Source organism: Bubalus bubalis, chromosome 15 (assembly GCF_019923935.1).
Source record: "Bubalus bubalis isolate 160015118507 breed Murrah chromosome 15, NDDB_SH_1, whole genome shotgun sequence".
In the NCBI taxonomy this organism is placed as follows: Eukaryota; Metazoa; Chordata; class Mammalia; order Artiodactyla; family Bovidae; genus Bubalus; species Bubalus bubalis.
Genome location: NC_059171.1, coordinates 75320856 through 75392944, shown reverse-complemented (window position 1 = coordinate 75392944; position 72089 = coordinate 75320856). Strand labels below are relative to the sequence as shown.

Genomic DNA, 72089 nt, shown 5'->3' with positions numbered 1-72089 from the left:
GCTATCCCCATAAGGGAGTTAAGATTGACTTGTTGTTGTTCAGCCGCTAAGTCGTGTCTGGCTCTTTGAGACCCCATGGACTGCAGCACACCAGGCTTCTCTGTCTTTCACCATCTTCCGGAGTTTGTTCAAACTCATGTCCACTGAGTCGGTGATGCCATCCAACCATCTCATCCTCTGTCATCCCCTTCTCCTGCCTTCAATCTTTCCCAGCACCAGGGTCTTTTCAAATGAGTCAGCTCTTCGCATCAGGTGGCCAAGGTATTGGAGCTTCAGCTTTAGCATCAGTCTTTCTAATGAATATTCAGGGTTGATTTCCTTCAGAATTGACTGGTTTGATCTCCTTGCTGTCCAAGAGACTCTCAAGAGTCTTCTCTAGCACCACAGTTAGAAAGCATTAATTCTTCCACACTTAGCTTTCTTACTGGTCCAACTCTCACATCTGTACATGATTATTCAAACCAAGAATATGTGTGTTACTTGTCATTTATCTTATATATTCCCATGAAAAAACTGGCAGAATTGAGTTCCAAGCTCAGCTTTCTCCATAAGGAAGTAGTGATTGAGAGATGTTGGGATAAAATCCCAAGAGGAAAACCTTTTTTTTTTTTTCCCTTCTGTGCTTCCCCTACCTCAAGCCTCCTCAGGAAGTGCCCGGATTAGTTATTCAACTGGTGTGACTCGGGACCTCCCAGCCTGCTTCCCTCCAGTCCAGCCTCTGTGATGCTGAGAATAAGATCATTTCATCTTCCTTCAGGAACCTGAGACTAGCCCTGAGGGAAAAGTCCAAGCTCCTCTCCACAGTTTCTAAGGCCCCAGGTGATGGCTCCTGCCGACTTCTCCAGCTATACTGTCACCTTTACCTTTTCATCTATATTCTTTGAGCACCTTCCTCATCCTAGACATTTTGCTGGGCTGGCTCCACAATGGTAAGAAGTGGTTCTGACCCTTTCTTATAATGTAGTAGGGTTATGTATGCCATAATCAACTAACCACACAGAAACCTATCATTACTATCTATCTGTCTGCCTATCTATCTATCATCTAACTATCATCATCACCTATTAACAATAAGTAACATTTATTAAGCACTTATGATCAAGGAACTCTTTGAATCACTTTAAATGTTTGTTTGTTTTTTTTTTCACTTAAGCCTTCCAACAAGTCTATTAGCTAGGCATTTTTATTTCCATTCTCCAGGTAGGAAAACTGCCTCATTGACAGTTTACGTTGCTTGTGCAAGGTCACACAGCTTGGAAGTGGCAAGGCTGGGATCGGTCCCCAGGAAGTTGCCTAGACTCTTCACAACATGCTACTACTCCAGTTTGTGGTTACAGAGGGTGGTAGGCACCTGGAAGAAAGGCTTGCACCACGATCTGTGTGCAGCTGGTAACGGCGAGCCTGAGGAAACAGTATTTGCAAAGTCATCTTTCCACCTGACTTCCCTCTTCCTTCACCCATTATGCACACTAGCCTCTGACAGAGATGGACCTCTGGCTGCCCTGCGGTCTCTACAGCCTTCCAGTTGTTCTGGATACTTCCTCTGCATTGGACGCCTGTCCCTCTTCGACAGGCTACCATCTGCTCATTCACTCATTTGCCAAGTAATTGTTGGAGCTGCTATTGTGTCAGACACTGCTAGAGTCTGAGTCTACTGAGATAAACAGACATGCCCTCTGGCCCCTGGTGCTGACCGTCTGGAAGGGAGATGGACATACAAACAAGCACAGAATGGGCAAGACCTTAGCATGATGGGCTATGTGGATGAAAAGGGTGAAAGAAAAGAGAAAAACAACCTGCCTGTTCCATAGAACATTGTGTGCTAAGTCACGTCAGTCGTGTCCAATTCTTTGTGACCCCAAGGACTTCTCTGACGACCCTGCCAGGCTTCTCTGTCCATGGGATTTTCCAGACAGGAATACTGGAGTGGGTTGCCATTTCCTTCTCCAAGGGGATCTTCCTGAGCCAGGGATCAAACACACATCTCTTATCTCTCCTGCATTAGCAGGTGGGTTCTTTACCACTATCGCCACTTGGGAAGCCCCATAGAACATTACCACCATTTTTAATAACAAAAATACTATATACAGTCTATATTTTTAAGCCTAAGATCAGTTTTAATTGTTACCAGGTCAATAATCTGAAAGCCTCTAGTGATTTTTTTTCTCAGTGCAGTACATTTTGTCTTCCTACTCCTTCCATCCTTCCCCTTTCTCCTTCCTCCCTCCCTCCTTTCTTCCCAATCATCCTTTGCAGGTGATGTGAATACCTCCTTTGCTTTCTCCATGCCAGGCACTGTGCCTGTTGTTCATCCTTCAAAACTCAGTATGAGGCCTTCCTACAGAAGGCCCTTCTTTTGTGTATGTGTGTGTTTTTTAAAGGATTGTGCCAGGGTCCAGCCCCGGCTGATCCAGGGAGTTCGAAGGGGAGACGGCGTCAGCGATTACACTGGCTTTATTTAAATATTCATCAAAGATATAAAGAGTAATAGAATGAGGATAGCTCAGTAGGAAAATTCAGCAGAGAAAAGAGGCTGAGTAGCTTGGTTTATGCGGAAAATCAATATAACCTGTGACAGGTTAGCTCTGACCACGGAGGCTGCAGGCGCCCTCTCGAATAGCGGAAGGTGCCCCACCTTAGGCACCTTCTTGACTGGGTCTTAGAAGCCCAGGCAAATAAATTGTTGCAGAGGACCTCCACGCTCCAGATGGAGACTCAGCCAGAAATTGAGAAAAAGAATGACATGGGGGAGACCAAGCTTCGGTGAGCAAGGCCGGTAGCTTTATTTTCAACAGGGGCTTTTATACCATAAGTTGTACATAGAGGATAATAGTGGGTGTGAAATCATGCAAAGTCAGCAGTCTTTGATCCTTATCAAAACCAGGGTTTCTTTCCTGCAAATTTATCGTATACAAATGGTTTAGGTGATTTACATCATCTTCTGGCCAGAAGGCCTATTAACATTTTATGACTCTTGACAAAGGTTTGTCAATCCATAAGACTTATTTTCTCTAAGAGTAATTATTTTCAGGTTTGGTGCCATCCTCCGAAGGTGTTAGATAAAGTTGCATTCCTATAGGGCAGAAGTGCAGTGGGTTTACAACAAAGGAAAGAATTTATTACCTTTAGGGTCTAAAGTTGCTAACACCAAGGCCACTACTTATTTTTTCTACATACCAACTATATTAATTAATACACATTCAAGGATACAATACAGGGGATGTGGAAACTTGGCAGCAAGCATTGGCTCATCAATGAAATCTTTTACTAGTTTTATTCTGACAGTTTCTAACTCTCTGAGAGGCTCTAAGCTATTTGAATATCTTAGGCTTCCCATGCCTCTCGCGGCTGAGAGACTGTAAACAATCATATGCATAGCTGTAGGAGTCTGGGTAGACTTGTCAGGCGAGTTAGAGAGCTATCTGAGGGGTTTGGATTTAAACACTCCTAATGCCCAGGAACTTTATTAACTGGAGCTATAAGTTAACTCTTTATCAGAGAGAGCGAGATGGTGGTGGGGGACAGCCCCCAGTAAAGTCAGAGGTGAGAGCACAAAGCAATAAAGTAGGCAGACTCTGGTTTTGGGGGTAGATGCTCGAGAATATCCAGGGGGACTCCTGAGGCTCGATCCCGCCTTTACTTTTGACGAGCCTCCTTCCTCATGACCTTTGCCACGGGCGGAGCTCCTCACGCAGGCTCCCAGCAGGATTGTACACCATGATCAAAGGGGATCCATTCAAGGTAGGCAAAGACGGTTCAACATTCACAATTCAATCAGAGCAGAAGGCCCTTCTTGAACCAAAAGTTTCCAAAAAGGTTGAGTAGGGTCCTCGTCTTTCTGCTTCCACTGTATCCTCTAAGACCTGATCATGGGGCCACAGTTGGAGGGTCTGTTGTCTGCATTCCCACTAGACTATGTCCTCCCTGGGGGCAAGGACTCTATAGATAAAGTTTGAAACAGTGACTGCACACACAGCAGATGTAGGTGCTCAGTAAATATCCATTGTGTCTGTAAATAAGTTAAATTCAGGACAAAACCACCATGGAAAATACACAGACAAAAAGGGCTTGAATAGTATTCCTGCAATCTGAAATTCTATGAGATGTAAATTATCTGGTTACTTATGCAAATATGGGCACAATAAAGGACAGAAATGGTGTGGACCTAACAGAAGCAGAAGATATTAAAAAGAGGTGGCAAGAATACAGAGAAGAACTATACAAAAAGATTTTCATGACTCAGATAATGACAGTGGTGTGATCATTCACCTAGAGCCAGACATCCTGGAGTGTGAATTCAAGTGGGCCTTAGGAAGCATCACTACAAACAAAGCTAGTGGAGGTGATGGAATTCCAGTTGCGCTATTTCAAATCCAGCTGTGAAAGTGCTACACTCAATATGCCAGCAAATTTGGAAAACTTGGCAGTGATTACAGGTGTGGAAAAGGTCAGTTTTCATTCCAGTCTCAAAGAAAGGCAATGCCACAGAATGTTCGAACTACTGCACAATTGTATTCATCTCACACACTAGCAAAGTAATCCTCAAAATTCTCCAAGCGAGGCTTCAACAGTACTTAAACCAAGAACTTTCAGATGTTCAAGCTGGATTTAGAAAAAGGAGAGGAACCAGAGATCAAATTTCCTATGGTTGATTCATGTTGGACAGAAAACAAAATTCTGTAAAGCAATTATCCTTCAATTAAAAAATATATAAATTTTAATTTTAATTAGGTCCCATTTGTTTATTTTTGCTTTTATTTCCAAAATTCTGGGAGGTAGGTCATAGAGGATCCTGCTGTGATTTATGTCAGAGAGTGTTTTGCCTATGTTCTCCTCTAGGAGTTTTATAGTTTCTGGTTTTATGTTTAGATCTGTAGTCCATTTTGAGTTTATTTTTGTGTACGGTGTTAGAAAGTGTTCTAGTTTCATTCTTTTACAAGTGGTTGACCAGTTTTCCCAGAACCACTTGTTAAAGAGATTGTCTTTTCTCCATTGTATATTCTTGCCTTCTTTGTCAAACATAAGGTGTCCATAGGTGTGTGGATCTATCTCTGGGCTTTCTATTTTGTTCCATTGATCTATATTTCTGTCTTTGTGCCAGTACCATACTGTCTTGATGACTGTGGCTTTGTAGTAGAGCCTGAAGTCAGGCAGGTTGATTCCTCCAGTTCCATTCTTCTTTCTTAAGACTGCTTTGGCTATTTGACATTTTTTTGTATTTCCATACAAATTGTGAAATTATTTGTTCTAGCTCTGTGAAAAATACTGTTGGTAGCTTGATAGGGATTGCATTGAATCCATAGATTGCTTTGGGTAGTATACTCACTATACCTAATTAAAATTAAAAGCTTCTGCACAACAAAGAAAACTATAAGCAAGGTGAGAAAACAGCCTTCAGAATGGGAGAAAATAATAGCAAATGAAGCAATGGACAAAGAATTAATCTCAAAAGTATACAAGCAACTCCTGCAGCTCAATTCCAGAAAAATAAATCACCCAATCCAAAAATGGGCCAAAGAACTAAACAGACATTTCTCCAAAGAAGACATACAGATGGCTAACAAACACATGAAAAGATGCTCAACATCACTCACTATCAGAGAAATGCAAATCAAAACCACAATGTGGTACCATTTCATGCCAGTCAGAATGGCTGTGATCCAAAAGTCTACAAGCAATAAATGCTTGAGAGGGTGTGGAGAAAAGGGAACCCTCTTACACTGTTGGTGGGAATGCAAACTAGTACAGCCACTAAGGAGAACAGTGTGGAGATTCCTTAAAAAACTAGAAATAGAATGGCATACACACTGAGGAAACCAGAACTGAAAGAAACACGTGTACCCCAATGTTCATTACAGCACTGTTTATAATAGCCAGGACATGGAAGCAACCTAGATGTCCATCAGTAGATGAATGGATAAGAAAGCAATGGTATATATACACAATGGAGTATTACTCAGCCATTAAAAATAATACATTTGAATCAGTTCTAATGAGGTGGAGGAAACTGGAGCCTATTATACAGAGTGAAGTAAGCCAGAAAGAAAAACACCAATACAGTATAATAATTCACATATATGGAATTTAGAAAGATGGTAATGATAACTCTGTATGCGAGATAGCAAAAGAGACACAGATGTATAGAAGAGTCTTTTGGACTCTGTGGGAGAGGGCGAGGGAGAATGGCATTGAAACATGTATATTATATATGTGGAATGAGTCGCCAGTCCAGGATCGATGCATGATACAGGATTCTTGGGGCTGGTACACTGGGATGACCCAGAGGGATGGGATGGGGAGGGAGGTGGGAGGGGGGTTCAGGATGGGGAAAACATGTACACCCATGGTGGATTCATGTCAATGTATGGCAAAACCAATGCAATATTGTAAAGTTTATATATATATATATATATATATATATATAAATTTTTAAAAATTGGCAACATCCATTGGATCATAGAAAAAGCAAAAGCATCCCAGAAAAACATCTACTTCTGCTTCAGTGACTATGCTAAAGCCTTTGACTGTGTGGATCACAACAAACTGTGAGAAATTCTTAAGGAGATGGGAATACCAAACCATCTTACCTGCCCCCCTGAGAAACCTGTATGCAGGTCAAGAAACAACAGTTAGAACTGGTCATGGAAAAACAAACTGGTTCCAAATCGGGAAAGGAGTATGTCAAGGCTGTATATTGTCATTCAGCTTATTTAACTTAAATGCAGAGTACATCATGCAAAATGCTGGACTGGATGAAGCACTGGCTGGAATCAAGACACCACCCTTATGGCAGAAAGTGAAGAGGAACTAAAGAGCCTCTTGATGAAAGAGAAAGAGGAGGGTGAAAAAGCTAGCTTAAAACTCAACATTCAAAAACTAAGATCAGGGCATCTGGTCCCATCACTTCATGGCCAATAGATGGGGAAACATTGGAAACAGTGACAGACTTTATTTTCTTGGCTCCAAAATCACTGCAGATGGTGACTACAGCCATGAAATTAAAAGACACCTGCTCCTTGGAAGAAAAGCTATGACCAACCTAGATAGCATATTAAAAAGCAGAGACATTACTTTGCCGACAAAGGTCCATCTAGTCAAGGCTATTGTTTTCCCGGCAGTGATATATGGATGTGAGAGTTGGACTATAAAGAAAGCTGAATGTGGAAGAATTGATGCTTTTGAACTGTGGTGTTGGAGAAGACTCTTCAGAGTCCCTTGGACTGCAAGGAGATCAAACCAGTCAATCCTAAAAGAAATCTGTCCTGAATATTCATTCGAAGGACTGATGCTGAAGCTGAAGCTCCAATACTTTGGCCACCTGATGCAAAGAAAAGACCTTGATACTGAGAAAGATAGAGGGCAGGAGGAGAAGGGGACAGCAGAGGACGAGATGGTTGGATGGCATCACCGACTCGATGGACATGAGTTTAAGCAAGCCCCAGGAGCAGTGATGGACAGGGAGGCCTGGCGTGCTGCAGTCCATGGGGTTGCACAGAGCAGGAAATGACTGAGCAAGTGAACTGAACTATGCCAGGCAGTCTGGACACCTAATTGCCCTTTGCCTAGTCTATCTGTTGTGATAGTAGGCATTTGACACATCTCTTCACTTAAGACTTATGCAGAATCTCTGATTTTGGCAAAGATTCCTTATTGCCTTGATCCTCCAAAGTATTATTGTTTAGTTGCTAAGTTATGTGACTCTTTTGCAACCCCGTAGACTGTAGTCCACCAGGCTCCTCCCTCCAGGGGATTTCCCAGGCAAGAATACTGGAGTGATTGTCATTTCCTTCTCCAGGGATCTTCCTGACTCAGGGATCAAATCCAGGTCTCCTGTATTAGCAGGCTGATTCTTTACTGAAGAATCCAGAAGAAGATTACACTGAACCACCTGGAAGCCCTCCAAAGTATTAGAACCTCTGGTTTTTAACTGAGCACCTGGCCACCCAAAGTGAAATCTGCATCTCTTAACCTCTGTCTCAATCATATTAGCCAACAGGAAGTTAGGACCCATGCTATGTGAAAATTCCACTTCTGTCCTTAAAAACAGGAGATGTTCTTCTACCTCAGTCCTGCTGGCTGGAATATCCATCCACTCACGTGTTCAAATATTCATGCAGACATGGGTCATGGCAGAGGATGGCAGGATGGCAGAGCAGCAAGACAGGACCTGGAGTTTCTGACAACTTGGAATCTTTACTGACCTTGGAATGCTCACCTCCAGACCTAAAGGACGGAGAGATAAAATAGACCTCAATCTTGCTTGAGGTGCTGTTATTTGGAATCTCTGTTACATGCAGTCATGTCTAATCTTGACCAGTACACTGATTTTCTTTCTATAGAAACACAGATTGTCAGAGGCATATGGGACTTTAGAACTAACCTAATCCAATGTCTCTTAACTTTTTTGGAATCAAGAATATTTTAGAATTTGATGGAAGCTCACTACTGAAAAATGAGATAAAATGCATGTCCATGGTAACAGCCCTTTCCTGGTTAAACATTTCCAGTTCAGTTGTAGGCCTTCGTTTTACCTACCAGCAAGCTGTGGTTCAGAAAGATCCTTAGGGTTTCAGGCAGTCGCATGGGAAATTGGACCAGTATCCAAGCTTTTTTACACCCAACCTGACTTTTTTTCCTCCAAAAGATACTGCCTAGTTACCATGGGCAAAGTTCCGGTGATGGCTATCTGATGGTGCTTCAGAGATATTTTAGGTTTCTTGGTAAATATTGATGGTTCTGCCTTCTTATTCATTCATTCATTCACAATCATTCCTACACTTTAGAAATAATTATTGAGCACCTTCCAGGATTAAGCACAGGACAGTGCCCTGTTATACTCTGGTGAACAAATATAGATATTACTCCTGTTATTATGGGGCTTACATCCAGTGGATGAGTCAGACATTAAACACGTCAAAATACAAATACATTTATAATAACAAATTGGGGTAAGTACTATGAAAGAAGAAAATGGGATGGTAGCAGAAAATAATAAGGAGATCTATTGGGAATCAAGGAAGACCACTGTGTGGAGTTGACATTTAAGCTGAGATGAAAAACAAGAAGAAACTGGACATGTGGGGAGTAAAGGAAAGGGTATTCCAGGCAGAGGGAACAATTCACACAAAGATCCTGAGGAGAAGAGAGCTAGAATATTAAAGATCTGGGAGAAGGCTCAGTACAACAGGGTTTAGTACCTAGGGAAGATGGTGAGAGGTAAAAAAGGCAAGATTGTACAGTTCCAAGTAGACCCCTGATGGCCTATTAATAAAGCAGCCAGGTCTTCCCTGGTGGCTCAGACAGTGAAGAATCCGCCTGCAATGCAGGGGACCCGGGTTTGATCCTGGGTCAGGAAGATCTCCTGGAGGAGGAAATGGCAACCCACTCCAGTATTCTTGCCTGGGAAATCCCATACAGTCCATGAGATTGGAAAGAGTTGGGCACAACTGAGCGACTAACACACACATATGTGTATTAAGAACAAAGACACATTATAATTGCAACAAGAAGCCACAGGAAGGCTTTCAAGAGACAGACTTTATCACTTCTCCTGGGGGAGAGGTGATATGATTCTAGCTTTTCAAAAGACCACTGTGGTTGCTATGTGAAAAGTAATTGGGATGGTCGATAGGAGCCGACACAGGGAGGCATTTGAGAGGATATAGTTGTAGCCCACATCATTAATAAACAGGTTGCATAGATGGATTTGAAATGTATTTTGGGCATAGGATGTTCTTTGGTTTGGTGGTATAGAGTGTGAGGAAGAGGGAAACCAACAGGTCTTTGCAAATCTTCAAGGATTTCGCTATGGAATTCTTCAGCAAAGCAAGCCCAGATATATTGTAAGGTTAATGAAAGATCCTTCTCAACATATACTGACCTGTTCACACACATTTCCTGGGATGCAAAGCAAAATAAGGTTAAACTCCAGATTGTTTCAGTAGGCTAGATGCCATTTCTTCAGGAAAAAGGGTGGAAGTTGCATGTTCATAATAAAGTTAGGGAGAATTTATTTCATTTTTAAAAATAAAGTGACTGCAAATAACTCACTGATTTGGAATAAAATATTAATAAGATATGTGCTACAGTTTTTGAGTTATGCTTATATGAACTGAGTGAAAAGGTAGAAATTTAGAACTTCAATTTTAAAAGATTTCAGAAAACATTTTCATTTAATTACTCATTATAATTATGTTTCTATGGCAATAACTTGGTGTTTGAGAAACCAAAATAGGCAACCGCTGATCACTCATCTATCTTAAAGCAACAAGTGGATGAATATAAAGACCCTCTGTCATTACCTCTTTCTTACTCAGGAAAGCTGAGTCCTTCCCTGACTGAGTTGATGCCTCAGAAGCTTGCTGGAAAAATCAAAGCACCCTTCAACCCCTAGCCACTCTAGAAGGACAGATGGGGAAACAAATACTGAGTGCATTGTAATGCCAAGTAATTTCATATATGTTAATTAATGTTAATTTTTCACAACAACTTGGGTAGGTTTTATTATCTCTACTTTGTGTTTGAGGAAAAAGAACTCAGAGAAAGAAAACAGTGGAAAGACCTGTGGAAGAAAATGTGTGTGTGTGTTAGTCAGTCTGCACGTCAGCTTGGGTCCCAGCTGGAATAAACGCAGACTCAGTCGTGTCTGACTCTGCGATTCCATGGACTATAGCCTGCCAGGCTCCCCTGTCCATGGGATTCTCCAGGCAAGAATACCAAAGTGGGTTGCATTCCCTTCAGGGGATCTTCCCAACCCAGGGATCGAACTCAGGTCTCCAGCATTGCAAGCAGATTCTTTACCGTCTAAGCCACAGTGGAAGAAAGTAGGGTAGGATCTCTAAAGCCCGCATCACTATCATGCAGATTTCAAGTGTTTCCCAGTTCTAGAAGTGAAGGAACAATATTAAAATATTTCTCCAAGAGTCCACTGTTCCCAGCCGTAATTGGTTCTTGGATAGCTCTGACAACTTAGTATCCCATATGGCAGAATTACTGGTCCCAACTTTCATCAGTTTCTGCATGCCCCTTTCCAGGTGACTTTAAAGCTCTTCCCACTGGAAGCAGAGCAATTACTTCTGAATCTCCTTGATGTTGGTCTTAGTCATGTGACCCATTTCTGCCAATGAGGTAGTGAGGTTCATGAATCAAGGAAAGGCTTGAAATGCATTGCATTTCAAGGATTCTATTTGCCCTCTTGTGCTTTAAACTGTTACCTGAAAAGACCATTCCCTAGGTAAGCACTGTCTGTCAGCTTGGGTCCCAGCTGGAATAAATGCAGGTGGCACAGAACTGAGCTGAGACTTGCAGCAAGAAGCCAAGCCTAGACCTGAAGCAACACCACCCTATCAAGCACAGTCAAGATCAGCCAGTTCTCCTTTGACCTGAGGACCCATGAGCAAGAGACTAAGCATTTGTGGTTGTATGGCTTTGAGTTTTGAGGTGGCTTACTATGCACTGTTTTGGGACAATGATTGATATACCTTGTGATAGTAGCTTTCACTTCCTGGATATTCAGCTTTGTAAAATGTAGCCAGTGAATACGATTTGAGCACTGGCTATGTAAAAATCAATATGAAGTTCAAACAGTGCCTTTGGAAAATACAAAGACTAAAGCACAAGGTTCCTTCAAGATAGCTCACAGTCTAATGAGAAGAGCAGGCAAAAGATACCAAACATATGGGGTGAATAAAGCAAGAATGGGGAGGAGCCACTGGATAAAGGTTGATTACAGAACTTACTCAGCTTCAAGGATCCAAATTAGAGGAAGGTGCCACTTTTTACAAACTGACCTAGTGCAGTTTGTGGCAGAAGGTTTAAGCAGGCTACCTGGCCAGGACTGTGATACGGTTACAAACACAAGCCCCTGCACTCAATGCACAGTGAGGCCAAATAATCCCAAAACATCAGCATCTGGAGCAGAGGAAGTGTAATTGCAGGGCCATGCAAGGAGAAAGGGGGTTCATGCCTTAAAACCCCCTGAAGGCTTCCCAAAATGTCCTTTTATAGGAAAGGTGAGGGAGGGACTTGATTAGTTCTTGCAAACGTCTTGATCTCCCATCCTTTGTTTTTGCAACTGTCCTTATGATCAAGTCAAGGTCAGGCCCCATATGCCTGTAAAGTTCATCAAAGCAAATGATAGTCTCTGTTCTGCAACATTTTATCTAAAGGTATAATACTCTTAAAGGTCATAGCCTTGGGAAATATACAAGAAGAGGAAGGGGAGGAATCAAACTCTTTCTCCATGACTCTTGGCAGCTTTCAACACTTAACAAAGCGGCTAAGCAAAGCAACATCCTTGCCCCTGATCTTGTTCCAAGTTCCAAAGACTGACTTTCACCTACCGAGGCCCAGGCCCTGGCTGGGAGAGTGACAGTCCCTGCTCAGGCTGGCCACCCTGCACTGGAGCCTTCGTCCACCAGCAGGTCTGTGTCTTCCAGCCAGTGCCCAGGCCCGGGGGCGAACCTCAGCTGGCAGCACCTTCAGGGCCAGGTCCCCAGCCCCTGCGCAGCCATCACCATCAAGGGAGCCAGGGGCCCAGGACACAGCCGGCCCTCAGGCTGCACAAACCAGGGACCAGATCCCTCGGACCACGACCCAGGGGAACCGCTGCTGCGGGGCCCATCACCATGCAGACCCTTGGCAGAGCCGCCCTGCCCCAGTACAATACTAGACACGCCACAGGACCGGTACCGATGTATTTGTGTTTTAAGATAACGTAACAAAAACTTATTCCATTTCAGGTTTCCTTCTGAGGACCCTTGAGGTAAGTACAAGATACAGTCCAACTTTAGCCCCTTGAGGTAAATACAATGATTCCTTTCCATTTCCGAGATTAAGACACAGGGGCTTTAAAAGAGTAAAGTGTTCCAAATTGCGCATCTAAAGAGTCCTGGAGCAGGGATGAAAAAGCGACTGCGGTAGCCGCACTCCAAAGGACCCTCATTGGTGCCTGCCTCCCAGGGCTCACCAGGAAGAGTCTCCCCTGCTTGCACCAGGCCTAGTCTGCGTGACCGCCAGCATACTGCAAAGCAACATCAGGGCAAAGAGGGGACCGCAGCTTCCACTTGAGTCTTGGGCGCTCTTTCTCTTGAACTGGAATAGGGGCGGGGCGAGCGGCAGCCATTACCTTGAGACCTGTTAGTGCAGCTGTTACCGCGAGACCTTCCGCGCGAGACTGTATCAGTCCAGGCTCCACCAACAGTCAGTCTGGCAGTGGTCCTCGCGGTAGAGAGTGTGATAAGATGCGATCAGTCACAGCCTTCTCCCCCGGCGCCCTCCAGCCCGGCAGGTGAGCTGGGGGCCTGGGGACAGGCTGGTGCAGTGTCCCGTAGCACCCCAGAGCCCTTGAAGGAGCAGCGGACCTCTCCCCTATCCCCACCTCTGCGACCTCATGACAATGGCGGACTCCATGGGTTGTGGTCCTTGGCAGCTGGAACATACTGACACTGCCATTAAGGTAAGAGCTTCAACCACCTTCAGCCTCTCTGTTCAAGTTTCAGAACTTGGTCCAGCTTAGCTGAGTTCTCTACCCCTAGGAAGTGGCCAGAGGTCAGGGTAAAGGTGCAAAGACATTGCACGTCATTACTTTGGGTCCGCTTCTGTGGTTGGGGCTATTCTCAAAGAAGAGCAGTTATGGTGAGCTGGGGATTAACCTGATTGGTATTTGCTACAACATGTGTTCCTGTTGATCTTGAACAAACGATTCTTTCCAGTTTAAATAAAAAGCCTGGATCCTGGGAGCCTGGCTCCCCAAATGATAATGGCTGGGCAGGGTCTGGGGACCGGGCCATATGGGCACTGCCAGCTGACATGTGCCTCCTCAGCTGAGCTTGGGCGCTGGCAGGAGGACCCAGACTGGGTGCTGGACTTGGGGTGATGGGGTGATGCAGGGATCCACTCCTCTTAGCCAGGACTTGGATCTCAGAGGGCAAAATTCAAGCCTTGGAACGTTGCCTTTCTTGTCAGAACAGAGAATAACAGGTTTTAGTGGAGATTTACAGGAACATCCTGACTTGTCCATGACCTGACCTCAAGAACAAAGGATCTGACACCCAAAATTTGCAACAACTAATCATACGCCTCTCTCACCTTTTCTATAATAACGTTTTGCTGAAAGCGTTTAAGGAGTTCAGTTTTTACAGCAAGAGCCGCCTGTCTCCTTGCAGTGTCCTGCAGTAAACCTTTCTCTGCTCCAAACTCCAACATTTTGGTGGTGTTTGGCCTCAGTGTGCCTGGGGCATAGGGGAAAAGTGATAGGTGCTCAGCCATGTCTGACTCTTGCAACCTCATAGACTGTAGGCCTCCAGGCTTCTCTGTCCATGGAATTCTCCAGTCAAGAATACTGGAGTGGGTTGCCATTCCTTTCTGTCGGGGATCTTCCTAACCCAGAGATCCAACAGAGGTCTCTTGCATTGCAGGCAGACTCTTTACTGTCTGAACCACCAGGGCATAAGGACTTCCATTCAATCACAGAATCACTTGCTTTGCGGGAAACCAACTGCTGCATCCTATGTACTGTCAGCAGTCTGGAGAGGCCCACTTGGCAAAGAGCTAAGGCCTCCTGCCAGGGGCCAGGAAAGATCTGAGGCCAGTCAGCCACCAAGGAATAAACTTGAAGGAGGACCCTACAGCCTTCAGATAACCGCACCCCCTCCAGGACTTGACTGCCACCTCATGGGATGTCTCAATGCTAGAATCACCTAGCTAAGTCTCTTCCAAATTCCTGACCCACAGAAAAATGAGAGGGAATAAAGTGTGCTGTTTTAAGCCATTTAGAAGTCTTAATAGTTGTTTATGCAGTCACAGGTAATGCAAATAGCCACTTTTTCCAAAACCCCTGTGACAAAGCACTGCTTTTAGAGTTTATAATAATAGTTCTTTAAAAATAAATATAAATATTTCTGTTACCTTTACAGTTTATAGACAGCTTCTTCATGCTCTTCTAATAGAGAAATCCATTCTCTTTGCTTTACAAGGTGCTGACTCATTTCAGGATAGTACAATTTCCAGTGGTTAACATTTTGCCTGATATTCAGCATAATATAGCAGGAAAATATGTGGGCACTGGAATCAGACAGACAGGATTATCTTAACTAGATAAAAATTCAGTTCGGTTCAGTCGCTCAGTCGTGTCCGACTCTTTGCAACCCCATGAATCGCAGCACGCCAGGCCTCCCTGTCCATCACCAACTCCCGGAGTTCACCCAAACTCATGTCCATTGATCCATCCAGCCATCTCATCCTCTGTCGTCCCCTTCTCCTCCTGCCCCCAATCCCTCCCAGCATCAGGGTGTTTTCCAATGAGTCAGCTCTTCGCATGAGGTGGCCAAAGTACTGAAGTTTCAGCTTTAGCATCATTCCTTCCAGAGAACACCCAGGACTGATCTCCTTTAGGATGGACTGGTTGTATCTCCTTGCAGTCCAAGGGACTCTAAGTTTAGAGTCTTCTCCAACACTACAATTCAAAAGCATCAATTCTTCGGCGCTCAGCTTTTTTCACAGTCCAACTCTCACATCCATGCATGACTACTGGAAAAACCATAGCCTTGACTAGACGGACCTTTGTTGGCAAAGTAATGTCTCTGCTTTTTAGTGTGCTATCTAGGTTGATCATAACTTTCCTTCCAAGGAGTAAGCATCTTTTAATTTCATGGCTGCAATCACCATCTGCAGTGATTTTGGAGCCCAGAAAAATAAAGTCTGACACTGTTTCCACTGTTTCCCCATCTATTTCCCATGAAATGATGGGACCAGATGCCATTATGCACAAGTAAATAAACATTTTTAAAGGCACAGTTCAATGAGTTTTGACAGGTGCTCTTCAATGTACCGAAAAACACCAGTAAAAATAAGGAGCACTTCTGTCACCTTAGAAAGTTCTCCATAACCCTTCTAAATTTAATCCTTACCACCCTAGAGGCAACCAGTGTTCCAATTTCAGTCACCAAAGGTTAGTTTTGCCTTTCTTGAATAATTGAATTTTACATTTGCATTGTATATGATAACTTTCACTTACTAGAATATTCTTAAAATTCATTCATGCTGCTGTGGATAACACTTTATACATTTTATTGCTAATCAGTATTTTGTTGGGGGCTTCCCATGTGGCTCAGTGGTAAAGTATTCACTTACCAATGCAGGAGACACAAGAAATGAGCGTTCGATCCCTGGAGTAGGAAATGGCAGCCAGCTGCAGTATTCCTGCCTGAAAACTTCCATGGACAGAGCAGCCTGGTGGGCTACAGTCCATGGGCTTGCAAAAGTCGGACATAACTGACCAACCAAACACATTTTGTTGAATTAATATATTAATATAATATAATACACTGTATTCTCTTCTCCTGTTGCAGGTTGTTTGCAGATTGGGGTTATTAAATTAAGCTCTCATAAAGATTTTGGATAAGTCTTTTCTAGACATATGTTTTCATTTATCTTGGGTAAAATATCTATGAATGAATTTGCTAAATCATAGGGGAGATATATAATTTTCTAAGAAATGGCCAAACCATTTTTCCAAAGCATTTGTATCACTGCATTCCCACCAGCAGTATATGAGGGTTCTGGTGGCATTCCATCCTAGCCAACATTTGGTGTTACTGTTTAAATTTTAGCTGTTATAGTAGATATGTAATGGTATTTCATTATGGCTTTAATTTGCCTTTACTTGATGACTAAGGATGTTAAGCTTTTTCTCAAGCTCATTGCCCATTTATATACTTTTTTTGTGAATTATCTGTTCAAGTCCTTTGTCTGTTTTTATAACTTTAAAAAAATTATTAATTTACAAGGATTATTTTATATTATGGACATGCGTCTTTTGTCAGATATAGGTACTGTGAATAATGTCTCTCAGTTGGCGGTTTGCCTTTTTCTTTTCTTAACAGGCTTGTTTTTGTTTAATGACTAGAGCTCTTTAATTTTTATAGTCTGATTTATTATTATTTTTTTCTTTTGGGTTTATTTTTGTGTTTTTTCTAAGAAATCTCAGCCATACTGAAGTTTGAATACATTCTTCTTTTACTTAAAGAAGATTAATAGTATTGACTTAGTCAATAGTATTACATGTCCATGATTCATCTTGAAATAATTTTTGTGTTTGATGAGGAAAGTATTGGATTTTTTCCTCCATTTGCTGCATAAAATTTTCTTTGTTAAGTTTTTGGCATGCATTTTTTAAAAATTAATTGATCCAAATGTACAAATGTATAGATTTATTTCTGGATTATCTAATTCTGTACTATTGATCTATTTTTATATCCTTAGGCCAATACTACACTGTATTGACTGCTGTAGCTTTACAGTAAATCAGAAATCAGATAGTTTAAGACTTCCAAGTTTTCTTTTATAATATTATTTTATTGTCTAGGTCTTTGAATTTTTATATACATTTTAGAATAAAAATTTCAATTTGTAAAAATCTTATGTAACTTTTATTGAATTATGCTTGTAAAGGAATTTATCCATGTCCTCTAAGTCATGGGATCTATGATCTTTTTAACATCGTCAAGATCTGTTGTTCTCTTCCCTTCCAGTGTTTCTTTGTATTTATCCTGCTTTAGGTTTGCTGGGCTTTAGAGGTCTATAGGTTGATATTTTCATCAAATTTGAGACATTTTGAGCATTATTTCTTGAAATATTTTTTTGATGTATTCTGTCTATACTCTCCTTTGGGAACTTCAATCTCGTGAATACTAGACAGTTTGTATTACTTCACTTGCTATTGAGGAACTTTTCTTTTTTTCAAGTTTCCCCTGAATTATTAAGATTGTATCACTTCTATTGATCTATCTCAAGTTCATTGATTCTTCCTCTGCCATCTCTAATATATCGTCATTAAATAAATTTTATTTATGTATTATAATATTCACTTTTAGAATTCAAATATTTTTATCTTTTTAATTATTATAGCTATCTTTTCCTTTATATCCTTGAATGTATTTATAATAACTGTTTTATAGTCCTTATTTGCTACTTCCAATGACTGGATCAGGTACCGACTTATTTTTCTATAAATTACAGATCAAATTTCCCTACTTCTTCACATATTTAACAATTTTTAAATATACACTGAACATTTTAAAAAATGCATTGTAGGAAGTCTGGATCATGTCTTTTTTGAAAGAGTGTTAAATCCTGCTTGAGGATTAAATTGCTGTTAGATTTTCTCAACTTTCCAGGCTTGGATTTTTCTTTTGTTTACGTTGTTAATGGCTGGTTTGTTTTCACTTTGTCTGTATCCTAGGGATTGATTCTGTGTCTAGGACTTGGTCATTACTCCTCAGTCTTGGCCTTTATGAGGTCTCAACTGAATCCCTGAGGTGCTCTCCACTCTGTGGAGTGGGAGGTCTCCCCACTCTGGCTGGGTTGAAATTCCCGTACCTACAGGTTCTCCATGATCTCTGCGGTGCTGGTGTGCAGCCACTGCTCTCTGCTAGACTCTGTGGAGTCTCACCTCATGCACATGCAGTGGGAATCCCCCAAACATATGTCTCAACTTCCCCTCCTTGCAGATCCCACCTCTCTCTGCTGAAGTTGGGAAAGTGCTTTAAAGCGCAGAATCAGACCAAACATGAGGTTTATTTTGTGTGATTTTCTTTCACTAAAGATCACAGTACAATGCTCCTTGATATCCAGTGCCTGAAAACTATTGCTTTATGTACATATGTATTGTAAGTTTTTATCATTGCTTGAAGTAGGAAGGTGAGTTTGTACTAGTTATTCCATCATGACCAGAGCCAGACTTGCTTTCAGTCTCTTGATGTTGCTGCTGTGTGACCTTGAGCAAGTTAATTCATCTTCTGTGTTTCCATTTGTTTATTTATAAATGAGGCTCATAATACTTAGACCGTAAGTTCAATGATAACAGCTATGCCATTTATTTTTCTTATTTCTGAACCTTTAATAACTAACACAGTGCACTCAACACACATTCATTATTTAACTGTATTCATGCATTCATTCATTCAAGAAACGTTACTAAGTGAATACATGCTTCACAGAAATGTTTTTAAGAATAAATTCAATCATTTATGTAATGTAATCAGTACCAAACTTGGCTCAGAATAAAAATCCAGGACATTATAGGTATCTAAAAGGTGTACTGACTGAAATTAATTATATTTCTAGGTCCTAGAGTTTACAGATATTCTACTTAAGAAAAAAATCAGTAGGATTTTAGGGGAAAAAAGCATGACCATGCCTCATTTAGAATTTCACTAGTTTACAAATGCCACTATTAATCTAAAAAGGCATGGAGTCAGCCCATCTTCACTGTTGATCCTGTATATGGAGCATCATAAGCTCTGTGCTCCCAGTGTGTTAAGCACCGCATTGATGGCTGACTGGCTGGTTGACCAGTGGGTATTAGGACTCTTGCCCTGCTAGGGTGAACAGGCTGGCTGAGCTTAGTTGGCTGAATCCCTGCAGCACTCCCCAAGGATGGAGTCACTGCCCACACTGATGAGTCTCTGCACTCAAATAACTTGCAAACAAGCCACGATTTCTGGCCCAGTGTGAACTACAACTGCAGTGGGGAAGCTGGGAGGGCAGGGAGCAGGAGGAAGCCGGATTTATGAAGCTCCAGGGTGATGTTCAAGGCTCTGTGCTCTGACAGCGCGATGACCACCTGATTAACAGTTCCTTTTCTGCATTCTGCTTTATTTTCCAAAGTGCTTTCTGCATCTGTGACCCCATTTGACCCTCACAACATCCCCCAAATGGATAAAGGGTATTATTACACGTCTACATTTTAAAGATATGGAAATAGAGCATGAGAGAGATAATATGATTTAGCCAAGGCCCCATAGCTAGAAAATGTGAGAGCTGGGTTTGGAATCCTTCTGGCAGAAGGCAAGTATTTGTTCCATGATTTAGAAATGACGGTTTTCCATCTCTTTAGCCAAATGGTGGTCATTTCAGCATGCGCTTGCAAAGTGGGATGGACGATTGGGATCCAGCAGTTCCTTCTGTCTCCGTACAGAGTCTTAGCACTTCAGAGCTCAACGAGACCTCATATACACATAGTCCCAGTCACCTTATTCTGTGATGCTGACATGGAATCTCAGGATGTTTCAGCCACTCAGTGAAGCTCAACAGCAAGTTCTGAGGGTGACCTGATACACCATTACTCATCTTTCCCTAACACCATGCTGTTTTTGCAAAAGCCTCTCTGGCCTCCGGCTTCGCGGAATCAAACGAAACAGGACAATGACAGCTTTGGGGCCTGGGTAGAGCTCTGGCCCTGACTCCACTCAGAGACCGTGGGTCAGTTTGATGGGTCGCCATCAAAGAGAGCCTTTATGAAGACGGTGCTTTGAGACACCCAATCAGTACCAATCAGTGCGTTTTTGTTAGTTTCTCCAAACTTAAGCTGAGTCAAGCTGTATTGATTAAAACCGGTTGGGAAATGAATTCCTGAGGCTGATCTATAAAGAAATTCAATCTGGAGATGGAGCAAACTGTCGTCAGGATTCCTTATTAGGCACTTCACACCAGGGGCTGAATAAAGCAAACAAACAGATACGCAACACAAAGGGCAAACTGTTTCAGGGGATGAAAATGACACCGTGGTTGGGGAATATCACATCTAATACCATAGGAACTGACCATTTCTTAATAACCAACAAATCGATCCCTCCCTAACAATGCTTCCAAGAAGCGAGAATAAGAAGGGACTATATTAACAAAGAGAGATGGAAATGAAATTAAGTCCCTAACACAGCCTTTTCAGTATCTCTAAGATAGGAGGGTGATCCTGTCAGAAACTGCATTCTACAAAGAATCCAGAATGGTTGCCTCATTTAATTAGGAGGAGAAAAGCGTGTGGGGAGAGAGGGAGTCTTCTGGGTAGGGGAGTGTAGCAAAGAGATCGAACCTTCTGTTTCAAAAGTTGCTTAGCAAAAGCAATTTTAATTGCTGCCTTTGTTATAACAGATTAAAGGTAGTTATGTCCTGGTGTACCTCACTTTAAGCAATCAATGTGTTCCTGAATAGTTATGGTGCAAATCAAATTTTGTAAATCAAATCCAATTTTAAATGCCCTCAGAGAGCTTGTTCTTTCCAGGAAATTTTTGGTGAATTCTTTGGTAAGACCTAAGACAATCCTCTTAATTTATTGGGTTGGTAAGTTTAATTTCTTTTAGATGATGATAAATGTTATTCCCTCTCCCATATTCAGAAGAGGGGACTGAAAATAGAATGGAAATAAAATGACTTAATGATGCGATATAGTAACTGATGGTATCTCCTATGGTAGGTTAATTTAGTAAATGGTGAGCTTACCTCTTGTATTTTCTATGAATAATGACTAGTATTTAACATCAGGACGATGAGACTGTAAGAAAAAATCAAAAAGGATTACTTGGAAGGAGTTTTAAGAAATATCTAATCCAACCTTCAAAACCGATTTATCTTTGCAGTATTCCAGAATAATGACTGTTTAGGCTCCGCTTGAATACTGTTAGAATGAGCTGTGATATTCATTGATAAATTTATTCATTAAATATTTATTGAGCGTTAACTATATGGGGGACAGGAAGAAAACTAGATATTGGCACCCACCTTCTTTAGAACTTAATTCACCTGGGAAGGCAGATATTCACTAAATGGTAACACAGTAATTGATACATTATTTGATAGACATTATGAAGATTAAATATAGGATGCTATGATAGTAGTCAGGGAAAACTGACCCAAGGAAATTGCATTTCATCTAAGACCCAGAAGATGAATAGGTGCTGAGACGAAGAAGAGCCAGCAGAGGACGCCATGTGTGGGATTGACACTATATGTGGGACTGTGGTTTGAGATAGTTATTCTGGCTGCTATGTGAAAAGTGGACTGGATCAGGGCAAGGATGGGAACAAATAGACCCACAGTCAGGGTAAAAGATGCTGGTGGCTTAGGCCAAGATGCTAAATGTGGGGCTGGAGACAAACAGATTGTCCTGAAAAATTATTGGGAACATGCTCAGTAGGACAGAGTGATTGTCTGTATATGGAGGTGCATGCATGCTTAGTCGTGCAGTCGTGTCTGACTTTGCGACCCCATGGACTGTAGCCCACCAGGCTCCTCTGTCCATGGGATTTCCCAGGCAAGAAACTGGAGTGGGTTGCTGTTTCCTTTTCCATGGTATATGGGGGTGTGTGAAAACTAAGAGTCAAGGATGATCTTGGCATATCTGAGTTGGGCAAATGGAAAGACAGTTATCCCGTCTACTGATATTGAGAGCATTAGCAGGGGAACAGATTAGGGAGAAGAGATTTGGTGCAAATAATTCTGGGCATGTTAAGTTAAAGGTGCCATCAGTGGAAATGTCCGGCAGGCAGTTTAGTAACTGAGTCTGGGACTTGACTTTCATGACTGTGGCACCCTGTAAGCACCTTGCAGCAATGCCAGCACACAGCAGCCCCCCAGGACTGGCTGGGGGTTCAAGGACACGGTTCCAATCTCTGGAGAAACAAAGTCCTAGACTGATAAACCAGGCCAGCAGCCAAAACTATAACTGGAACATAAGACCTAGACCTAGACAGGAATTAAATGGGGACTGTGGGGACCCAGGACATAGGAATGCAGGCGGGTTCAAGTATTAGTGTTCCTACTCAATATTTATGACTTGGGTCGTTGAGGTAATAAAAGCAGTAGCCAGGAAACTTTTTTTAAAAAAATGTGGACCATTTTTAAAGTCTTTATTGAATTTATTACAACATTGCTTCTATTCTGTGCTTTGGTTTATGACCCCAAGGAATGTAGAATCCCAACTCCCTGACAAGGGATCAAACCCACATTCCCTATACTGGGAAGCAAACTACTAGACCACTAATTGTCAAACTGCTGGTCCCAACTTCTGGACCACTAGGGAAGTCCCCAGGAGACTCTTTTGACCTCTGATGCCAACCAGCATTGTGGTAAGGGACAATATGCTCTCTGCTGCTGCTGCTAAGTTGCTTCAGTCGTTGCCGACTCTGTGTGACCCCATAGCCAGCAGCCCACCAGGCTCCACCGTCCCTGGGATTCTCCAGGCAAGAACACTAGAGTGGGTTGCCATTTCCTTCTCCAGTGCACGAAAGTGAAAAATGAAAGTGAAGTCTCTCAGTCATGTCCAACTCTTCACCACCCCATGGACTGCAGCCTACCAGGCTCCCCCATCCCTGGGATTTTCCAGGCAAGAGTACTGGAGTGGGTTGCCATTGCCTTCTCCAATATGCTCTCTAACTCATCAGTAATAAGCTTCACAAAATGTTTAAACCCCATTTGGTCACCATAGAGAAGCGTGGACTATACCAGGCAGGTGCAACATTTGACTGAAATTCTCATATATTGGTGCCTCTGTCTGGAGACATGAGAACTGTGAGATAGGATTGAATTCTGTCTTGTTTATCATCTGCTCAAATTCAGCTGTTTATGTCTTGATACATCTTCGGATAACCTTATCTCCTTCCTCTGGGTTCTTGATATAGCAAAATCCAAGTCAACAGCTCATCAGAAAGGAACCTTGGTACATTGGTCCCTGTCTTCCAGTTGCATATGACAGAGCTCCACCTAAAACAAGTTTAAGCATTTGACTGGGGTCAGGAATAGACCCATTGACACAAGCCAGGCACATGAGGGAAGTAGTCCATGGCCACTGTTGGAGAAAAGCAGGCAGAGACTAGCAGCCCAATGCTACTTGCCAGAAGAAACAGGGAACCAGCATCTCAGCGTCCCAGAAATGCAGTTCCTTTTGTGCTTTGGAAGGCCCCATAGGCCAGTTGTGGTTGTCCTCTGCACACGGTTCTCCATGAAGGATGCAAAGAATGATATCCCTCGTAGAGAAGCCGGCACTAAAGTCAAGTTCCTCTATGTGTCGTGTTTCCCTCTTCCTTTCTGCTGCTTGTCTTTTATCACATCTTACCAGAGCTATTTCTGTCTATGGGGAGTTAGCAGGAAGATCACATATTGCACAGAGAGCGGGGTGTTAAATTTATGCAAAGGCAAGGAATGTGTTATGGCAAAAATTATTTATTGCATGGCGTCTCCCTTGAGGGTTAGTCTCTTGTGAGAGTTTTAAGGACGGCAGCTCTATATTTGTCGCATGGCAGAGCCACACTCCTGCCTGCCTCCTGCTGTCGGTGCCAAAAGCATTTATGTAAAGTCGTGATGCAAAGCTGCCACCTTTAGGAGGCACAAAATGGCCCAACACAGAGCGTCTTGCCTTGTAGCCATTTGTGTTCTGAGAGGGGTGAGTCCGCCACCAGTGAGAAGGAGGAAGGAGCAGAAAGTGCTGGATGTCCTGGAATTGGGCCATATCATGGCAAGACAGCTTGTTTAGCTAGCAGGACCATTTATGTAGCTCAGGGCATTTTAGAGACGCCATGCTGTGGTTCAGCGTCAAGAATCCATCAGACCTAAAGCTGGATCCTGTTTCTGCCATTTACTAGCTATGGATCTCAGGAGGAGTTAGCTGGCATCTCTGAGCCTTCATCTTCTTGCCTATAAAATAGGGACATTAATAGACATTTGCATTGTGTTGTGTGGAGTAAGTGAAATAAAATATATGTTCAATGGTAAATGCTACCAGTTTTCTCCTTTAAAAAAATTTTTTTTGTTTAGTTTTTGCTTTTTATTTTTTGGTGTGTGGGATCTTAGTCCCCCTAACCAGGGATCAAAACCACACCCCCTGCATTGGAAGGAAGTCTTAACCACTGGACCACCAGGGGATTCCTTCTCCTTTCTTTTTATGAAATTAAGTGTCAGTTCAGTATTTTTCTGAGAGGCTTTATTCCCTGAATCTCACAGGTGGTGTTCTCTAGTATAAAAATGACAAATGCTTGCAAAGCCTAGCACAGCTTCCTTATTTTCTTTTAGCAGACACTGCTTATTGATTATGCCTCGCTTTGCTGAGAACCCCTCAGGATCCTTCTGAACATAACCCTCAAGGGTCATTTATTAAAAAATAAAAAAAGTCAGAGTTAACATAGAAAGTAAAATATTTTTTCCATCTGTGATCCAGAGCTTGTCCATAAATGACTTTGTTGATTATTGCACCCAGTATGCACAGATGGTTTGTAATGTACATTAAATGTGCAAATGGACCTCCAGGTGCGTGGAGGACATGGTGCTTCTGAGAGATGTGCCAACATATTCTTATTCTTGCTTCACATGTTGAATCATAGAATTTCTATGTCACCTTTGGACATTTGTGCCCCACAGCATATGTTCTTGAGACTAGAGAGGTGTCAGCACTTCCTCAGCTTCTTATACATATCTAGAGAGTAGAGATAACAGGGAGGCAACATGTACATCAGAGGTTAAGAGCGGAGCTTCAGAGTCGGACAGTCCCTGCCACATACCAGCTATGTAAATTTGGTTAAGTGAGTCAAAGTTTCCAAGCTGCGATTTCCCCATCTGTACTTTTGTAAATGAGTATCAGTAATACCTGTCCCCAAGGCTTTGTGAGGATTAAAAGAGATAATGCTGGTAAAGAGTGGAGCCGAGGTTCAGGTTTATATTCACCAGTCATTATCGTCATCATTATTAATATTAACTGAAATATATTTAGGAGAGCCCAAGATGTTCAAAATCATGTCATAAAAGAACAGAAAAAGAATGGGAAATTGAAAAAGCTGGGGAAGTCCAGGAACAGATGGTCTATATACTGCATAATGGAATACTATTCACCAATCAACAATCTGCACATCTGTGCTACGACAGAGATGCCCCTCACTGTGATATTTGACTTTTAATAAGAAATATGTGTTTGGTCATCATCTCCTGGCACAGAGCTACTAAAACCATTGGAATTTCCTGTGATAAGAACAGTAAAGATAATCTTCTGTTGTGTTATTATGGTGACTTGTGGAAAGCCCTTAGGTAACCTAGGTAGTTGGGGGTGGGGGGATGGGGAGGTGGAGCTGGCTAATTAGAAGGTTAGAACTTCTTGATTAGAGGGTTGAAACTTTCAGTCACCCTTCATACCCACCCTCACCCAGCCTTGGGGAAGGGAGAGAGATGGAGACTGAATCAATCACCAACAGCCAATGATTTCATCAACCACGTCTATGTAATAAAGCCTCCCTGAAATCCCAAATGACTGGGTTCAGAGAGCTTCAGGGTTGGTGAACACACAGAGATGTGGGGAGAATGTCACACCTGGAGAAGGTGTGGGAGTTCCATGCCCTTTCCCTGTACTTTGCCCTCTGCATCTCTTCCATCTGACTGTTCTTGAGTTACATCCTTTTGTAATAAACCAGTAATCTAGTAAGTAGAATGTTTCTCTGAGTTCTGTTGAGTTGCTTTAGCAAATTAATTGAACACAATGAGAGGATCTAGATGGGTACATCTGTTTTATAGCCAGATTTGTCAGAGGCACAAGTAATAAACGGGATTTGCTAGTGGGGACTGAAGTTGGACAAAGAGGTGTCAGTCTGGAATTAAATGAACCCTTAACCTGTGGAATCTGGTGCTATCTTCTGGTAGGTAGTGTCAGAATTGAGTTGAGTCATATCATGGTATCATGAGAATTGCTTGGAATTGATACCAGAACCTAGTCAGTTCAGTTCAGTTCAGTTCAGTCGCTCAGTCGTGTCCGACTCTTTGTGACCCCATGAATTGCAGCACGCCAGGCCTCCCTATCCATCACCAACTCCCAGAGTTCACTCAGACTCAAGTCCATCGAGTCAGTGACAGTGACGCCATCCAGCCATCTCATCCTCTGTCGTCCCCTTCTCCTCCTGCCTCCAATCCCTCCCAGCAGCAGAGTCTTTTCCAATGAGTCAACTCTTCGCATGAGGTGGCCAAAGTACTGGAGTTTCAGCTTTATCCTCAAATTTTCTAAAAGGTCAGGTTTGACCATATAGTTGATTGTATTATGGTTTTCAAATATTGGCTACCCTCTCCATGTAAGTATCACATCTCTCAGCTTCTTTAATAATTGACTGGGCCATATGACTGACTTTGACCAATTAAACATGAAAGTGATGATTGCCATGATTAAGCTTTAAGAATCTGCATTAAAATGTCTCATTGGCCCCAACCAACATGGAGAATGCTCCTTCAGCCTGTGCCCTGAAACAAGGAAGGTTAACGAGCAGAGACTGAGCCCACCTGGAGCTGACAGGTACATGAGCAAGAAAACACTTGCTGTTGTGAGCCATTGACATCTAGATGTCATTTATTACTGTAGCATAAATTAACAAGGTCCAGGCATTTTCTTTTTAGTCTTACGGGGTATAGTTTCATGCCACTGGGTAGAAGATGAAACATTTCCTTTCAATAACCTTCTGTCAGTAAAATCTGTCTAAAAGTAGGGAGGACTGAGACTTCCCTGGCTGTCCACTGGTTAAGACTTCACCTTCCAACGCAGGGGTGCAGGTTTGATCCCTGGTCAGGGAACTAAGATCCCACATGCCTCTGGCCAAAAAACCCAAACATGAAAAACAGAAGCAATATTGTAGCAAATTCAATAAAGACTTTAAAAATGGTCCACATTAAAAAAAAAAATCTTAAAAAATGAAAGTGAGAAGACTGCCTTGATTCTTAACAACGGAAGAATTCAAACAAAGTTGAATAATTACTTGTTTCCAGTATTATACAGAATTGTAGCAAAGAGACTTCTGAAGGTCAAAAGTTCTTGGTATTTGGGGAGAAATTTGCTCTGAAATCAAGCAGAAGTCTCTATGTCAGACTTAGAAAGTTTAATACACTGATATTTGCCATGCCTCTACAAAATGATATTGTATATATAATGTTTTCCAAACTTATTTCACCAGAACACCCTCCTCACTCCTACCCTTCACCATTCCCAAAAGAACATCTTATGGGACAAATGGGTTTTTGTTGTTGTTGTTTGTTTGTTGGCCACACCTCACAGTGTTTGAGATCTTAGTTCCCTGACCAGGGATGGAACATGCACCCTCTGCAGTAGGAGCTTGGAGTCTGGACCACAGCACCCCCAGGGAAGCCCCAAGACAAATGCTTTCGAAACACACTTTAGGAAATGCTGGGTTGACAACTTCATGATTGTCATTGTTTTATCCCAGATAGAGTTTGAGGTTTGTTACAACACTGAGGGTCGCATGAATTAGTCATGATTTGAGCCTTCAAGGAGAATACCAAAGACTTGCTGGCAGCATGGGGTGCTATTAATAGTTGAAGAGCTGATGCAGATTGAATCAGTCTGCATCCGACTCCACTGCTTATTGGTTATGTGCCTTGAGTAGGTTAGGTATCCCTTTTTTCTCAGAACTTAATGTTCCAAGAATTTATATCTTATCCACTCTGGAAAATTCACAGTTATATTTTTAAACATTGCCTTTCCCTCATTCTCTCTCTATTCTACTTAAATGATAGATTCTCTCATTCTGTGCAGTGGGTCTCACGCTTCCCTCAGAGGCTTTGTCTCTGGATTCCCTGTGATGCATTCTTCAGAATCATCTCTTCAGCTGTATCTCAACTGATACTTCATTTGTTCATTGGATTTTGAATTTTGGGGAACCCAGTTTTTAATGTCTTGATCTTTATCATTAATGCTTTTGTCTTTCCAAGCAATTTGTCCTTTTCTAATAATATTATCTTTTTTTTTTTTTTGTATTTACTAGTCTGCTTATCTGTTGGATGCTTTTAAAAATTCTGATTTTGCTGTTTCTGTGGACTGTTCTTTTCTCTCAAACTCTTGAGAGTTGCTCCCCTTGATGATTGTGATTGTTAAAACTGCTTTGTGGTGAGTCACTTCCCCATATATTTTATACATGTTTATTGTTAAGTCAGGCTTCCCAGGAGGCTCAGTGGTAAAGAATCTGCCTGCAATGCAGCAGATGTGGGTTCGATCCCTGGGTTGGGAAGATCCCCTGGAGTAGGAAATGACAACCCACTCCAATATTCTTGCCTGGGAAATCCCATGTACAGAAGAACTTGGGAGACCACAGACTGTGGGGTCACAAAGAATTGGACATAACAGCAACTAGACAACGATTGTTAATTCATCTTTACCAAAGATTAATTTTCTGCATGATAGGAAGTTCATGTATTTTGAGAATGAATCAGTGTTTCTAAGCCTTTGTTTTCGCCCCTATGAAGGGGGGTCCAGGTTTACCAGAACCAGGAATCATCTTTTATATTCATATTTTTCATTCAGATTTCTGAACTCCGTATCACAAGGTTCAGTTCCCAAACCCATCTGTAATGAAAGTTTAGGGTTTTGTTTTTTTTTTTTTTTTTAACCTTCAAAAGAGCTCTGGGTGGAGAAATGCATCTTTGTAAATTCCCAGGGTTGGTGGTTCAAGTTTTTCTAATTCTATTTCCACTAAGAATTAGTTTTTTATGGTTCCAGGTTTATGAAGTCACAGTTCCAACTTTCCACCTGTCACAGACTCCAGGCGTTATCTCCTGTGCTGTATGAGACTGAAACCTATGCCCATAAACAGGTGGACAGTTTTCTAAGGTCTAACATTATTCCCTACCCACCAGGGTTGCCACAGTATGAGATTTTATGCTTATCACTCTGGCTTTCAATTCTTTCTTTGTTTTTGGCACTTGGTAATTTTCTTGGCTTAAATACAAAATAAGCTACATGCATATATCTTGCTTTTTAATCTATTATATTTTTCCCATCATTTCCACTTGTAAGTTGTATATATGTAGTAGGAAGGCTACTGGGTTACTGCACACTGTCAACTACCTAGTCTTAGGACAATGTATATACACATATCTGTCCCATCCTCTATAAATCTAATGTAACAGCATCTACTTCATTGGTCAGTATGAAGATACAATACTTAATGAAAGTAACGCCCTCAACATAGTGTCAGCCATATAGTGAATGCTCAATAAATGTAGGGCATTATTATTGTTATTACTGAAACAAGACATATACATTTTGAAAAATAATTATAAATATGTCAGAGAACCCTAGAAAGGGATAATCATTTGTCTGTCCCTTCAGCAAACATTTCCGAGCCCTTTACAGGCATAGTCGGCTTCTGGGAAAAGTCATTAATAGAGCTTGAAATTGCCCATCTGCCCTAGGCAACCATTGGGTCGAGGGTTTCAAGTGAGAGGGAGACAAAGCAAGTCCACTTCATGACCTCTCAACAGTACCCTCGTGGGCATAAAGCTCTTCTAAAGAAAGTGACTGCTGTGTTTGGCCTTATCTCATGACCTGACTATGTGGGGAGAGAGGCACTTGAGAGTCGGCATTCTGCTAGGTCATCCTACCCACCACACGGGGACTTAACAGGTCACCTTTGCAAGCAGGATGCTCGTGGTATAATGGCTGTGATAATAAGCTAACTACCCTTCTTTGAGTCCTTCCCATGGGCCAGGCTGTGTTCCAAGCCCTTTCCATACATTTCCCGTTCGATCTTTATAAGGAGTTAAGTGCCGTTACGATGATGCCTGTTTAAAGCTGAGGAAGGTAATTGCAGGGTTGCAGCCCTGTACCTGGCTGAAACATGAAGGAGCTGGCTCACCCTGCTTAGGAGCATCATAATAGCTGATACTGGGGGTGGGCAGTAAAGAGAAGCAGGAGCAAGTGGTGTAGTGGGGCGATGACTGACTCCAACATGGTGTCAGTGTTAGTCCAGAAAGCACAGCAGAGCAAAAGAAAACGTGAATTAACTTAGACTGAGTGCTTGCTGGAAATAATACAGTTTGCATACATGCTGTCTGCTTAAAATGCATTTTCTAATTTAACTCCCTAGATTCCATGAGGCAGAGATGTCTATCCCATTTTGTTGCTGTTGTTCAGTTGCTGAGTCATGTCCAACTCTTTGTGACCCCATGATCTGCAGCATGCCAGGCTCTTCTGTCCTCCACTCTCTCCCTGAGTTTGCTCAAAATCATGTCCATTGAATCAGTGATGCCATCTAACTATCTCATCCTCTGCTACCCCCTTCTTCCTTTGCCTTCAGTCTTTACCAGCATCATGGTCTTCTCCAATGAGTCAGATGTTTGTCTCAGGTTGCCTAAGTATTAGAGCTTCAACATTAGTCTCTCCAATGAATATTCAGAATTTATTTTCTTTAGGATTGTTTGGTTTGATCTCCTTGCTGTCCAAGGGACTGTCAAGAGTCTTCTCCAGCACCACAATTTGAAAGCATCAATTCTTCAGCACTCAGCTTCTTTATGGTTCAACTCTCACATCTGTACATAACTTCTGGGAAAACTATCTGTCTCTTTGTCAGCTAAGTGATGTCTCTGCTTTTTAATATGCCATCTAGGTTATACATGGATAATTGATTTCTCAGGCAGGTAACTTGCCCCTGACTACCATCTACTAAGTAGTACTTGGGTGTCCTGACTCAAGCCTACAAAACATATCCCCCTCTCCAAGCCCGCAACCTCTGAGACTCTGAAGAGGTGGGACAAGCATTTGTATCTATTTCAATGCCCAAGAGGAGCATGGGTGATATACCAACTGTCTGCCAGAAAAAAGAGAGACTTGAGGGATTTGGGGCTTAGGGACTATGTTAGGAAAAAAATACAGAAATATAAAGAAGGAATATAAATATAAAAATATGGTAGTAAAGAAGCAAAGGTAAACCAAGGAGAAGGACTGATGTTTGCCATGATAGGCCCTGGAGTCGTGAAGGCAAGAAGGCTTTCATTTCCATTGAGAAGAAAATCCAAACCCTCATCTGGGGTATTGGGAGCTGAGTTTCCCAGAATTCTCTTTGTTCTGAGGTTCTGGTTTAGAGTTGGCCAAGAGAGAAAGTCATCCTACTCTCAGAAGGATGTCATGGTCACATATGGCAACGAACAGGCACAGAGAAAGCCAGCGGCTCCCACCCACCCACACGCTCCTCGGCTGCCAGCTCATCATCTCAGCTGCTGACCACCACCCAGGCACTGGCTGTGCCTCTGTGATAGCAGTTATACCCATGCAACTGCCCCCTGGAGACAACAGCTCCCAAAGACCACTCCTGAGCACCCACACCATTTTGGGAGGCCAACGTGCTTGTGGTTGTGGGTTCCTGCAAGCTCTGACACCCCCCACCTTGTCTGTGCTTCAGCAATGTATCTATGATCCTTCAACTCCCTCCCTCTAGATACCCACTTCCCCGCACCTCCTACATGCATGGAAAGTCCAACTCCTATAATAAATATCTTATTTTTGTGCTACTTGAAGTGGTTCTATATCCCCAACTGAAACATGGAAGGCACACCTGGCCCACAAGGGCTCAGCCTGCCTCTCCAGCCTCTCTCTGAGCCATCTTCCTCATGCTCCTTCTAATCCACTCTCTCTAGAATATGCCATGTTCTTCACCAGCTTAAAGTTTTTCCTGTTGATGTCTTTTTTGAACATTTCTTAGGTTTTACCCATTGAGAGCAAGAAGATAACAGGATTTGGCAAAAGAAGGAATATTCCCTTTCACTCTTCTGATCTCAGCCCAAATGCCGCATCCTCCTGAGACCCTTCTTAACCACCTCGGTTAAGAAAGTGTCTCAGGTTTCCTATCACAGCACTCCATCTCTTGCCTGTCCCTTACGTCCGTCTGTGCATTCTTCAGCTGATGTGTGTGCTTTTACACTGTTTCCCTGCACCAGAATGTGAGATGTGTGTTCAGTTCAGTTCAGTCGCTCAGTCGTGCTGACTCTTTGCAACCCCATGAATCGCAGCACGCCAGGCCTCCCTGTCCATCACCAACTCAGACTCACGTCCATCGAGTCAGTGATGCCATCCAGCCATCTCATCCTCTGTCGGCCCCTTCTCCTCCTGCCCCCAATCCCTCCCAGCATCAGAGTCTTTTCCAATTAGTCAACTCTTCGCATGAGGTGGCCAAAGTACTGGAGTTTCAGCTTTAGCATCATTCCTTCCAAAGAAATCCCAGGGCTGATCTCCTTCAGAATGGACTGGTTGGATCTCCTTGCAGTCCAACGGACTCTCAAGAGTCTTCTCCAACACCACAGCTCAAAAGCATCAATTCTTCAGCACTCAGCCTTCTTCACAATCCAACTCTCACATCCATACATGACCACAGGAAAAACCATAGTCTTGACTAGACAGGCCTTTGTTGGCAAAGTAATGTCTCTGCCTTTGAATATGCTATCTAGGTTGGTCATAGTGTAGGCATATGCTATTCACTCTCGTATGTGTGACCAGCACAGTGTCTGACACACAGTAGGGTTCTCAAAAATGTTTGTTGTGCAGATAAATGAATGAGCAGACCTGGCCCACTGTGCTAGCTTCTAGTATCACATCACATTGTGTTGGTCATGAGGATGATGTTGGTACTGAGGGTGGGACAGGAGGGCAGAACTGGGTCAGATTGTTCTTCACTTTTCTAGCTGTGGTGTGCATAGCATGAGTTCTCAAAACAGAAAAAAGGGGGGGGAGGGGGGTGGTTTGCTGAGAAAAGTAAAGGATTTAGGAGCAAAAGAGCTGGATGACAGAGGCAAGATGGATTTGAAGGACCTGGTAATGTTTGGCAGGGAAAAGAGAGGATCCAGGCAACCTGGGTACTGTGGGAAGAAATGCAAAAAGGATGAGAATTCCCAGGGATCCTGTAGAGAAGGGAATTGGTGAAAGACAAACATCTACCAGGGGACATATATTTTTTCTTAATTTTGCTCCGGGTCGTGCTATGTAAATTTTCTCCATTCCATAATTGTCAGTGAATCCACATTGCTCACTAATGCTTTGGTGTCAGTGGATCCTTTAGGGGAATTGAACAGCTGTTGAAGTCTGCAGCCAGGTGGGTAATGAGATAAAGGCAGAGACAGTACATGGCCGGTAGCCTTGAAGGCTGAGCTTCACCCTTAGACTTATGGTTGACACTCCATAATCCTATGTATTGAGGAGAAGGTTGGAGAAATCTCACAGTGACACACACAGAGGCTTCTACTCTTAAAATATACCAAAGAAACCAAATTAATGAATGTTATCCAATGCTTTTCCAGTCTTAGCATCCTAGTGAGTCTGAATCTCGGAGGTGGAAGAAGCTTGAGAACTGAAAGTCATCAGATCCCTAGAGTAGGAGTAAGAACCAAAGACTCTCTTTACTTAATGATGTTGTTAGTGCCTAGAACTTCTCGGTGGTCCTCCTCAGACTGATGTTTCCTGGAGAGTATAAATGCAAACTAGAAATAATGTGTATTCTTATAAGCCAGCTGCCATGTGAAAAGCTTGGTCTGGATTCCTGACTGATGAAAGACCATCTGGTGAGAAGGAGATGCCTGGCAGAGCTGAAGCGAGGCTCACAGCTAATAGCCAGCACCAAGGGTCCAGATGTGTGCGTGAGGCCATCTTGGATGCTCCAGCCCGTCAAGCTGCCCAGCTGACACCATGTGCAACAGAGTTGAACCATCTCTGCTAAGCCTGGCCTGAACTCCTGACTCACAGTGCGGGCAAAAACATGACTGGTGTTTTAAGTTACTGGAACAAACAAATGAAAAATGACATTGATACTACAGCACATACCGCAAGGTCAAACATGCTTTTTCCCCAGCATCTTTTGTTGTTCATAAGTTCCTTCATGTTGACTTGTTTGACTGTCTTTTACCTCTTGCTCTGGGAGAGGGGGCCTGGAAATTTACTGGAAATCGAGTATTCTGTTCAGTCAGGACCCAGTTAATCAAGCATTTCTAGGTTCCTTCTGATAATGAGTTTGAGAAAATTGAAACAACAGAAGACCAACTCCAGAGAGTTGACCTAGATTATGGAACCAGCTGCTAGCCAGGGTCTCTCCCCTTTTCTCTAGAGGATAATTAGCACTCAGAGTTGTGAAGAGCTCTTCATACAAGGATGCCAGGCAAGAACATTCCTCAAGACACCATGAAAGAGGCAGTCTCCAAGGAAGTCCAATTAAAAATGTGTTTGGTTGTAAAAGTTTTAGTCATTCAGATGCCTGTCAGCACCTGTGGACTCTGTCTTCACACCATATTCTTCATCAGAAAGATTTCCCTGGACATTAAGGACTTTGAGTTAAGGGGACCTTCAGGTGCAAATATGTTAAGATAAATGGTTTATAGTGAGGACATCTGAGGCATCAATAATAAGGCTGAAGGAATCATATGAATGTGCTGTTAATATAGTGAGAGGAAAATTCAAGGAAATCTGTTTGCCATAGAATGAAGAAGCTTGCTTGCACTGGAAGGAATTTGGGGTACTGCTGACTCTGGGGTGCCCAGGTCATCTCAGGTGTGCTTCCTTGGAGCACAGCATTGAGAAAGCACCAACTAGACTTGGTGGAAAGGAGTACTTTGATAGGATGACAATGCCTATCTTTGCAACAAGATGACAAATGTAGGAACCAGTCTATTCATCTACCATATTTTATCGTGTACCAACTCTTTACAATTAGGCAATGCCTCATGGAAAAGATCAGCATCCCACATGCTGAATGTCCCGTGGGAAATTAGTGGAAGGGCCAGGATTTGCCTCCTTGATTAGTTTGTACTAGTTTTTCCCACTCATATTTGGCATGGGGTTCAGATTTGTAACCCTACATTTGCCTGTTACATTGAGATCGACGTCCTTTGCTTTGACTTATGGCACATTTTAGGCATTTTGGCTCAGAATCTCTCCTCAAATCCTGGAACTCAAGAAAGACGGATTGTTGTTCAGTTGCTAAGTCGTATCTGACTCTTTGCAACTCAGCATGGACTGCAGCATCCAAGGCTTCCCTGTCCTTCACTATCCTTCGGAGTTTGCTCAAACTCATGTCCATTGAGTAAATGATGCTATCCAACCATCTCATATTCTGTTGCCCCCTTCTCCTCCTGTCCTCAGTCTTTCCCAGCATCAGGGTCTTTTCCAGTGAGTTGGCTCTTTGCATCAGGTGGCCAAAGTATCAGAACTTCAGCCTCAGCATCAATCCTTCTAGTGAATATTCAAGGTTGATTTCCTTTAGGGTTGACTGGTTTGATCTCCTTGCTGTCCAAGGGACTCAGAAGTTTTTTCCAGATTGCCCTATGTCCAACCTTAATTAGCATCTTGCTTGGCCAGAACCTCACTAGGTTTTTGAAAAGGAAATTTGGGCAAGTCTCTATTTGAAGCTGTTTCACATATTATCTTTAGATTTAGTAGTTTTGGAAACATCCTTTATGCTCTGAGTGCAGGTCTGGATTTTGGGGCTCCTGTCTCTAGATGTATTTGATATGTCACCTGTGATGGGTTCCAAGACTCGGAAATACTGTGGGTTGCACAGCTTCAGTCCAAGTGTTCAGTTTCCCCTCCCCTGGGAGATGGGCTCGGCTACTGTCCATCCCCATGTAGAAGGACCAGACGAGAGCATGAAGACACTGAAGCAGCATCTGATCTCTCAGGAACTCCAGCCAGCGTTTGGAGAAGAACATATTCTTGCCGCTTTTCCAGTCTGACTCTAAAACGACCAAGCAGATCCAGTTGACATTCTACCTCTGGGCTATTGACTCACTCTCAACCTGTGGGAACCTGGTTCTCATTATAGATGGAAATACTCTGACTGAGGTCACCTCCAGCTGCTGACCTGACAGCGTCTTAGGAGAAGAGCACCTCTCCTTTCACTCCATGCCTTCCGCTTGCCTGCCTGGTCTCTGACATCATTAAAACTCTTATAACTACTGTCCTTTACAAACACACACACATGCATGCAACTGCACACACATGTGCACTCATCTGGTGTGTCTGTGTGTATTGGGTATTGCTAACAGAGGACAGTAAAGCTAGAGACTTCCTAGAATAAAGTACCCCAGTCAGTCTCTAGCTCATTACTCTGATTTATTCGGAGTGTTTGCCACTGGGGTTTGTGAGCATTGTGACAGGAAGCATTAGGACAGTGCCTGGCAGATGGTGAGTGAGCAGTGCCTGTCAGCTGGCATCCACCAGATAAAGGCAGCAGAGCTCCTGGGGGTGGGGATGGAACCACAAGCCTCCTTCCTTCCTTCCTTGCCAAACATCTGAGGGACCTTATTAGCTTAAACATCCCAACTGAATCAGCTCAGTTAAGAAAGAAGAAGCTGAGTCCCAGGAGCTCTGTTATTTGGCCCAAGTCACACACCTGCAATAAAGCCAGAACCAGGTCCAGGTTGTCTGAACTCCATCTGAGTCCTCATCCCGCATGTCCACCAACTTCACTTCTCCTAAAGACTGAAGTGTAGTTAATGCAGACTAAGGCTCATCTACCATTAACCGTTCTGGAATTAACAGTTAATAATTATGCTCATAGATGTGATATTAATGTGCAGTTACTAACTGTATTAGCAATTGAGATAAGAGTCATGAATTAAATATTTATGGTGATTCAAATGATCATAGTAACAGGATGGAGACTGAGATCAGCCAGAAAGTCTGCTTTTCTCAAAGCATTTCTTATCAGATAGAGAGAAGAGAGGGTTTTGTGGTCACAGAAGTTTGGAAAATATACTAACTCCCTCCTGGAAATTCACCACACTCAGGAGCATATTAAAAGGCTCTGAGAAATGCTGCAGGAGAGGAATCTGTTTGTTTCTGTGCTTTTATTTGCCCACCAAACTGTCTTGAGGGATATTACCTGTTAAAACTCATTGAAAGTGTTTGTGAAACAAACCATAGTAAATGGAGCTATGAGCCCGACTAGGTACATAAACACAGGTCATCTGGGCTTTCAGGGTCCCCTGCAGCTGTGGGCTTTAAACTGCAGAGTTTACTTTATCCTAAAGAGAACATAGCAGGGGCTTCCCTGACAATCCAGTGGTTAAGAATCTGCCTTGCAACGCAAGGGATACCAGTTCGATCCCTGGTCCAGGACGATTCCATAGCCCTGAAGCAACTAAGCCCATGACTGACCCAGCACTCTAGAGCCCATGAACCACAACTGCTGAGCACACATGCTGCGACTGCTGAAGCCCACGCACCTAGAGCCTGTGCTCCGCAACAGGAGGAGCTACTGCAGTGAGAAGCCCCGCACACTGCAGTGAAGAGCAGACCCTGCTCGCTGCAACTAGAGAAAGCCTGCGTGCAGTGGTGAAGCCCCACCACAGCAAAAAATTAATATTACTTTATTAATATTTAAAAAAATTAAAGAGAACATTGCCGAGAAAGAGGTGGGCTCTGTATAGCCTGGGGTCTTCGCCTATTTCCTCTGCTTCAGCCAGAGAGGTTCAGCTTTTCTGTGGTTTGGACATTGATACTGTGCATAAAATAGCCATCTGCTTATTCAGCAGATAATGCCCAGCATGTGCCAGCCACGTCTGATGCACTTGGGATAAATCACCGACCAGAAACAATGGAGATTCTGACTTCACAGAACTTGGCAGAGAAAGAGGAGACAATAGATAATAAATGAGATAAGCAAGAAAATTACATAGTATGTTCAAGGATGATCAGTGCTATGGGGGAAAAAGAAAAAATAGAGTAAGAGGGACTGGACGTGCAGGGGGCTACAGGGGTGTCATTTGAAGTAGGGATCAAGGCCAGCCTCAGTAAGAAGGTGATACTTGGACAGAGGATTGGAAGAGATAAGAGAGTAAGCCCTGCACACATCTGAAGGAAGAGCATCTAGAGAGAACAGCCAGTGCAAAGGCCCCGAGGCCAAGTGGAAAGCTGAGGAGAGAGTGCCAGAGATGTATTAGAGAGGCCAGAAAGGGCTGTGATCAGGGATGGGTGTTCTTATGCTCTGATGGGCACTCAAGGGCACAGAAATAAATAAACATGTAGAAGAGACCAGGTTGGACTATTTATTGTAACTTGTGATGTACCCATCAGAATCTAATCAATAAAACAGAAATGACTTGCTTATATTTCAGAGAGAGAATTTAATGTGGGACATTAATTAAATAAGTGAAGTAGCACAGTCATGTCTGATTCTTTGCAACCCCATGGATTGTAGCCTACCAGGCTCCTCAGCCCATGGAATTTTCCAGGCAAGAGTACTGGAGTGGGTTGCCATTTCCTTCTCCAGGGGACCTTCCCAACCCAGGGATTGAACCTGGGTCTCCGGCACTGCACGCAGATACTTTACCGTCTGAGCCACCAGGGAAGCCCTCTTCATTAATTACACAATTGATAGGAAAATTGGGGGAAACAGGGCCAATGATCAGTAATATCAGCAGACATGCCCATCCCTCTGCTGGAGGGCTCACATGCCGAACCTGAAGCCCGAAAGAGCTAGATGGACAGAGGAGACGCAGTCTTGGCCAGAGACCCCGCTTGAAGCTCCCTCCTTCTTTCTGCCTTTCATTCTCCTGTTAAGACTCTGCCTGGAAAATACCACCTGCAGAGATGAACCCTTCTCCAAACAGCTACCCTAGGGATGGCTTGCAGTGTCACAAACTACCCCACAGTTCTGTGACTTAAGACACAACCATTTTTTTAAACTTTTAATTTTGTATTTGGGTGTGGCACTAGTGGTAAAGAACCCACCTGCCAACGAGGGAGCCGTAAGAGATGCAGATTCAATCCCTGGGTTGGGAAGATCCCCTGGAGGAGCGCATGGCAACCCACTCCAGCACTTCTGCCTGGAGAATCCCATGGACAGAGGAGCCAGGCAGGCTACAGGCATGGATTTGTGAAGAGTAGCACATGGCTGAAGCAACTTAGCATGCACATAGCCAATTAACAATGTTGTGATAGATTCGGGGGGACAGAAAGGGACTTGGCCATACATATACATGTATCCATTCTCCCCCAAACTCTTCTCCCATTTAAGCTGCCACACAAAATTGAGCAGAGTCCCCTGTGCTATATAATCGGTCCTTGCTGGTGATCCATTTAAAATAAAGCAGTGTGTATAAGACACAACCATTTCATTTGCTCATTTTCCTACGCTTTGGGCAGAGCTCACCCAGGACTGTCTGTGGCTGCTCCAGCATACCTTAGGAGGACAGCTTAGAGCTGGAGGGCCCACTTCTGAGATGGCTCTCTCATGTGGCTGGACATTGGCTGGGAGCTCAATTCACACTGTCTGCAAACTGAACCACATAGCTCCCCGCCTTTGCTCTCCAGACTAAATAGTAATCTATGTGGTCTGTGGTCCTCCTCCACCTAGATGTCTGGCAGGTGGAAATAATAGTGGAGGCTCTTGAATTTGGATGTTGGAGAGATTGGGTGGGGCTTAGGGCCAGCCGTCTAGTCTTTCAGGATCCTGGTCTGCCCATCCATAACAGCAAACCATCCATGAGCAAACCTCCCTTACAAACTGATTCTGAGACTGAATGAGATCAGGACCAGCACTGAGCAAATGACTGCTCTCTTGGTCTCTCTCCCCAGCTAGCAATACCAACCAGAATAAACAGAGGACAACCAGGTTCTTCTCAAAGAAAGCTTCCTTGCATTAAACTCTTGAACAATGAAGAGAGGAAACAAGAGACCAGGTTGGCAGGAAAGGATGGATGCAAGAAGAAAGAAATCAGCCTGTCCGTTTTAGCTCTGTGGACTGAGTTAAACTGGCCTATCAATTTCAGTGTCCCCCAGGTTAATCTGTAATGGAAAGAACACTGGCTTTGGGCTGGAAGGACCAGAAGTCAAGCCTCAGCTCTGTACTAGAGTGAGAATAAGTTGGGGGACCCTTAGGCAAGGCACTGTATGACCTTGACTTTCCATACTTACACCTGTGGATATTTCTTCCTCCCTCTTAGGTTTCTGTGCAAATTGAACTAGGTAATTATGTATTTTCAAGCGCTCTGCAAAGCCAGATAAAAATGGAATGGATTAATTATAACTTCTATAACTATCACCGTTGCCATTTTAGACTCTGATTTCAATCCCTTCTTCCTTTGTCTTCTGGGATGCTCCCTACTTTGCCCAGAAAACTCATTCATTAGACGTGTGGGAGGATAATTCCCACACGGGAAAAAGATACACGGCTTCCAGATCAGATAAGTGGAAATGTTTAAATTTTTCATCTATTCCCTTGTCTGCTTTTTGGTCAATAGCTTATTCTGACAACTTCATTACCTCCTAATTACTCCAGGTTCCTTTGCTCATTTTCTGTGTGTGATTAAAAACCCTCCCAAGAAAGGGATTTGACACTAGAAGTCACTTGACTCCTGATGGACAACCAGACTGCCCCTGCTCCCTTGAATGCAATTTTCTTTCTCTTTGTTGGAAATATTTGCAAAAGCCCTTCTAGTGCCTTACATGATGGTCCTCTTCTGCACACTTTACCTGCCACTGGAAGATGTGAGCGATAAGACACATCGTCTTCTTTCTCTCGTCAGAGCCGATTTGTCCTCTGCCTATAAATCTTTGAGCAGTCCTTCAAGAAGCTGTATCAGATGTGCCTTAATCTTTGTATTACTCATTTCTTAAAGGAATTTTAATCTATTGGGCTTTAATTATACATCCCTCAGAAAGTGCCAGCCTTTTCTTAGCAAGGCACTTTATTCTTCGGATTTGATAATCACTCTCACTTTCTCATGAGGCTGTACTTAGAAAATTGGAGGAGGAAGGGGGCTTTGAGGTCACCCAGCCTCCTGTGATGCCCAAACCTGGCAGCTTGTATTAATCCCAGGGCTTTTTATTAAAAATACAGATTCCCAGACAACTCTCATCTGAGTGGAGCTCTATCAAGTGTATGCTTAAGGTGCTACACTGGTGATTCTAGTGAACAGGCAGCTGAAGGAACCGTGAGTCTAGTCCATGGATTTCAAATCAGAGATGACTTCAGGGTGGAAGGAAAGAGCAAAGAGTTTGGAATTTGGGGGATGGGACACGGGGTCAAGTTTTATAGCCTGTCCATACCAGTGGAGCATCCTAGGGCAAGTTCCTGATTCTCTGTGGCCTGAATTTCCTAACGTGTAAAGTGGGGATCACGGTGCTACTTGTTGTTGTTTTTGTTTAGTCAGTAAGTCATGCCCAACTCTTTTGTGACCCCATAGACTGCAGCCCACCAGACTCCTCTGTCCATGGGATTTCCCAGGCAAGAATACTGGAGTGGGTTGCCATTTCCTTCTCCAGGGGATCTTCCCAACCCAGGGATAAAACCCACGTCTCCTGCATTGTCAGGCAGGTTCTTTACCACTGAGCCACCTGGGAAGCCCTTCATGGTGCTATAGTTTTGATGCTTAAAATAGAAAACCATGTAGGGGTGTCTAGCGTAGTGTTGATCCCTTCCCAGTGGGAATTTGATCCCTTCCTCTTCTCCCGTGTGCTGTGTGCTCAGTCGCTCAGTCGTGTCCAACTCTTTGCAACCCCATGGACTATACCCAATAGGCTCCTCTGTCCATGGGATTCTCCAGGCAAAAATATTGTAGTGGGTTGCCATGCCCTCCTCCAGGGAGTCTTCCCAACCCAGGAACTGAACCCAGGTCTCTTGCATTGCAGGTGGATTCTTTACTGTCTGAACCATCAGGGTCTCTGTTATTTCCAATTTTGCACAGTCTAACTAAAATTGTGTTTTTATGATTACCAATGTTTCCTTGGTGACCATTTATGTAGCCCCTAATTTAATCCTCACAACATCACTATGAGGACAGTACTATTATTATCTCCAATTTACATATAAGAAAAAATATATATAGTTAAGTTATGGAAAACTCCACAACTCAAGTGGTGGTGTTGGAATCTGAATACAGAGCACCTGGCTCCAAAGCCCATACCCTCAAAGGTCCCATCTGGCCCATGAAGCTTCTACTGACTTCCTTCCCTACTTGGCTGGACCAGGACTAGGGAGTGGCAAGCAGGGAGCTGAAGAGACTCCATTTAAGAAGGCTCTCATTCTCACTGAACGATCTGCCCTTGCAAAGCCCCAAGAGTAAGGGTCTCCTTAAATTTTGCTCCCCTAAGGTTCTATCTGTATTCTCTTTGGTCAGACCCTAGTGGGAGGGCCTTCCAACCAGAGAAGAATAAATAACTGAAAAGTGAAGAAAAGTGCATTGCTGGCCTCTTCTGCTGTCTTCCCATCCAAAGGGACACAGAAGTGGGGCATTTATTCCCTGGCATGCAGAAGGGCCTGAGAAGGCTGAAGGAAGAACAGGTCCCCATGAGTTACAAGGAACATCTGAGCTCTGGCCTCCACTCCCGCCCCCTGCAACACACACACACACACACTTTGGACCAAGATCGAGCACTTTGGTTAGCTTGAAGCTAATGACCCTTCCCCACATGAGTCTCAAAGCTGGCTAGAGAATGGAAGGGAAACTTCCATCCAAATGGAGGCTGGATGGCCTTTAGCTGGGAGCCAATGGAGTTGCTACAGGGAGACAGAACTATGAGTGGGGTTGAGTGGGGCAAGACAGTCTTGACTTTAGATTTCCTCCCTCAGCATGATCCAGGGCACCACTTTGAATCTTTCGAATAACCTTGTCAGAATGCCATTCATAATATTTTACAGGAGGTAAAAACTGAGGGTTAAGAGGGAAGGTCTGTTCAGAACTAGAAGAGAAGAGGTAGAAAATGAGTATTAAGTAATGAGTATTAAGTACTGTAACTTAAAAATGTTCACAACCTAAAAGTTGAGAGTTATGTTTTATTCAGTGGGAATTTTTAGGACATCAAGCCCAGGAGACCGTGTCTCAAGTACTCCCGAGAGAACTGCTCCCCAGGAGGTGAGAGGAGGAGCCAGCTTATATAGAAGTGTTGCAACAAAGGCAGGTAGTCTGAACATCAAAAGATGATTGTTTATTACAGAAAGCCAGATATCTCCAGTTAAGGAATTTAGCACATAACTAATTATGGGGACACGCAAGAGTCTGGGCTCACTGAAATCATTCCTTTGATATGCACCTCAGCTCTTGGGGGCCAGGATGCTGTGTTTCCACATCCTGAGTTCCCTCGGGGCTCACCAGCTCACCGTCTGTGGTGGCTGTAATTGCTGGCGACTAGGACACCCTTGTTTACTGATCTGGCAGGAAATATTCCATTTCTCAGTACCTACCCCAAGCCATATTACTTGTGCTATTTAATGTTATTTAAATAGTTTAAAGTTATCACAGGCAATGGCATGTGATACTGACTGTTGAGGTGAATACAGAGAGGGCATGTGGGTTTGATTAGTGATGTCATCTGGGTTTGATTAGTGATGTCTGCCATGGCCTTGGAGGGAAGCGTGAGCATGCATGCCATCCCTACACCACAGTCTTTCCAGGAAACTAACCCCACACCATGGATCAGGAGGAAGTAGATCCAGAACGTGGGACACCACGTCTTCTGAAAGCAAACTCCACACCTCTGTCACCATCTCACATCCCACATTGTTTTCATGAGTGCTTACTGTGAACTTCTTCCCGGGCATTTCTGTAGCTGCAGTGCCTATATCAACAAAGATGCACTTACTCTGAATTCATTTGCTACACTGACACCCGAATTGACACATTTACCTGAACTGACTGCATAGTGAAGATGACAGGAATTTTGCTCCTTTACACAGATGGAGGACCAAGGCAGAATGTCACAGAGCTAGTCAGCAGTGAAACTGGGACTCAGATCTGGAACTGTGATCTCCGCATGGTGTTCTCAGCACTAACGCCTGTGGATGGAGGAGGGGTAAGAGGGAGGAAGCAGTGACAGTTGTTCTGGGAGGAGGCCGTGGAAAGAAGAAATTGCCGCAGGTCTGTTTGTTCACACCTCCCTCTAAATCAGGGCTGTGTGTCTCAGCACAGAAACAATGAAATAAACTGCCTCTGGCAGCCCCAGGGTGGGGTATCAGTGTGAGGAGGCCGGCTTGCTGTGATGCTTGGTACTCTGCATCAGGGGCAGGGTGGGAGGAACAGGCAAAGAGCCTCTGAATTGGAAAGAGAGGCCAGCCTGAGACATGGACTCAGGGGCTAAACTAGTCTTTTCAAAGAAGCTGATTCCTTTTCAGCCTATTCTCCAAACTCCTCCATCCTCCCTCCTGCTTTCTGATCTTTGACCCTAAATAACCATTTAACTCCACAAGGAGAGAAACTCAAGATGCCAGCATCCCTGAGAGGCTGGGAATTATCGGCCAACTTCATACTAAAGTGTAAATGACTGATAGAAAGAACTCACATCTGAACTCTTCAAATACTATTTGGAGAACAGTCTGTGCAGAGCACTGTGCTTGTACCTGTCATGGATAAGTTCTACATCCCTAGGAGATTTTCAAACAGGGAGCAGGCAGTGGATACATTCTCTTCTCTGTACCCTCACATCCCTTTGTATTGGGTTGTAAAAATCTCCTATTTCATTCTTTGAGCACTTACTCTGTGGCCTTTGCAGTGGAGATGCATAAGGCGAGACTCTTCTCTACCTGGAGCTCACAATCTTCCCTGGGACATGGCAAAGGAAAAAGAGCATCGTAGTCCAGTGTGAGAGATCAGCTAAGTAAAGGACGCAGTGAGAGACTGGGAGGGGAAGGCAAACCTTCCTGAGAAGGCGTGAAGGGCTTAAGAGGGGAAGAGACTCCTAATCGAGATGGAAAGGACAAAGGCAAGCCTGGATAGAGACAAAGAGAGGCAACATCAGAGCTTGAGAGTGGCTCATGTGAAGATAATCAGCTGTCTTTAAAAAAATAAAGAAATGATGGTTGTGTGTGTGTGTGTGTGTGTGTGTGTGTGTGCCCACAGACTATAAAATCGAAGAAAACCTAACAAGAAGCAAGATTGGTGAAGTAGATAAGCTCATGATGGGAACCATGAGTCTAGCTAAGAAGTTTGAACTTAGAGGTCAGGAGGAGCCACTATGGGCTTTTAAGCAGAGAAATGAAAAGACAAATGTGAGTTTCACTCTGCCTGATGAGACGAGAGCAGCTGGGAGTGTGGCAGACCAGATTATGGCTCCCAGCTCTTCACTTTCTCCTGGTGTTTATGATTATATATCAACACTCTTTGCTATGCTATTTTGCAGTGAGGTTTCTTAACCTCAATGATACTGGCCGTTTGTATTGGGTCATTCTTTGTGGTGGGGGCTGGCCAGGGTATTGTAGGATGTTGAGCAGCATACTACCTACTTTTTGTTGTTATTTAGTAGCTCAACTGTGTCTGACTCTTGAGACCCCATGGACTGTAGCCAGCCAGGCTCCTCTGCAGGATTTCCCAGGCAAGAATACTGGAGTGGCTTGCCATTTCTTTCTCCAACGGTAAGGCTTTTAGCAGCATCCTACCCTCTAGTTCCCAGTAAAATCACTGCCACATCCCCCTGCCTCCATCCCACCTGTGAGAACCAAGAATATCTCAGAGTAACCCTGGAGGGAAAAATAACTCACCCTGCTCCCCTAGTTGAGTACTGCCATTCTAAAAAAGGTGGAATATACAGCTCTGGCCAACTGATCATTTGCTTGGGCTAGAGGAATGCGAGCAGTTGGTATATGTGCTGTAGCCAACCAGCAGCTTTAAATGAGCTTTCATGTCTCAATGAACTCTTCTGGCATGATAAGATCATGCCCCAAGTAATCTCTTCCAGCCTCGATTCTGGAATGGAGACATTTGCAGCTGACCTGGACCAACCTGAAGCCTGGAGTCAAGTCTAACTGGGCCTAGCTGAGATCAGGTAAAACAATGCCAGCCTGAAACTCATGAGCCTGAAATAAAAGGCTGCTTTATAGGATTTCCCTGGTGGTTCAGTGGTTAAGATTCCATGCTTCCAATGCAGGGGGGCATGGGATAGATCCCTGGTCGGGGAACTAAGATTCCACATGCCTTGTGTCGTGGGCAAAAAATAATAATATATATGTGTGTGTGTGTGTATGTGTGTATATATATATATATATATATATATATATATATATATATATATAATAAATTACTAAAAAATACTGACTAGTAGAACTAATAGCATTGCTTATTATGCAGCTTTACTATAGCAGAACGCCTGGCTATTACAAGGAGTAAAAGCTAGATGCAGGGAGATCAGTGTAGATTTGTTTAGAGCCAGTTCACTGTAAATTGCTCTTCCTGGGTAGATGGAAATGGGATGGGGGTAAGGGTGGGACGTGGGGTGACTGGGCAGAGGTGAAAATGAGAGCTATCATTCTCATAGCTTCGGATTGAATGAACTAGCTCCCCACCACTAGCTCATCCAGCCACATGACCCTGGGCAAGTCACCCCATCTTTTTAGGGCCTTCTTTTTCCATCAGGAAAAGGAAGCATCTGGTCTCACTGATGCCTACAGTGGCCTCAAGCTCTGGTCTCAAGTACAGCAGTGTTAAGTTAACTAGAGGTACCTGCCCTACCTGACCAGACATTGCCATAGAACTGTCACTACCCAGCTATGGTCCAGTGATTGAGAAGCTCTCCCTGCAGCTCAGTTGGGAACTGGATGTTTTGAGCTCTTGACATGAAAGAATCGAGGAGTTTTCTTGAGAACTCCCTGAAACAGTACCTATGGCTAACTCAACTGGACTCGTGTAATCCAACTCTCCCTGGACTGACCGGGAGGAGGGAGGAGATCTGACTTTTAGCCCAGGCCCTGTTCTCTCATAGTTGCATGATCCCATGCCAGGACTGGAAGACCTCTTGAGGAGCTTCCAACCCTACTATTCAGTGAATCTAAGAAAGCTCTCATTTGCTTCTCCAGTGGACTCTAGGTATTTGCCATCCCTGCACCCTGCTGTTTTCAATCATTGCTGGCACTGGCCCTTCTAGCCACTCATTCCTCATTTCCTTATGGTAAGGAAAGCCACCACTTTCCTTATTTCTTCCACCATGATTTAGTCCTAGCAATCATTCCTCTCCTGGGACAATAGCAATACTGTAAATAATTACCCACCTCCCACGATTGAAACCCTTAGGTCACCCACCATGCAAAAGACTAAGTGATGTTTTGAACATGTGAACCAGAATGTGTTACTTCCTTAATTAAAATCCCATTGCATTTGTAAGAAAATGGAGATTCAGGGCCTCATCCCACAGAGCAGCCCATGCTCTGCCACACCTCCATGCACTCCTTGGCACCATCCTCCTGTCGCTCCAACTGCAATGGACTTCCTCTTGCTCAGACACAGAAAACTCTTTCCAGCCTTTGCCTGGACACATTGCTTCCAATGATACCTCCTCTGACAATTCCCAATTGCCAGTCTGGAGAGGCCACCCTTTGATTCTCCCTCAAAGCACCATTTTTGTTTCTTCCTGGTACAAAACAAATGTCGCAGTGACACCTGTGTTTTGGGGTTATTTGAGTAATGTCTGTATTGGAAGCTACTTGGAGGTCATATTCCTGTAGGTCTTGTTCATTGTTATATTCCTGATGCTTAAGGCCAACCCTAACACCTAGTAGGGACGGAGTGTTAAATGAGTGATGGGATGAATGAAGGAGTAAGAATTGGCCACTTGTAAGACAAGGGGAACTGTGTTCCTGGCAGAGGGGAAAAGATGGGCAGAGGCATGGAGGCATCAAATAATAGTTCTTCTTTCTCTAGGATCAGTTGGACTCCAGTGTTCCTTAATTGCCTTGGAATCTTAGATGACCACAGCTGGATGTGGCTGTGGAAAATGCCTCCTTTAAATTCTCCAGATTCTTAGTGGGGAAATTGGACTTCCGAGAGGGTGAATCCCCAAGCCAGCCCCAAGCCTGGCCTCCTCATCCTTGGCATAGGCTTTCCCATTGGCCTTACCACGGTGAGGAAGTAGGAAAGGAAACTTGCTAGCTGGAGGTGCCTTCTCTGGAAACTCACCCAGCAACAGAGAAGAAATAGTTTCAGAAACCAATTTTTTGTCTGCGAGAGGAAAACAATAAAGACATTAAGAGGGAAATAAACTTGAGTGTCGAGTGGCTGGCTAAGAGAAAATTAAGAAAAAACCACTGAATGACAGCAAGAAAAAAGAAAAAGGACCATGTAGGCACTTGAAAGAGTAGGTGAGGGAAGTATAAGGCAGAGTAAGACAAGATACTGTATATTCAAGAATTCCAGGGATCGACATGTACACACTGCTATATTTAAAATAGATAACCAGCAAGGACCTACTGTATAGCACAGGGAACTCTGCTCAGTACACTATAATAAACTAAATGGTAAAAAGAATTTGAAAAATAATAGATACATGTGTGTGTGTGTGTGTGTGTATATATATATATATATATATACATATATATATATATGTGTGTGTGTGTGTGTGTGTGTGTGTGTATATACAAACTGGGCTTCCCAGGTAACGCTAGTGATAAAGAACCCACCTGCCAATGCAGGAGATGTAAGAGACATGTGTTCGATCCCTGGGTCAGGAAGATCCCCTGGAGAAGGACCTGGCAATCCAGTCCAGTGTTTTTTCCTGGAGAATCCCGTGGACAGAGAAACCTGGTGGGCTACAGTCCATGTGTCGCAAAGAGTCAGACACGATTGAAGCAACTTAGCACACAAATATAAAACTGAATCACTTCGTTGTACACCTGAAACTAAAACGACATTGTTAATCAACTGTGTCCAATATAAAATAAAAATTAAAAAATGAATTCCTGTAGCTGTGGTCAAGTCAGTCTCCTCATATATCACCCATGACTCCCCATTGCTTGGAAGACAAAATGAGAGAATCATGGTATATGAGTTAAAAGCCTGTCTGGTGGGTGCCTATCTCAACCATCCTTAATTTTAAAATAATGTTTTTGAACTACCTAATATATATATAATTGTTATAGAGAATAAAAAATATATAGTTGTTACAGAGAAATACCAATACTGCTGAAGTAAATTTAAAAATTGTTCAACCCACTCCCTTGCCCAAAAGTAACTGCTACTAACAGTCCAGTGAGATTCTTTACAGGAATGTCAATGTATTTACAAATATTATGTTTTTAAAATGGTATCCAGCAGTTGCACTATTCAAATTGTTCTCTGATTTACTTTTTTACATAATAATAAATATTTAGTGATTCTTCCAACTCAGTAAACAGGGATCTAGATTATTCTTTGCAAATGGTTGAATACAGTTTTATAAAGAGGAGGTACACACGATAATTTATGTGATTCTTCTCCTTTTAATTAACAGCTAGGATGTCTTCAAAACTTCACCATTAGACTGCTGAAATGAGTATTCTTATAAAAAGAAAAGTATGCCCTTGGGTGTTCTGTCTATAGGACAGATACCTATAAATGGAATTGCATATGCACTTCTAATTTTAGCAACTTCATTGACAGTGAAAAAATAAAAATTAATAATCATTGAGTACTCACTATGTGCCAGGCACAGCTCGCAGCATTTTCCATGGATTGTTATATTTAATTTCACATAACTCTAAATATAGATATAGATGAGGAAAGCAGGGTACAGAGATGAAGTAACTTGTCTGAAGTCACACAAAACTGGATGGAGTGCTGGGTGGTCTGACTTCAGAGCCCATGTTCCTAATCAGTTTTAATTTTTTGTCATTTAAAGAAAATATCCATTTTCCAGCAACTTAAATAACATTGGATTTAATTAACTGTATAGATACATTCACTAACAGTATAAATTTTACCTTTTTAATTTCAATGTGCATTCCCTTGATATTTTATGGGATTGAAAATGTTTCATATATTTATTAGCCTCTATATGTCTTGTGTTAATGGTCCTTTTATATTCTGTTCCTATATTTCTTTATATATTCTGATTATTAGTCATTTCTTACAAATATTGTGATATTTTTCTTATTCTGCATTTTTAAATTTGCTATGTGTGTCTCAGAAAAAGAAATGAAAAATGTATTATGATCAAGTATGTCCATCTTTGGGTCCATGGCTTCGCAGAATCAGATACAAATTAGCAACTGAACGACAACGAAAACAGCAACAAATATCAGTCTTTCTCTTATGGTGTCAAAACTTTTGAATCTTTAAATGGTCAATTTTCCCAACCTAAGGTAATAAAACTATTCCTCTATATTTATTATAATGTTTCCAAAATTTTGTTTTTAAGACATATCTTTAATACATCTTGGTATTATTTCCATGTATGGTGTAAGTCAGAGAGAGAATTTTTTCAATAGTTATTCAGCTGTCTAAATTCTGTGTCCTGAATTGTTACTCCTTTTATGTCAGATATGAAATGAAACATCATAAATTTTCAAATACCACAGTTTGCATTCTGACCTCTTTTTTCTGTTCTTTTAATTGATTTGTCTCATCTTTGGACAATGCCAGGCTTTGAGAAAAAAATTAATGTTCCTATCCCTAGAATATAATTTTATTTCTGATACAATGAGTTGATCTTATTATATTTCACATTCAAAATATACATAGGTATTCTTACTAATGTTCTCTGAAGGGGAATTTTAGAATCAGCTTGTTGAGTTCTGTTTTTAAAAATGAGATTTTGATTCTGTCTCTATTTTACAAAGGGGGACTAAGAGCAGAGAAAAGAAGGCATTTATTCAAGGTCACAGGTGTGTAAATGACATGCAAATAATTCATTTGTAGGGTAGCCGATGCCTTGCCTCTGGATCGAAGTCTTACCACTTTCTGCCCACCTGAGAGGTGCAGAGTCAAGCTTCCACACTGGGGTCTTTCTGCATCACATGTGTTGGGTTTTAAATCCACAGAGGCTGACCAGCAGTCAATATTTTCATCTCTGATGACTTTGTAAAGACAGACTCTCTTTCTTCTCTTTACTGTGTTTGTCCTTGAACTTGGTGTCAACGAGCCTGACAGCATGGGGCGCACAGACCACATACAGCCCGCCTTCCGTTGAGTCGTTCCCTGCCCAAGAATAAGGCCCCCCTCGCCACACAGAGACACTTAACAGACCAACTTGGGTAGTTTTGTTCATCAAGAAACAGCACACTCCAGCCCAACAATGACTCCCCTCGAGAATGACATAAGTGCCCTCCGACCAGCAGCTCAGTGGGAGAACCCTTGTTTTCCTGAAGCATCTCATCAGCATGACTTAGGAGTGCAGTAATTAGTCGGACCAGGGAATCAAGTCCTATTTCTTTTACATTTTAAAAATTAAATCTTGAAATAATTTTCCAGAGGAAGCCAACAGAGACCTATCCCTTTACCTTAACTACCCATTGAAACAGTCTTCAGTGGTATTAATATTTCCCCAACTTCATCCACACCAATTACAGCATTTTAACCTAGAATGAATCAAAAATTGTTCATGTGGGACGGAGGCAGGCTCCATGGTGGGAAAGAGAAGAGACTGGAGTGAGGAAGTCCTGAGTTCCAACTTTAGCTGCTGACTGAGTGGGGTTTGGAAAGACAGTTGAAAAGAGAAACGCATTTCAGGAAGCGATAGTGCGAGCGCGCTCCATGCGTGCTCAGTCTGCGACCCAATGGACTGTAGCTGATCCATCAGGTTCCTGTGTCTATAGAATTTTCCAGGCAAGAATACTGGAGTGGGTTGCCATTTCCTACTCCAGGAGCTCTTCCTAACCCAGGGATCAAACCCACATCACCTGTGTCTCCTGCATTGGCTGGCAGATTCTTAAACACTGAGCCACCTGGGAAGCCCATAAAACTGTGTGGAGTGATGGAATGCAAAAGCATCTGGAGAGATGGTGAACCGCAGGAAGGGTGGGATGTCTGGAGAACAGGGCATGGCGGAGATCTGGTGGCAGGAGGTGAGGCTGTGCTTGATGCTAAAGAGATTTTATCTGGTAGCTGGTATGGTGCCGTGAATAGACCACAGCTGTGCCATCAAATCCCCCTATACTGGAGGGTCCGCCCTGCTCCTTACTAACTGTGAAACTGAGATAACAAGACTTCTTTTGGAGAGTTGTTTTGAGGATTAGAGATGTTGTGTGTGAAGGCTGTGGCACCATGCCCAGCTCAGAGATGTGCTGCTGTAGAGAGGTGCTTTTTTTAGGAAGTGAATGGTCATGGGGAGTATTTATTGTGGTGTTGAAAGAGCATCTTGCTGATGTTTGGAACATTAAGGAGAAATTTGTCAGAAGGGCACCCCGATAGGAGGTCATTCTGCTTTACTGGACAAGAAAGAGCGAGGGGAAGGGGGCAGTGCATGGGGGGAGTGGAGAAGGAGATGAGGGACCACTCAAAAGTAATTTGGAAAGCCAAAGCTACAGGGCCTGGGGTATGTGGTAAGTGGTGGGCAGAGGACTGGGTGGGTTTAAGAAGTAGGAAGGGTTTAAGATGATGGGCAGATTTTTGCTTGGAGTCGCTCCCTGCCCAGGAATAAGTTGCTTGAGTCGGGTTGAGAGTGATACCCCTTTGAAGATAGAGAATAATAGGCAGAGGGGCAGATTTTCCATGGAAAAGATTCACTCTTAATTTAGGTTTAAGAAAAGCCAACACCAGGAAGTAAAAATACAAATTCCCAGGTTATTTATCTGACCCTTGGTCAAAATCCAAATATACAGAGGCAGTGAATAATCATGAAAGAGCAGTGGATCTTGATTTAGAAGATCAAGCATGTCATCTCTATCTAATCTTGCTGTGTAATTTTGAGGGAAAAAAAGCTGAGCTTCTATGAGCTTCAGTTTCCTTATCTATAAAACAGAAAATGAGCATCAACCCTGCCACCTCCATCACAGTGTGATGAGACTCTCCAGAGCCACTGTCTCAAGACCTTGGTCCCATGGAAGCAACCTAGATGCCCGTGAACAGATGAGTGGATAAAGAAAATGTGATACATATATGCAATGGAATATTACTAAGCCATGAAAAGGAATGAATTCAGTCAGTTCCAGTGAGATGGATGATAAACTTAGAGCCTATTATACAGAGTGAAATAAGTCAGAAAGAAAAAAATATATCATATATTAATGCATATAAATGGAACCATATATATGGTTCGTGACATTGTACAGGAGGCAGGGATCAAGACTATCCCCAAAAAAGAAATGCAAAAAGGCAAAATGGTTGTCTGAGGAGGCCTTACAAAGAGCTGTGAAAAGAAGAGAAGTGAAAGACAAAGGCGAAAAGGAAAGATATACCCATTTGTATGCAGAGTTCCAAAGAAGAGCAAGGAGAGATAAGAAAGCCTTCCTTGGTGATCAATGCAAAGAAATAGAGGAAAACAACAGAATGGGAAAGTCTAAGAGATTTCTTCAAGAAAATTAAGATACAGGGAATATTTCATGCAAAGATGGGCACAATAAAGGACGGAAACAGTATGAACCTAACAGAAGCAGAAGATATTAAGAAGAGGTGGCAAGAATACACAGAAGAACTATGCAAAAAGATCTTAATGACCCAGATACCCACGATGGTGTGATCACTTACCTAGAGCCAGACATCCTGGAATGCGAAGTCAAGTGGGCTTTAGGAAGCATCACTACAAACAAAGCTAGTGGAGGCAATGGAATTCCAGTTGAGCTACTTCAAATCCTAAAAGATAATGCTGTGAAAGTGTTGCACTCAATATGCCAGCAAATTTGGAAAGCTCAGCAGTGGCCACAGGACTGGAAAAGGTCAGTTTTCATTCCAATCCCAAAGAAAGGCAATGCCAAAGAATGTTCAAACTACCACACAATTGCACTCATCTCACACTCTAGCAAAGTAATTCTCAAAATCCTCCAAGCCAGGCTTCAACAGTACATGAACCGTGAACTTCCACATGTTCAAGCTGGATTTAGAAAAGGCAGAGGAACCAGAGATCAAATTGTCAAAGTCCATTGGATCATTGAAAAAGCAAGAGAGTTCCAGAGAAACACCTACTTCTGATTCATTGACTCCACCAAAGCCTTTCACTGTGTGGATAACAGCAAACCGTGGAAAATTCTTAAAGAGATGGGAATACCAGACCACCTTACCTGCCTCCTGAGAAATCTGTATGCAGGTCAAGAAGCAACAGTTAGAACCAGACATGGAACAATAGACTGGTTCCAAATCGGGAAAGGAGTATGTATATTGTCACCCTGCTTATTTAACTTATATATGCAGAGTATATCATGTGAAATGCTAGGCTGGATGTAGCACAAGCTGGAATCAAGATTGCTGGGAGAAATATCAATAACCTCAGATATGCAGATGATACCACCCTTATGGCAGAAAGTGAAGAAGAATTAAAGAGCCCCTTGATGAAAGTGAAAAAGGAGAGTGAAAAAGCTGGCTTAAAACTCAGCATTCAGAAAACCAAGATCATGGCATCTGATCCCATCACTTCATGGCAAATTGATGGGAAAACAATGGAAACAGTGAGATACTTTATTCTTTTGAACTCCAAAATCACTGCAGATGGTGACTGCAGCCATGAAATTAAAAGACGCGTACTCCTTGGAAGAAAAGCTATAACCAACCTAGACAGCATATTAAAAAGAAGAGACATTACTTTGCCAACAAAGGTCCGTCTAGTCAAAGCTGTGGTTTTTCCAGTAGTCATGTATAGATGTGAGAGTTGGAGTATAAAAAAAGCTGAGTGCTGAAGAATTGATGCTTTTGAACTGTGGTGTTGGCAAAGACTCTTGAGAGAATCCCTTGGACAGCAAGGAGATCCAACCAGTCCATCCTAAAGGAAATAAGTCATAAATATTCATTGGAAGGATTGATGCTGCAGCTGAAGCTCCAATACTTTGGCCACCTGATGCAAAGAACTGACTCATTGGAAAAGACCCTGATGCTGGGAAAGATCAAAGGCGGAACAAGAAGGGGACGACAGAGGATGAGCTGGTTGAATGGCATCACTGACTCAATGGACGTGAGTTTGAGTAAACTCCAGGAGTTGGTGATGGACAGGGAACCCTGCAGTCCATGGGGCTGCAAAGAGTCAGACACGACTGGGCGACTGAACTGAACTGACGGAATCTAGAAAAATGGTACTGATGAACCTATTTGCAGGGCAGAAATAGAGATGCAGTTGTAGAGATTGGACTTGTGGACATAGTGGGAGAAAGAGAGAGTGGAACAAATTGAGAGAGTAGCATTGAAACATAAACATTACTATATATAAAACAGATAGCCAGTGGGCAGCTGTTGTATAACACAGGGAGCTCAACCTCGTGCTCTGTGATAACCTAGAGAGGTGGGAGTGGGAGGTGGGATGGAGTTTCAAGAGGGAGGGGACGTATGTATACTTACAAGTGATTCATGCTGATATGGCAGAAACCAACACAACATTGTAAAACAATTATTCTCCAATTAAAAAATAATAATAATAATAAAAAACCCTAGTCCCTAGTGCATCAGACCCGCTCAAGGATGGGTCAGCCTTGTGATCTTGTGGGTCATGAATGAGCCTGTATTTTCAAGGGGCAGGTGTAGATTTCCAAATTGTCCTGCTTGCCTTCCTGGCAGGACTCGCTGAGAGACTCTAGAGCAGGGACAGAGTGCTCCCTGTGGGAACACACAGCAGTCCCGCCATCTGCCTGAGGCAGAAGGCAATGGAAACAGCGTTCTGCCCTCTTCAGGGACTGGCACTGCCGGAAGAGGAGGAACAAGAAGATCTGTTCCCCTCAGTCCCGAGAGAAGGGCTGCTGAGCGTTTTCGCTGGGCTTTCCTGAAGCCAAGATGAGAAGGAATACGAGGATTTTAATAGGAAGGATGGAAGGAAATAAATATAGAAGCCTAGAAAGAAGCAAGAGAGGGAGAGTGGAAGGAAGGGGCTTCAGTCCATAACCTGACCTCCTCCTCCTCGTGTTTTCAGCAGTCAGGACCCAGTACTAGGAACTGTGACTTCCAAGGCCAGTCCTGGTGCCTACACCTTAATCCAGTGCTCCTGTTCATTCTTCATGATTCTGCCCAGGTGGCATCTCTCCAAGGGGCCATTCTTAACCGTCATGGGCAGGTTAGATGGTCCCCAGATGCTTCCACAGTACTGTCTTTCCACATACTCCCTTTTTTATATAGCAATGACCTTATTACACACCTCACCTCCTCACATGGGCTTCCCCAGTGGCTCACCCAGTGGTAAAGAGCCTGCCTGCAGTGCAGGAGCCGCAGGAGACACGATTCAAAGATCGTGTCTTTGGAAGATCCCCTGGAGGAGGGCATGGCAGCCCATTCCAGAATTCTTGCCTGGAGAATCCCATGGACAGAGGAGCCTGACGGGCTGTGGTCCATAGAGTCACAGAGTCAGACACGACTGAAGTGACTGAGCACGCATGCACACCTTCACAAGACTATGAAATCCATGTTATTACCACCACCATCCTTCATAAACAGACAAGTTGGTTGGAGCTCAGAGAAATTAAGTAACTTCCCTAAGGTCACAGAGCTAGGATGTGCAGATCCAAGATTTAAACCTGCCTTACCCTGGTCTCATTCCAAATCTCTTCATTTTCCGCATTTCAAACTGTTTTCTACAACAAATAGATTGCTAAAGTGCCCCCATAGGAAACATGTTTTCTCTAAAGTGAACCAAAGCTGGACACTCAAGAGTGGTCCCAAGGGTCCTGGGGCAATGGAACATTCTGCCTTTCAAAGAGAATGATCTTATAATTCACAAGTTTGCCTTTCAATTAACCGAGGACTGTGACTCTTTATTTAATGTTATTTCTACATAATCTAATTTCGGCTGCAGGTTAATGGACCCATGGGGAGTTATTGCTACTTCGATTTCAAAAGCATTCAGCAGCATTCCCAGATTATTGGTCATTAATGGAATCACCCAGCTGTTTTGACTTTCTCCCAATCCTTTTTGAGGTGACCTTAGAGGAAAGGACAAAAACAGAGACCAAGGGACTCACTTTTAGGATAGTGGGACTTGCTGAACTCTTATCTACTTCTGCCAGCCCTGTGACCACACTGGATTCCAGGTCCTAGAAAACCAAGGCTCATCACCAGACCCTACTTGTCCTAGACTATTATTCATGCAAATACACTTACTAAACAGCTAGTATGCCCAATATACCATGCTAGTATGGTTGGACACATAGAGATGAGTCAAGTATGGTGTGAAGTAAGAATCCCACTCAGTTGGGATAATCACTAAAGCTGTAGCTTCCTATTAATGTGTGCAGGGTTCATGTACAGTTTCATCACAGTGCTTATTATTGCTTATTTATCCAAGTAATATGGATGGAAAATCCAACATGAACTAGGTCCCTTCTGATGGTAACTTCTGGTGAGTCCAACCTTGTAAGAGCTGATTGTCTCCTGAGGGATACAGATAAATTAATAGGTAGTGACAGTTCAGGAGATGAGTCAGCAAAGTTGGAAGCATCAGAGATTATGAGAGCATAGAGGAGTCATTTCTGTTCAGGATTAAGGAGTCAGGCAGTCTTCCCAGAGAATCTTATGGTTTCATCAAAGTTTAGACCTGAGGGTGAACGGGTTGTTGTTCAGTTGCTCGGTCGTGTCCAACTCTTTGCAACCCCATGGACTGCAGTGTGCCAGGCTTCCCTGTCCTTTATCATCTTCTAGAGTTTGCTCAAACTCATGTCCATTGAGTCAGTGACACTATTCAACCATCTTATCCACTGTCGCCTCCTCCTCCTCCTGCCGTCAATATTTCCAAGCATCAGAGTCTTTTCCAAGTGAGTTGGCTCTTTGTGCCAGGTGAACAGGAGTCAGCCCCAAGAATCAGTAAGGAGATAGAGGTGGAGAATGGTTGGAGGACCAGTATGAGAAGAAACATAGGATGAGAAAGAAAAGGTCACAGTGGGGAAATTACAGTGGTTAACGTGCCTTAAGTAGAGTTCAGAGTAAAGACAATAGTAAAGAGGAATGGAAAAAGCCTGTGCAGAACATAGACGATCTCAAAAGTCTACGGAAGAGACTGAATTTCGTCCTGTAGATAATGAAGAGTGTGTGGAGGTTCTCATAGGTGAGTGATGTGAATAGTTCTCATAGGTGAGTGATGTGAATAGATTCAGATTTTTGACAAATCATCCAGCTGCCCTATGCAGATATGATTTGGGCATTGAAAAGGGGAGTTTGGAGGAACTGGACCAAGACAGTGACCAGAGGTACTGAAGAAGCACTAAAGATGAAGAGAAAGGGGACCAATGTGAAGAAAAATTTGGATTAGTGTCAACAGAAGATATGAGAAGTGAGATGAGTTTCTGTAACTTCAGATATTTGACTTTCAGAGAAATACAAACTAGAAACTTTAGCCCACCTCAAGCCCAGATTTCCACCTTTTGTGAATGACTGCCATGCAAGTTAATCAGGTTTTTCCATATTACGGAATATAAGATCAAAGCTATTCTACTCAAGATTGTATATATTTAATAATATTTGAAGAATAAAGAATTTGGGGATCTACTAGCACAGATGGCTTTGATTGTAGTCTACGGGGTGATTCAGGATCCAGTAGGTCATGGAAAAATGTCCCCAAATGATGACAAGGTAAACGAACATCTTTCATTTTAATGTGTACAAGCTTTGTTTTCATGGATTTTTAAAATTATGCTTCATTGGTGCAATATTTAATTTGCTTTAGAAATGAAAAAAGAATCTTGGTTCCTCAAAGGCATGGTGGTGATAAAGATTGGTGGCCTGTTTCATTGTATTCCACTTATAAAATGGCTTCACAATTGCACAGAAGCTACTGGAAGCAGAATGTCTTAACAGTTTTTTAAAGTATGAAAAGTCTTCACTCTGGAGAAGATGACGTTTCATGTTTTCTGAAAATCACACCCCAGCTTTTGTACCACTAAGGTGTGAGGAGAAGTGGAAGGACACGTTGTCTGGAGGCCAACCGATGAGCTTTGAACACCTGTTTGCACCTAAGCCAGCTGCACAAGTTCGGGGAAATCACTCAGTCTTGGTGGTGTGCTGTCTTATCTGTGAAGTGAAGGTGGTGATGAGCGCCCACCTCACAGGGCAGCTGCAAGGTGTGAGTCAGAGCACTCTGTCTTCCCTGGTCCAATGCTGCATCGTCATCTGTAAGGTGATGAGCCTACATCCTACCAACCCTACTTTTCAGGCTGCCATAAGTTCAAGGGACCCACCTGATCCTGGCTCCTGTTCAAATGCTGAATGTCTAGAGGATGGGATCTTTAAGCACTTCTGTCACCTGGCTCCTACTGGCACTCCATGGAGTTGCCAGAATTCAATCAATCAAAAGGAATTTGACTTCTGTATTGTTCATTTGTAAAATCTAAAATGCACTATATTTGGAAAAGGAGAAGAAAGCACTGTCAGGGTGATCTGTGGTTTGGAAAGAGGCTCTTTCTAGGTCACTTTCTGACATTGGTGTTGGGCTTCCCTGGTGACTCAAGACGGTAAAGAATCTGTGCAAAATGCGGGAGATCCAGGTTTGATTTCTGGGTCAGGAAGATCCCCTGGAGAAGGAAATGGCTAAACACTCCAGTATTCTTGCCTGGAGAATCCCATGGACAGAGGACCCTGGCGAGCTACAGTCCATGGGGTCACAAAGAGTCGAAGACAAGTGACTAACACTCATTTTCACACTTTACTGACATTGGTATTACCCAAACAGTAGCCTAACGAGTTCTGCCATCACACTGTCCCCCAGAGACCCCTGCACCCTAACCCTCACCCCTGGCTACTGCTCACTCCTAACCCCACTGCCCCACTCTTCTACTGCCCTGATCTGGGCCATCAGGAGTGAGTTGATAAGACGAAAACAGAGGAAAGAAATCAGAGATTGACAACTTGACTTTATCTACTTGAAATATTCTCAGAGACAGGATAGGGGGATATTTAACAGCTGATTAAAAGAACAGGTGCCTCAATAGTATCTCTGAAGACTACAGCTGTGCCCACCCCCTCCCCTGCCCTGGTTCAACTCTTCATATCTTCTCACAAGAACCCTTTCAACAGTACCCTAAGCTTTCTCTCTTTCCCCACAGTCCTAGGGTTTCCCTCCCACACAGGTCTGAATCTTCCACACCCGTCCCAAGCACTCCCCTTGTGAAGAGTATAGGCTTTGCAGACCCAGTAGCAAATCCCAACTCTGCCACGTGGCTCCTGCAGTCCTCCCCTGACAGATTTGTTGCAAAGAGCAGTAACGATGCAGCTCAGACACAGAGCAGCCATGCAAGAAATGATAGCTCATATTATTTAAAAAGGAAAGCTCCTGACTCCTCAGCCTGGCTTTGATGGTTTTCCATGCTCAGCCTCTTGACTACCTCTCAATTATCTCACTCTCCGACTCTGAACTACTGTCCAACTAGGTCAGCTGGGGGGCCCAACATGTATAAAAGGATGAACCTGAGGTTCTGAGGGACCAGAGTGGGTGGCTGCATTGGGGCTTACCAACCATTTCATGAGCATTTCACGTGAGCATTTCTGACCAATGGATTATGAGAGGTGTCTGTGTCAGGGAGATGCATAATCTTCTAGTTTTCTTTCTCCATCACAACACTCTTGCTGAAATGCAACCATGAGATCCAAGAGCCCAGCTTGCTAAGTCACTGAGTGAAGGAAAACTGGCCTGGAGAGTCTCTGGGACTCTGCATGGCTAAGCACCCAATCTTTGCTGTGCTGTGCTGCTTAGATTTAGGGGCTGTTTGTTACTGTTGCATAACCTATCCTATCCTAACTAATACATAGGTGAAATATTTATTAAATTGTTATTATTCCTGACTTTACACAAGGCCATTATAATAAGTGATAACAACGATACCCATGAGCACTGTTTGCATTTAGTGAACTAATGATGAAGTACTACATCAACAGACGATTACAACACAGTATGATATGTGTGTGTGTGCTCTATTGTGTCTGACTCTTTGCAACCCTGTGGACTGTAGCCTGCCAGGCTCCTCTGTCCATGGGATTTTTCTAGGCAAGAATACTGGTGTGGGTTGCCATTTCCTCCTCCAGAGGATCTTCTCAACCCAGGGATCAAACCTGAGTCTCCTGTATTGGCCGGCACATTCTTTACCTGAGAAGTCCAGAGTGGTATATACTCAAATACAGTTTGCTCTAGGAGAATAGAACAAGAAAATTCAATACAGTCTGGGGTCAGGAAGACTTTCTTAAAGGAAGTAGCATCTAGTCAGAATCTAAAGAATGAATGACAGGGGATATGCTGGGTTGTTTTGAGGATTAGGTGATATGTTCATTATGAATGTCATGGTCAATAAATAATCCCATCTCTGACCTTTACTTTTCAAGTGCTTTAACCCGGATCTAGTCACTTCTTTCCAGAAAAATGTAAAAGTCTTTCCCTTTAATTATTAGCACACAAAATCCTCTTTCTACGCTGAGTACCCTTTACTTGGAATTCTAGAATATCCAGACTTACTTTAGTACAGTCATCCGATATTTTTTGGGCTTCAGAGATAGTACAGACGAAGCATGAGTCATTCCATCTTGTGACTTAGGGAATGTGTCTTAAAGACTGAGTCATAAAATTATAAAGTCGTGGAACATTTGGATGGAAGACCAAAGGGAGAAAAAAAAATAAAAGTTCTTCTTGGCATATGAATTATCTTGAAACAGATTTGTAATAGGATGCTGAAACTGAAGCCTCTAATAAGCACCATGAGATAACAGATGAAAATTCAAAGCCAGATCTCTGGGTAAGGAATTTGCAAAGAAAATGTCAGAGGACCTGTCCCAAAGATCGAGGACCCTCTTCCTCATTGAGAGTTTAAAGAGAGTTAAGGGAAACAGAAGGAAAATTGTCAAGGAGCTTTCTTTAGAGATACTGTTATATTGATGTATCCCAACTAAAGTGTGTCAAGAACTTTCAGTGGAATCATTCTAAGAGATTTGAAGTATGTTCCCTATATCTGAGGTCTGATTCCCAGACAGGAAATGCAGAGGGTAGAAGAGGGCTGGTAAACTGCTTTGAGGGTAGGACTTCAGGAATCCTACTATGCAGGGACTCAGTGTTTCTGGAGCAAAAGACGTTGGTGTTCCCCATGAGACAGTGTGGGATTCTTTGCAGTGAGGGAAAGCCAGAACAGGAATATTTCAACTCACTGGGCTCCCCAGGGTGGATGGAATTCTATCATCAACAGCCTGAGTTCCATACTTCCCTGGTAGTACAATGAATAGGAATCTGCCTTCCAGTGCAGAGAACATGGGTTCAGTCCTTGGTGGGGGAAGACTCCACATGCTGCGAGGCAACTAAGCCCATGCACCACAACTACTGAACCAAGGTGCTGCAAATACTAAAGCTCGTGCGCCTCGAACCTGTACTCTGCAAGAAGAGAAACCACCACAGTGAGAAGCCCGTGCACAGCAAAAAAAAAAAAAAAGAATAGCCGCACTTGCTGCAACTAGAGAATGCCCAGCATAGCAACAAAGAACCAGCCCAACCAAAATATAAATTAAAAAAAAAAGAAGAAGAGCCTGGGTTCCTAGGGTCTGAGTTGGTTCCAGCTGGATGAGGGGAGCCTCAGGGGTGGTTCTCAATGATAGGATTTCTGAGATCCTCAAATGCTGATACTCCTGCCAGGACTTGGAGTGCTGGGGCAACCAATCGTGGTGCCATCCCAAGAGGGCATTCTATTCTCTTACCTCTCCTCCCCTCCCATCCTGAGGGGTCAGAAGCTACTGAGAAGCTGTGGTTTTGGAAACTGTTAAAGCACAAGTCAGAAGAAAGACAAGTTGGTCCCGAAGTCCCCAGCTTTCCCTTCATGGGCTTCCACCCTAAAAACATATGAGCTGGGATAAGCAGGAAGTTGTGTTCAGTCACCAAGTCGTGGATGACTTTTTATGACCCCATGGACTGCAGCACACCAGGCCTCCCTGTCCCTCACCATCTCCTGGAGTCTGCCCAAGTTCATGTACATTGAATCAGTGATGCCATCCAACCATCTCATCCTCTGTCACCCTCTTCTCCTTCTGCCTTCTATCTTTGCCAGCATCAGGGTCTTTTCCAATGAGTCAGCTGTTTGCATCAGGTGGCTAAAGTATTGGAGCTTCAGCTTCATCATCAGTCCTTCCAATGAGTATTCAGGGTTGATTTCCTTTAGGACTGACTGGTTTTATCTCCTTGCTGTCCCAGCAAACTCTCAGGAAGTAGGAAGACTCACTATCAAGTCTTATTTAGATTTTTGGCTCATACCTTTGACTGGACACTTAATTTCTGAGACTTAAAATGGCTATGGAAATGCCAGTTACCTGAGAGTCATCAGAAAAGTCTTGGACTTAACCTTACTTTCTTCCAAAGGCAGAAGTTGCCCCATTGGATACATTTTAAAGAAGTGGTGGGAGAACCAAGCACAAGTGCATTTTAATTGCTTCACAAGCTGTGCTTGTTCAGCCTGCATCTCATAAAGGATTTTCAAGCATCCCTTTGAAACTGCAGGGAAGAAGTAATTTTTTAAGATCCTTAAAAATTACTTAAGAATAAAAATGGCAAATGGATGCCAACTGTATAGGGCCCCTTCCTTGGTGGCTCAGTGATAAAGAATCCACCTACCACTGCAGGAAACATGGATTTGATCCCTGATCTGGGAAGATCCCTGGAGAAGGAAATGGGAACCCACTCCAGTACTCTTGCCTGGAGATCCCCATCACAGAGAAGCCTGGCAGGCTACAGTCCATGGGATCACAAAGAGTTGGACACGACTTAGCAACTGAACAACAACAGCAGTCATTCACTTAGGATGTACAAAATGTCCCTTGTGTTTGCTTGATTTAGTATCAACTCTCATTCCTTCCTTTTAGGAACTTCAGTTTGTCAGCCTGAAATTCTCATCCAAGAAGATTTTTAGGAACAGAATCCTCCAGATTGGGCACTGCAAGGTAAGGAAATCATGTGAATGACTCTTGCACTGCCCGCTTTTATCCTGAGCCACTTTTAGGGTTTCTGAGCCTTGTCTCTTGCTATAACCTGGATTAAGCTATAACCCTTGCATTGCCCAGTCTACACGTAAGTCATTTCTCATCACATATGCATCAAAAAACAAGCCAACGCACACACATACGTACACTCCAAACTACCTCCTCCTCTGTCATCAAAAATCAACTCTTAAAACTTGAAAGAGAAAGATAGTTTGTTTTTGAGTATTATTTCTGAAGACTGTTTAAGATTACAGAGAAATACATCACATATACTGATGCCCAGACCTAAATTTCTTCTTTAAGCTTCTTTTAATTTTCTCAGATTTCCTTTCCTAAAGCAGCTGTCATCTCTCTCCATTGGCCGGAACCCTGCTCCCATTCCATACCCCATCTGCTTACACACACTGTTCCTGGTTTGGCTGAACAAAGGCTCAGTCTTTAGCCAAGTCCCGACCAGCTGCCCTGGGCTTGCCCTGGGCTACTGAGATCCTCAGGCAATCCCAGGGACACTGAGGGGTGGATGTGGTTGGGGCAGGAGGTGGGGTCCTGGGCATCAATACTGCGTGGGTGCTTAGGGTGTCTTTCTTCTTTTTTAGGAAATGACTGCATCACGCCTCTGAATTTTCCTTTCCTGAAGGTTTTTCCCCCACAACCCTGTTCTAGCTGACTGAAACTACAGAAAGACTAGGTGCAGCTCCCATGAAATGGGTCTTCACATTAGTGGAGCCTCCAGAAGGGGAAAAGATTTCCTCTAACTTTGACCTCATAGGCAAATTAGTTCCTGTCACAGTGTACTACCAAGAAATAGGAACTCTGTCTCCCTCCTTTTTTGAAAGCAAAATATTGCCAATAATTTTGCCAATTCAATTAAGTGAAAATATTCTCTGTTCCTCAGAATCTGGCCCTGCTAACCAGCCCACATTCTCTCTTTTATCCATCTTCCTTACTGAATACATATGGTGGTTTATAATTGAAAATGCGTGAACATGCAGAAACCCAGGGAAGCTGGCAACTTCTTTTAATGTGTAAATTGTGTTCAAAAAGTAAGTACACCTTGGCATTCTCAAAAGTCATGCTCCCTTGCCATCAGCTGCAGGAACAGAACTAAATTATAAATTAAAGCCAGTTGCCAAGTATATATATATACACACACAAAGGCATTCATTCCACAAGTGCATCCTAATTTGGGACCTTATTATGGGGGCCAGTGACAAATAGTTCTGCAAACTTTCAAGAAAGCAAGAGAGCAAGAAAAGTAGAATACATTTGAAGAGGAAAATTAAATGGTATTTCATTACAAATGGCCATCTGAAGAAATTCAGATCGGGGACATCGGTCTTCAAAGAGTTCAAAGTTGGCAATTAAAAAAAAAATATCTATATCCACTTAAAAGAACCAAATATTTAAAAAAAAATACAGCTTAAAAAAATCATCTCCTTTCTTAGCACTGACAAACTCATTTCTTGGCCAGCTCTGTGTAAGAAGGCTGCGACATCTTGCATTTTGCATGAGGGACACATTTTCAAAAAACTGTAAACTGTATCAACTAGTTTTTATTATCTAATTTTATATCACTTTGTCAACAAAGCTCTGGTTTTTCCAGTGGTCATGGACAGATGTGAGGGTTGTGCCATAAAGAAGGCTGAGCACCAAAGAATTGATGCTTTCAAACTGTCGTGCTGGAGAAGACTCTTGAGAGTCCCTTGGATTGCAAGGAACCCAAAACAGTCAATACTAAAGGAAATCAACCCTGAATATTCATTGGAAGGACTGATACTGAAGGTGAACCTGCAATACTTTGGCCACCTGATGCAAAGAGATGACTCATTGGGAAAGACCCTGATTCTGAGAAAGACTGAAGGCAAAAGGAGAAGGAGGCAGCAGAGGATGAGATGGTTAAGTAGCATCATGGACTCAGTGGACATGAATTTGAGTAAACTCCAGGAGATAGTGGAAGACAGAGGAACCTGGCAAGGTGAAGTCCATGGGGTAGCAAAAAGTTGAACATGACTTAGCGACTGAACAACAATGACAGTTTTACTTAGTGACACCCCATTCTGCTGCCCCTGCCCATGTAGCCAGTACTGAATATAGAAAGAGGCAATGAGGCATCCTCTGATCTAATTAGAGTCAGAACTAATCTTCGCCAGAGAAACCTGCAGGAATACATCATGGCAGGGTGGTGATGGAGAGGGGGGGAGATAGGGTGGGTGGCCCAGGGCACCATCTCACTCCAAAGAGCTGCACGCCCATCTGGAAAGCAGGGCATATTGGGGACAGTTCTGGGAGGGGTCTCTCTAGTATCTCCTCAGCCCCTGTCCTCTGCCATCACCACTGCTCCTTGGAACAAATTGTACATGATCCAGACTCTTTGGATAGCCCCAAAAGAAACAGTAAGTAAACTCCGGGGAAGAACCTTAGCGCTCGATGGAAGAAATTCCATGATTGATTCTCGGCTTTGAAAGAGTTTCCACCAATCAGAATTTGGTTTTTAAGTCATAACTAATTGTTTCCTCTTCCTAGATTAATCATCCATGGGTATAAATCAGCAGATGATAAATGCAAAGCAGGAGACAGCAATAAAACACTATCAACTGGAGCTTCTGCAGCAGACACTGCTGGCTGCCTGACCAATGACCAGCTCCCTCATCCTTCTGTGTCAAAGAAGAGCCCACCTCTCCTGACGGCCAGAAAGTGCTGGATCTTTGCTTTTGAGCTTTCCTGGCAGCGAGGGGTGTTCGTGGAAATCAATCTGGGCTAATGACATGTAAAGGAAAGTTTGCTGTGTTTGGAGGAGACTTCCAGAAAATACTGCTCCATGATTAAAATGCTGCTGTTTAGTCATTAAGCTGTGTCTAGTTCTTTTGTGACCCCATGGACTGTAGCCCGCCAGGCTCCTCTGTCCATGGGATTTCCCAGGCAAGAATACTGGCATGGGTAGCCATTTCCTCCTCCAGGGGATCTTTTTGACCCAGGGATCAAGCCCATGTCTCCTGCAGTGGCAGGCAGATTCTTCACCACTGAGCATACCAGGGAAGTCCCATGATAAAAATAGATTTTATTTTAAAAAGCAGCATGCCTCCCTTTTCCTTTTGGATTGCCACCTTAGGGCTGTGCATGGTGGCGCAGTTTATGCACAAAGCTCATCAGCTCCGAGAGAAGGGAACAGGTGGGTTCTTGACGGCACTGACCCGGTGCTGAGTCAGTACTGGAACCACCAGCTACTGGACACGTTGTTATTGAAAACAAGACCTCACCTTGAAGCCACGGTTAGTGAAATCATCTGCTGTTTTTAGCTGAAAGCATCCTAACTAGTATGATTATTTAATAGATTACCTGTTGCTTTGGTCACCCACGAGACTGTTGTTTCAGTAAAACTCCTACAGAGCCTTTGTTAATGTTGAGGATTGCTGGTAAGTCTGCACTGTTACCTCTGGGAAACCCCAGGAGAAAAACTAATGTTCTTGTTTTCCAGAGAGAAGGAGCTGAAAGGACAGAATCCTATCTCAGCTTCTTTCTAGCTCTGCAACCTTGGGCAAGTCCTTAGCACCCTGGAACTCAGTGTGCTCATCTGCAATATGAAGCCTATCACCAGGACTTACTCCAGCTCCTGGGGGGTTGAATGAACTAATGCTGATAAGGCGCCCAGTGCAGTGCCTGGCATGCGGGGAGAACACAGCCCCCGCTGTGCTATCGCCTCTGTTCCCCACCTGCGGGGGTGTGAGAGTGTCCAGTGGTTCTGAGTTGCTGGTAGACCAACTAGCTCTTGTTTTCCCCTACATGTTAAAGTAAGGACCACCCACCTGGACCTCTTAGCAAAGGAAGACGCAGTGTAAATCCATCGAGAGGCTAGAGGGCTATGAGAGAGAAGTTCAACTTCCAAACCATCACTTAAGTAGGCTATTCTACTCTGAGTCCTGTCACTTTTCTCATTTCTGGGAGTTGCTAAAAAAGGACTCAATGCTAGAGCCATTCTTGGGTCTTACCTGAGTCCCCCTCTTCTGTGGTTCCTCATGCATTTGTCCAGCCTGCTCCCAGGCCTGGGGCATCATTCACCATCACCTGGGGACTTCTGTCTCTTCGCCTCCTAGGAGCCTCATTTCTCACTCTGTAGACTCTCTGCTGGCCCCCATCATAGAACCCTTCACGGGTTTGATTTCTCCCCCTACTAAATTGTCTCTTCAGTCCCAACACATATCTTGCCTGTATCAAGTAGTAAATAAATCTTGGTTGAATGACAACATACCCATAAGATTAAACTCAGTGGTAAGTAAACACTATTCTATGTGGTTGTATATTTGATCTAGCAAAGTTATTTCTATTTTTCTTCTGTGAGATAAACCTGATTGTTTATTATCTCCACCAGAATTTTTTTTTTTTCTGAGAACCTTCTGCTTTATTGCTGTAAGGAGAATAGACTACCACCACTTTGCTAGAGTGAAATTGTGCAAAGAAACACAACATATGTTTAGCAATTGAAAAGTAACAATTAATAATTCATGAATTAGAGCAGAATTCATAATGGAAATTCAGAAGTGAGTGGTGATAAAGGCATTACATGTTAAATTATGAGTAATGTAATCTAAAAGGTACTTAGATGGAAACATATTGTCTTAACGTATGTATTAGAAAAAAAAAACGAAATCTTAAGCTACTTATTTAATACAAAAACTAAAAGTAAAGAACCATAGAATAAACTGAAAGAAACTTTAAATAAAATCAGGATAAAACCAAGAGTGATTAAATAGAAAATAAGGACACGGTAAGGAGATTTGTTTTCAAAAGGATAGTTCATTGAAAAGATCCATAAAAAAAAAAAATCCATAAAATAGCTCTCTGACAAGATTGCTCAAGAAAGAAAAACACAAATAAACAATATTTAGAATGATAAAGGAAATATGCTGCAGTTTTAGAGACATTTTAGCAATCATTAAACCATGGTGTGAAGAGTCTTATGACAATCATTTTGATAACTAAGATGGGATTAATATTTTCAGAAAAATGAAAATTATCAAAATTGACTCAAGAAGAAATAGAAAACCTCAATTGACCATTCAGGAAATTAAATTTGTGGTAAAAGAATCTGCCCACCCTCCAAAGAAAAGCAAGATAATTTCAAGTTTTACCAAACCTAGGAATGCATAATTCTTACCTAATGCAAGCTTCTCTAGAGACTAGAAAGGAGGAAACTAGCTGAGAGAAGGCACTTCCCAGGTGGCTCAGTGGCAAAGAATCCACCTGCCAAGCAGGAGATGAGGGTTCAATCCCTGGGTGGGGAAGATCCCCTGGAGGAGGAAAGGACAACTCACTCCAGTATTCTCGCCTGGGAAATTCCATGCACAGAGGAGCCTGGCGGGTTGCAGTCCATGGGGTCAGAAAAGAGTTGGATAGGACTTAATGACTAAACAACAGCAAAGTTGAAAGAAAAGGGTTAATAAAAACCTTCTCTTCCTAGATGGATAAATTTGACCATGTTGTAACCCCGAACTCCTGATAAAGGTGAAAGAGAGCTCTGTTCCAGGCAATGTAATTTACAGTTAGGGAAGCACAAGAAGCCCCGTGATTGATGAGCTGCTTCATTCCTGGGAGGACTGTAGATAGACTATAAGTGCCTGGAAGGATGATATAATCTGGGCTTCCTGTGCGGAGCAATCTATACCTGGGCTTGTCTCTTATGGAGATATAGAAGCTATGGCTACAGAACTGCTACAGCTAGCTATGTGAGTTCTTATTTCAGATAAGAGTTCCTAAATCCACTCAGGTGGTCTCTCTGCCTTCACCTGAGTCGTCACTGGGGTGATCTGAGAATAGTCAGTGACTGCCAAGACTCGCGCTGAGAGAGATGTCCTGCTGACAGGTGTGTCTAACCTGCAGGCTTCAGTGTCACCTGATGGCAGGTATACCCTGTGGATTCAGCTCTAGAGTCTAAAGATCCAGTTGAAAACTAAGACCACCGTTCATGGAGGTTGCAAGACCCAAATCGAGAGGCCAGTCTAAACTTGATACAAAATAGAGAAGGATCAGAGTGGAAAGTAAATTATTGGCAGTGTCACATTTGAACGAAGAGGCAGACATCCTGCTATTATTGTGGAGCACACAACAGAGGTCTCACTTTTCATACTTGCATTTGGGCAATTCTTTAAGGTGGTCCATGGATACGGAACTGGATTCATGGAAAGACAATACTGTGTTCTAGCCCCTCCTCTTCTCATCACTAAATAGAGGACTTTGATCAAGTCACAATTTAGCTTCTTGGACCTCAGGAAACTGGGGATAATGATACCATTCTGGGAGGTTACGGTAGCAGTTCTATGAGATAAACTATGTGCGAGCTTGTTGCTTCTTATAAATATGTTATAAATCATTCAACTAGGTTTGGCTGGTGTTTAATTCAGGCTGAAGAATGGAGATAAAATCTAAAGATGGAAATGCAAAAGGTCTGGGGAGAACAGAGTAAAGGGATGGATTTTGAGTAATTCTGTAGAAAGAAAGATGGTCATGTTGGAGAAAAACCCAAAGAATTTCCAGACCAAGAAAAGGGCATTTACTTAAGTTGACTTGCTGGGAGCCAAGGGCTTTACACAGTTGCAATGGTCCGTTGTCCATTTCTGAACACAGTTGTAAGCAGCTTGTCTGTGGAAGGGGACAGGAGCCAGTGAATGGCCATAAAGTCTACTCTGGATTCTATACCTGCTCAACCAGAGTGGAGAACGTGGTGGGGCTGTACACAGGTGATAGTCTGTATTGTAATGAGAGCCAGTTTGGGCGTATAGCAGGAGAGCTTTCTGAACCTCAGTGCTTTCTGCAGAAAATGGAAGTTACCCATCTCTTGCAAACCCTGGGAGGAGAAGGGATACGTTTAAGAAACCAAACAGTGTCTGACCCTGTTGGGAGTATAATAATTGGTGCCTGTTTCGAATATTACTGCTAATGCCACAGTACATTTGGACAGCAGGTTGAAACAGCACAGTTTCCCTCTTTCCGAGTCCCCGCTACTTCAAAAATTTTCAACCCCAAGTGTAGCCTGTTCCTGTGCTTGGACCCCTTGGAACTGAAGCAGTTCACCAGCGTTAATGTGCCTCAGAATTCTTAACAGAGCTTTTTAACAAGCACAGCAGATAGAGCCCACCCAGACCTACTTAAACTAGAGTCTCTGGAGTGGAACTTTTTCTAACCTTGTAACAAAGGTAATTGCAGTCACAGCTAGAGCAGAGAACTCAAGCTAGGAGCCGGTGGATTGAAGCATTGCATTTCCAGGCTTCCCTGTTAGAAGGCAAATGTCACCCAGGACAGGTAAAAATGAAGGCGTAGCCCGCCTTTCACACCGAAATACAGTCATTGGTGGGATTATTTGTTATCAGTCAAGGGGACCAGGAGGAGATTCCTAGGATGTGTTAGAGGGAACATGGAAGCTGTGAGTGAAATCACTCAGTTGTGCCCAACTCTTTGCAACTCCATGGACTATAGCCTTCTAGGCTCCTCAGTCCATGGGAGTCTCCAGGCAAGAATACTGGAGTGGGTTGCCATTTCCTTCTCCAGGGGATCTTCCCAACCCAGGGATCGAACCCGGGTCTCCCATGTTGCGGGCAGACACTTTACCATCTGAGCCACCAGGGAAGCTCCAACACAGCCTCATCTATCAAACGACGTCGTATTTCACAGAGTTGTTGATGGATTGAGTGACATGAGGGGTTGGTGCTCCATCCATCACATCTCCTTTCATAGGATGGGTGAGGCAGGAGTTCTAGGAAAGGGGTGCCATCAGGACACCCAAGCTGGATGGGGATTGAGCCTGG

At 43.1% G+C, this 72089-nt stretch overlaps 1 long non-coding RNA gene across 1 annotated transcript; it reads left to right on the top strand.

Annotated features, from left to right (window-relative positions):
* The first annotated feature begins 13183 nt into the window (after positions 1 to 13183).
* LOC112579227 lies at positions 13184 to 65933 on the top strand. The gene is made up of 3 exons (XR_003103728.2): positions 13184 to 13456; positions 64177 to 64254; positions 64890 to 65933. It is a non-coding gene; the product is annotated as an uncharacterized LOC112579227 (long non-coding RNA).
* Positions 65934 to 72089: the final 6156 nt, after the last annotated feature.